This window comes from Cajanus cajan, chromosome 4 (assembly GCF_000230855.2).
Source record: "Cajanus cajan strain Asha chromosome 4, NIPB_CcT2T_4, whole genome shotgun sequence".
Classification (NCBI taxonomy): domain Eukaryota; kingdom Viridiplantae; phylum Streptophyta; class Magnoliopsida; order Fabales; family Fabaceae; genus Cajanus; species Cajanus cajan.
In genome coordinates, this window is record NC_138520.1 from 69,136 (window position 1) to 130,083 (window position 60,948).

The window sequence follows — 60,948 nt, forward strand, 5'->3', positions numbered from 1 at the left end:
CTTAGCGAATACAACAGATAAAACAAAGAAAAACAGAACAACTTGTCGAAAACAAGTTAAACTCTGTCATACTGTCACAAGAAGCAATCAAACACAAGCAACAATAAACAACCATGAGCAACAACAATATAATTCCCAAAAACTAATCCAATTAACTAAAGCCAAGTAAGTCATTACCAATCATTTATAGATCAAAGCCAGATTGTTTCGTAAACTACTAGCATAATAAACAAGTGATTTTTTTACATGTATAGAATTGAAAAAACAAGTGTGGAAAATGAAAAGCATACATGATTGGAAAACACATCTCATATATTCAATAAACTCGCCTGATAGAAAAAAACGGTTATTCTTAATTTTGATTTTCACCAATAAACAACCAACATTGTCAATTATCTCAAACTTCAGGACACAAGACATTTATACACCAACATCATGAATATTAGAATATATCAACAATCGAATCCCAGCCATGGACAAAAACATAACACCAAATTAACCAAACCTTGATTCATTAAACAACTTTAGGGTTAACACAGATTGTTACGCAATCCGTTAACCAAAAACCACAACTTAGACTATCACAAACAAATCAACAAAGTCCATCCCATGATCCACCAATTAGTTTATTCCAAAACAAGTACTCTACAATCCACCACAAAATCACCAATATATATACTTATGGTAATATATATAGCTTCTGCCCCAATGGTCCTGTCCCTGTCACAATAACTCTCCTCGCTCCAAGATCATATAGCTTCTGCATTCCATCATTACAATTCAAAGTGAAGGTAATTAAGAAAAATATTCTTTTGTTTTCGATATGCTTTTTGTATCATGTAACCATGATATTAGTACGTGAGAAACTAATCTTCATCTATAAAGTGAGTATTCATGGAACTTTGGACAAATTGGTGTGATATATATAAATTTGATACATTAATTGGTGTCACAATATTATTTACAATAATATACAGATTAATTATATTTAAATTTAGAAGAGAAAGTTAATTTAAAATACCTGCAAGTGTTTTCGGTAGTGAGAGATGAGAAAGTTGACGTAGTCTGGGAGTGGATATTGACGAGACCTAGCAGTGGACTCCACTAGGAAGTAGTTGTTTACAAAGTCGTTGCCACCTACAGTCAAAGCGAAGGCAGAGACAATTCAATTTAAACTGAACTAACAATATATTAAACCGAATCAAAAATAATCCAACACAAAACAGTATTCATGCGGGTTTAATTAAAACCAAAACAGTGAAATACTAAAGTACGAGCAAAACATAAACCAAAATTTAAATACTAATAAATGAAAAGGCAGAAATTAAGGTACAAATGAAGAACAACATGGAAAACAAAATCACAGGGCTCGGAATGATGATAGGAACGAAATGAGAGAATGAAACACAAAGTGGGTGAAATCATGCAAATGCAAAAATTGAATTTATCCCAAACCGCATGTTACCAGATTGTTCACAAAACGGCTGCACAGAACCTGCTTACAGGAAAGGCACAACCAGTTTTCGGTCGGAATGTGACTCAGATCGTCGGATAATGCGCCCAGGTGGTCTGATGCGGTGGCTCGAAGGCTGATGCGGTGGCTCGGAGGGAGAAAGAAGAGTGCTGGAGTGTGAATGAGAGAAATTGAAACCCTAAGTTTTTGCTTGCTCAGCGTGGCCTACAATAAATATTTGAAATGTTATTTTTTTTAAAATGATTATACGGGGACGGGTATTTAACCGGGGACGGGGATAGGGACGGGGACGGGGCGGGTAAGTATATACATGTCCCCGTACCCGTACCCGATTTCTTTTATCGGGTTTTACCCGTACCCGTACCCGTACCCGGTCAAAGCGGGTATTCCCCGTCAAAGTCAGGACGAGTTCGGGTATTACCCACGGGTACGGGTTTATTTGCCATCCCTAGTTATAGCTGCTTTAGTGATTAGAGGTCTAGTTTTAAGTGTTGAATATATATGTTGTGGCTTTTGAATTTTTTAGCTAAGAAGATGATCTTTTTTTCATAAGAGTTGTAGCTTATTCTCTTAGCTTTATTTTGAGATAGGTTTGAGATCATTTGGATGAGTATAACTCTCTAAGTATCATTTTCTTTGACAGTTGTCGAAGGGATATGTACGGTGTCATGATGTTTTGAGTTGTTAGGCAATGTAAGGATAAAAACTAATTTGGTTATGATGTTCTAAGGCGTTGTCGTATGGATTGAAAGGTTGTTTGTGGTTGTTTGATGCTATGTGGTAAAATTGGTTCATGTACATGCTATATGGAGTAAATGGTGATTGATTTGTACATGCTTAGAGATGGTATATATCGAATGTTTAAAGTAGGTATTCTAATATGATTTGATATGTGTATATATTGATACGAGGATAGATGACCTTAGGGATCAATTAGTGAATGTTTGTGTGTTTAGTGAGATTGACCTTAGGATGTGATATCATCATATTGGAGTTGAGGGTGAAAATATATCTAAGATAGTTTTACGCTAAGTTATTTAAGTGTGATTTTTGATTGTATGAGATGAGCTTTCTAGGCCTTGTAATTTTTAGCGGAGGTATAACGTAGATCTACCTGTGGTAGAAGTTGTGCTTAAGTAGGAGATACTTAAGTCAATTAGTGAGGTTAAGAGTTTTCTTAGATTAGCTTATTATTATGGGAGGTTATTGAGAAAATTTCTAAGATAACATTACCTTTGACTAGATTGACTAGGAAGAGTGTTGTCTTTGTGTGGGATAGTACGTGTGAGAGTAGTTTCCAAACTTTTATAGAAAGATTGACTAGTGTGTCAATGTTAATGTTACTGGATTTTGGTAAGTCTTTTGTGATGCTTCTAAGTTGGACTTGAGAGGAAATACCTTTCCCATGATTTTAAGTTAGCGGTTGTAATATTTATACTAAGATTTAGAGACGCTACCTATATGATTCTAAGCTTGAGGTATTTAGTGATCATAAGAGCCTTAAATATCTTTTGACTAAAGGAGTTGAATATGAGACAAAGGAGATAGTTGGAATTTCGACAAAGCCAAGGTGGTGACCGATGTTTTGAGTAGGAAACCTTTATATTTATCTTCCTTTATGATTAGAGGGATGGATCTTTTGGCTCAAATTAGGGGTTTAAGTTCGACTGGTCAGATTACTCCTAGTAATTTGAAACTAGGTATGACTCAAGTAACAAGTGGATCGTTGAAAGAAATTGGAAAAGCATAATTAGTTGATTCATTTTAGTGACAAGATATGAGGCTATAAAACATGGCAATGGATAAGAGGTTGCCTTAAGTATAGATGGAGTGGTAAGACTTTATGACCGAGTATGTGTAACTAGTGAACTTATTCTTAAGCACTTGATCTTTGGAGAGAGTCATAGAAATAAAACTAATATTGTGATAGATGCCTTGATTAGGATGACTATTCACCTATCATCTTTGATGAATTAACAATTGGATTTAATTGAGGAGGTTAGAGACTTAAGCGTGATGTGTGAGCTCACCCTTAAAAGCATTGGATTGAGTATGTTGGAAAGGACTAATAGATTAATGGATGAGATTAAAGAAGCCCAAGAGTTAGATCCTTTCTTAGTGAACCAAGTGGAGAGGATTGGTAGAGGAATAAATAGCCTTACGAGTGGAAGTTGATGGTGTTTTGGGGTTCAAGGATAGAATATATGTGCCTAGTAATCCCCAATTAAGGAAAATGATCTTAGAGGAAGAATGTAAGAATACTCTTAGCATTCATTTAGGAGCTACTAAGTGTATCAGAGTGGCACAGCAGAAGCGTAGTGACCTAAGGTGAAGAGAGAAGTAGAGTAATTTGTGTACTCGTGTTTAGTATGCTAGAAGTCTTTAGGAATTTTGCAGCCTTTAGACGTCCCATTTTAGAAGTGAGACTCTGTATCTATGAACTTAGTTGTAGTTTTGCCTTAAGATGCTTAAGAAATTTGATTCTTTTTGGGTTATAGTGGATAAACTCACCAAGGTGGCTCACCTTACCCTTATTGATATTAGATATTTTTTAGAGAGATTGATAGATATGTACATCAGTGGGGTAGTGAGGTTATATGAATTTTCCTACTAGTAGAGTTTCCGAAAGGGGAATAGAGAGACTATGACTTACGAATAGCAAGCAAGATGCGAAGAGCCTACCTATTTCTGTTTTCAAGTGAATTTCGGGGACGAAATTTCTAAAAGGAGAGGAAAATGGTAATAGCCCAATTTTCACAGATTGTACGAAGGCCCAAAGCCTAATAAGGGTGACTTAGAAGCCCAGAACAGGCCATTCCCAAACTGGAATGGGTCGTTCCAAACTGCTAAAATTGCCTACAAATCTTAGTTGAGAACGCGGTGTTCCAAACAAAAGGCTTGTAACCCTAGTTGGGAATGGGTCGTTCCGGTTTAAGAACGGGTCGTTCCAAACATGGCTGTTATGGGTTAAAATGTAACCCCATAACAGGCTGTTCTATTTTTAGAACGGGTCGTTCTAGGTGTTAAATTTTACACATGACGAAGAGTCCAGAACGGGTCGTTCCGGCCACTCTTGATGCCTATAAATAGCACGCTCTAGCACTACCAAAAACACACTTCTCAGTTCTGACTTCTTTCAGTTCTGACTTCTTTTCCTTCTACATTCTCTGAAGACCGAGGGAAACCTAGAGGAGGAGACCAACCAGATCCTGCTTTTAGTTTTAGCTACTATTTGTATGCAAAGTTACATAAGGGAATTGGGTAGAGGAGGAAGCTCGTAGGATTATAAGTAATTTTATAATTATTTATGTTTGGAGAATTATTGATATTACGAGATTATGTTTGTGTTTAGGATTATGAATATATGATTAATTTGTAAAAATGATGCTCTGGGAGAGAGAACGAAATCGTAGAAAAGTGTCTGTGAGTTAGGTTTTGGAAAAATTGGGGATTTTACTATTTGAGTTAAGATTCTATTAAATTGGTGATTCAATTGATTATTAGATTAATTTATAAATGTTATTCTTATATTATATGGTAAAAATTGATGATCTAGATGAGGATTCATGGTGAATTGCTTGAGGAGTATGTGAACCACTATTTTGTGTGAATTTTGTGTATGTGTTGTGGAATTGAGTTATGGAATGTGAATGTGAATGTGATTGTGGTTCCTCACACTTATGACAAGGGGTGGCACGACCTTGGGTAAGTGATGCTACAGGGATGGCGTGACCTTGACATAGTGTGGGATGTGTGAGGCAATTAATACGTATCACTTATGTCAAGGGTGGCACGCCCTTGGGCAAGATGTGCTACAGGGGTGGCGTGACCTTGGTATAATATGTCAGGGGTGGCACGACCTTGGGCAAGAGATGCTACAGGGGTGGCGTGACCTTGGCATAGTATTAATTGCAAGATTTATGATGGATTGGTGTGATTGTGAAATTGTGATGTGAAGTTGATGCATGATTGATAAAATTAGGACATATAGAGATGGTTGCAAATATTTCATTAAGTGATGAGATAATGTTGTGTTTTCCTTGTGTACTTTACATATAGATGTTTTCTTTTTTCACCGTACAATTTGTGGATGTTTTAGGTGAGGAAGATCCGACTATGAGTGGCATCTAGAATGCCAACAATTGAATTGTGGGTATACTCTGATATTGTGACATCGGGGCAAAGGATTTCTAGGACATGAATTTTTATTTGTAACTGAAGTTATATTTATTCTTTTGAAAACAATTATAAACTCTTATGTCTTATTTTATAACTTTTATTTCTCAATTATTTTGGATATTCAAGAATTGTTCTGAAGGTTTTTATGTAAACCTTTTATTTCCTTAGTTTAATTACATTATTACGATATATGTGTTAGGGTAGTAAGGGTGTCACACCTCAAGAATCCACTTGAGAAAAACCTATCCCAAGATTTCTTTTAACTCTTTATTGAGACACCCTATCTCAAAGAGTAACAACCGAAAGTTCAAACAGAGATTAAAGATTGAAAAGAATACACTTGAAATTTGTAGAATGATCTTGTTTAGAGATTAGCTCATAAACTTCTTGAAATCTTTCAAGAACTCATCTTCTTTAATCAATCTTTAGCACTTGTATTCTTTTTGAAAAGTATGTGATATTTTCTTGTTCTAAAAATGTTTTCCTGAATACATTTGATCTGTCTTTTAAGTTTTTAAAAAGAGTTACATTTATAGTGCAAACAAGATTTCAATATTTTAAAATTTTGTAACAGTTATAATCTATTACATGTGAAGGTAGTCTATTATACTAGACTTTTAAAAAGTAAAACCATATTAATTATAAAATAAAGGTAATCCATTATCAAGAATGGTAAACGATTATCCCAAGTGTTAGCAAGCATAAAACTCAATTTTATGTAGAGGTAATTGATTACTAAGGAGGGTAATTGATTATCACAAAGAGGACTTCGAATTCCATTTCAAAACTAAGTTTTAGTCCTGAAATGGTAATCTATTACCTGACTTAATATTGAATTCTTTTGAATGAATCAATTTTCATTTAATGTCAAAACACTTTGTAATCCTATTACTAACTCTTGATAATCTATTACATTATGTTTTCACATAAAATGAGAAACATTGAGTTTTGTTTACTAAAACAAGATAAGTTTTTGAAATCATAACAATCATAACAAGCAAACACATAGAAGCCTAAGTCTTATGAAACAATCAATATAATATATTTTTAACATGGGCCAAAAATATAAAATGAAGCAAATTTAAACAAAGCTACACCAAAACTAAAACTACTTCTTCAAGAAGGCTTCAAACTCAACAATATGTTTATGTATAATTGTATTTCAAAAACGTTAAAAATGTTGTCATTAAATTTACCTCTTCTGTTTTGATGCCTCCTTGAGTTGTAGTTTGTAGCTAAGTTGGCATAGTGCAATGATAATTCTTGTTAAATTAATGTTGACGAAAGTCATACATTTTAAACTTGAAAATTAAGACAGAAGCCTAGTTAGGTTCATGGTGGTCAAGGTAAAGGATGTCAATCTGTCATAACATATTGGCTTGCCTTTTGGCATGATTTCAATAATTTAATACAATCGTCCTGGTCCTTGTTTTAACTTTGAATCTATTTATACCTTTTACTTATGTGCAAGTCAATCTAACAAAAATAATGAAACAATGTTTTGTATAATGTAATGGTTATTACCTTAGCTCATTAGATTAGTTTTTAACCAAGTTTTTGGCAAAAAAAACTAGAAGAAAGATTCTACCATTCAAAACAAGAAATTTAATTATTTTTTAAAGAAAAGACAGTTATAAGAATAAAGGTTCTTGAATAGGCCTAGCTTGTTCACTAGTTCCTAGAATTGCTTGTTGATGTTAATCCTGGTCTGATCCCTGGTTATAGTTCAGTTGTTAGTTCAATGATGTTCCTGATTCTGTTATTGTCATATTGACTTTGCTGCAATATAAGCCCAAGGTTCTTGTAATCAAGTATCAATTCAGACTTCAGGATCATTTTCATGTTTCTCAGCCATCATTTGCACTTCATTTGTAACAACTTCCCTGCTATAGTTCCCCTTGAGTTTTGTTTTGGTTGTCATGGTTCTGAAGGCTTTTCCTGGCTGTTAGTTGGAGAAGTGTGCTCTCACACTTCTTCATGCTCCATCGTTTTATAATTTATGTTAACTATTTTGGCAAAATTAAATAGTAAACCACATATATCAACATACACAATTTCCCAAATTCAAACAATATCTTTTTACTTTTCCTTGATATTTTTGTGTTAAATTTTCCTGTAACACAAAGATCAACTACTAATTTGGTTCCAAACTTTAGCTTCCATAAACCACGTTTTCAATAATGCTTGACTTACAATAACATGCAGGGTCCAATATGACAGGCTCACCATTTTTGTTATACCTGATATTTCCATTCTAAAGATCTCCATGTAGTAACAAATTATTTAGACAAACAAGCAAACACTACTAGAATTTCTCTTATTACATGTGACTTTTTCTGTGAATTTTTATGAAAAATTCGTAGAAAACGTTGTTCGTACAAATTTTTCTACGAAATTTTATCAACAGGTAATACCTTCATGAATAATATATTTTTGCGAATTTTAAAATTCACAGCAAATTTTCCTGAGAAAAAAATTCGCAGGAAAGTTTCCTGCAAAAAAAAAAATTGCAGGAAAGTTTCCTGCAAAACAAATTGCAGTAAAATTCACAGGAAAGTTTCCTGCGATTATTTTCGAAAGAAATTCTGCAGGAATATTTTTTACGAAAAAATTAAAGAAATTACTATAAATTCTACCAATAATTCTTCAACTTTCAATTGTTCACAATGAATTCATCCGAAACATTTGTTTCCATGCCTTCAACATGTGATACATAATCTTTTAAATTCTAAGATTGTAGATTATAAGCCTAACACTCAACCATACAAATCAACTTGTAAGGTAAATATTGTCCCAACTTATATAATCTTTAATTGTTTTATTTTCAATCGATGTGGGACTTGAAATTTTTTTAAAATATTAAACTTAAAAATTTAAATATTTTTTTTTATTTTTCCTGCAGATTAAAATTTGCAAGAAAATCCACAGGAAAAGTTACTTGCAAAATTTTTCTACCATTTAGTAAACATTACTTGCGAATTTATTTTTGCAAGAAATAAAATAAAATTCTTACAATATTTTCTGCAAATTTTTACCATGGAAAAAAATTGTATGATCATTAAAATTGTAGCAAAATTTGCAAAAATTTCTTGCAAAATATTTCTCATAAAAAAATTTGTAAGAAATATCTGTAAATTATTTTTCACAAATAAATTCATAAAAGAACTTTGCAAAATTATTATTGCAAGAAAATTTGCAAAAAATTTCTGCGAATATTTTTTTATAGGAAAATGACATTTTTCTAGCAGTGAAAAACATCACTCTATAGACTATTTATGCAAAGTAAGTGTACCAGCCACTATTTCTATCACATGACTTACAGGTTTAAATATTAATCCTTTTCTGTTTAGGAAGGTGAGAATTCAAATATGACAACAAAAATACTAGAGAAAAGTAAGTTAACATATTCAATATTGAACTCTTTAACGAATACTGGAACACATTAAAACACAACAAAAATATCAAAGACGTAATTTCCAGTAGAACCATTAAAATATGTTTGGATTGGACTTTGTTCTTTCATCTTTCTCCTGGTACATATCAACAAAACATTAGGTCATCCAATTTATAAATGATAATTCTCTTATTTGCCAATAAATATTAAATACAATAATAATCTCCATGTAGAATAGACATGAGTATAATGAAGTGACTAAAAAATACATTTATGTCGTATGAACATTATACAATTCTATCATAAGCACATTATAAATATAGCCTCTTCATACGGATAAAATTTTGATATACTTTTAAAAGTTTGGTATGATCCCAAGCTCTAGTTAAAAGAAAAAAAAAACTTGTAAGGCGTGCATTTTCGAGATTATCTATCGTGGAGATTAAATGATTTTTTGAATGGTCAGCTATAAAAAATATTATTTTTTAAATAAAAAAGTGTTAAGTGATTGAGTTATCGGTGTAACAAACACCAAAGAGCTACTACTCTCTAAATTATCAACTTAAGCCGTCAAAAGCCCCCCTTATCCCTATTAGACATAGATTTACTATCCTAGAAAGGAACTTCTCTCTAGAGCACTACCCCTAATAGATTTTGTCAAAGATATTGCATAGTAATGTTAAACAAAAATTAAAATTTTTCAAACACATGATTACAAATAACAACAAATAGGTCAATAACAATCACTTTTGACTATTCTATAAAGCATGGCACCACCAGACATTTGAACTTTCAGATAAGTGAAACATTATCTTTCCTATGACACCTAATGTTTGGGTAACTGCTCTAGAAATAGGAACTTCATTAGTTAAGGGAAGTTGTGCTGATAAGGGTCTCATCCACGTCCTCTATTCACCACCTACAAGCATGAAACTAGGAAACTAGGAATTGTAAGTGTAACATCCTAAATTTTGTAACTATTTATCTATATAATTTTTGTAAATTATTCTATGTTTTATTCCAATAAATATTTATTAAATATTATGTAAGTTACTACAAATAAAATTTATGTAGTATTATCTAGCAAGATTTTCTAAATTTAGTGACATATATTTTATTGTCTAAATTGATTATTTCTCAAACAGCGTTGTGACCATGCAGTAAAATATGGGAAAGTAGGTTGAAGAAAATTTAAGTAATTTGTAACCTAAATGATAATTTATTGAGTGTAGATTAAGAATAAATAGAGTTAAAAGAGAAAATCTCTAAATTAAAATTTATAAAAACTCTCTAAGGATTTAACTTGAGAAAATTATTCTACTAAAACCTTAAGCTAGAAAATTATGGAAAAATGTTCAAAAGGATATAAATAATTTTATCATCAATATAGTATGCTTAGAATAATTAATAAAAAAAAATTTATCTAACTAAGAAAAGGTAAAATATAAATTTCAACCAATCAAATTATGACACATAAGCAAATTCTAATTTATTTAATTAATATTAATTAGCATAATTAAGAGATGATCAAGAGACAAAATTTTATATTCTTAATGGTTAAGATTCTAATGATATTAGTTTCTCAAAATTATAATTAATTTGTAAGGCAGATTTGTTTTCTCAGCTTTATGTCTATCTGTGATTGTATATTACAAGTATATATTTATTAAATGTCATGGGATCAAGTGAAATAATGTGTCCTGGTTTTGGGATTTTTTATGCCTTGTGTATGTGTACCTTATCGTGTGTGTGGCATGTTTGAGAATGGACCCACCTTTCTATATACTAAATTGTCATGTCAATTAGTTTTTTTTTTCACATCTGTGTAGCACCTCTTCCTCTGTTTTTTGCTCGACCCAACACTTAGTATCCCAAAGCTATCTTCACCTACAAATAAAGTTTTTTAACCCTTTAAAATAATTTACTTGTTGCCTTCAACTTTCGAATGCATCGAGCACTTACTTTCCTCGGCTTAGATATCTGAAAGTCCAGGTACACCTTCATTCCTTCTTTTATGAGTTCCAATAATAGTATAAAGTCTCAAATATTTGGGGGATGGAGGTTAATGTTATTTATAGTTCTTCCTCATTTTCAACCTCTTTCTTTGAGAACTCTCACTCTTTTTCTACTTCCTCTACCCATACACCCAATGTCTTAATTACTTCCATTAGACCTGGGCTTGTAACATCCTATTTTTATATAATATAATACAAGTTTTTAATTAATAATTTTGGTTTTTTTATTTTAATTAGCAAGAATTATTTAATATTTATTTTAATTATTTGATATTTTTAGAATATAATATAAGGTTTTCTATTAAATTTTTTAATTAAAGGTTTTATTTTAATTAATCAATAGGGAAATGGTGCATTGTCATATGACAACACATAGAGTAGATTCAATACATTATCATGTTATCACAATACATATTCACAACTACACATTCATTCATGATCATCACATGTTCACATCACAACTAAGTCTTGACTTACATTTCTTATCATATAACCCTCACGATCAAAAATACTAATTTGCCAATACTAGCTCACATTGTTTACATTACTCATATCTCATAATATCATAATTACATACTTAACATATAATACTTAGTCATCAATATTAACTAGTACAAGAGTCACATGTTTGTAGCTCAAACATATCATCATCTGATACATCTTAACATAAAATCATTATTAAATCATCTAATTATATGTTAAAACTTCAACCATAGCCATAAGGAAATCAACATCAAACTAAACAATTAAATTAATAACTTAAATAATTTAGCCAAGGTCAGCCCAACATATTATTAGGCCAAATTTTAAAGGATGGCCTTTTTAAAACTAATCATAATATCTTTTGATAATAAAAAAATTAAAATATGGACTTGAAAAAACAATTATATTTGTATATATTTTAATGCAAATTTATAAGAATACAAAAAGTGACTTTTAAGTTATGGAACCCATAAAAAGTTATATAAATATTACAATCAAATATTTTTTAGAAAAGGGCCTAAAGTGATGGCTTTGCTGGCCTCGTTCTTGGGTCAACCCAAAACGTTATTGATTTCACACATTAATTCCTTAGACATCACTATCATCAAAATATTTCAAGTCGTTAACAATCAACTTACATCATAACTTATTCACAATCATTCTTTCTCTTTCTGAAATAATGATATAGGCACATCAAACCATTCATAAGATCAAACACTTAAAAGGTAAAGCTTTCTAACATCACCATCCACAAACTACATTTTCATAACTAAATCTTTTATAACCTTCTGTGGTCTATACACGATATATAGAACTATATACATGTTATCTAATTGATCTTATTTTAGAAAGTTAAGATAATTATCTAAAATTTCTATGTTGATCTCAATAGTTAATTCAACCATTTACTATTTTTAAAAATTACAAAACCATAAAATTTCAAAACAAATCAAACAACCTGATATTTTCTCACTAATTTGATCATAACTTGAGTTATAGACATTTTTTTTACAATTATCATGGCATTTTAGATCTAACATTTATGGCTACAAATTTTATAAAGATCACAAAAGCAAATTTAGCCATTTTCTCGCTCAAGTGAACCAACCATTCGCTTAATCGAGGTCAACTCGCTCGGAGTGAGCTAAAATTCGCTTGAGCAAGCTATATATCCTTATAGCAAGTCTAAGGTCGCTTAAAGCAAGATACAACAAGTACTCATAAGTTTCAAACCCTCCCCACACCATTCCTTAATGTCATCAATCCAAATCCAATCGATAAGATGTTAAATCGCTACCTATTACTATACAATTAAGTCATTTATTACTCAAATCCACATGTTCATTTTAATTATTCCATAATAACTGAATGTGTACATTACTTAAGAACCTATGAACAATCCCAAATCCACATATATAAAAGCATAGTTATAGCACAAACCCTAAGCCCCCAACCTCCAACCACCAAATCCCAGACCCGAAACCTCGAACCCAAAACCCCAACACATAATTAATTAAACCCGAAACCCCCAACACCCTAAACCATTCACCCCAAAACCCCAAACTCATTTTTATGGACCTTCAATATGATTGACTGTAAATATATAGCAAATGATTTGTGAAATTCATATCTTCATATTGAAGACATGTATCAAATATGAATCACAAGCAATTTTGTGAAGACTTTTTGGTGCTTGAGTCGCACTGTGAATCGCACGAATCAGATCTGAATCGCAATAATCGTGACATAGAGAATAATCCTATTATTCTTGCACAAGCAATTTTGTGAAGACGTTTTAGTGCTTGAATCGCACTGTAAATCACATAGAAATAATCACAAAATGATCCGTAGAGTCTAAAACCTTAATATGCGAAACAAAAGCGAATGCAACAAGTGAAAGGACAGCTTAGTGAACGATCGAAAGTATTGAAGATACTGATGCATGTAGGCGTTTTCCTTGACGAACAACTGGAAAGGTTTGTTGCCCTGGTGAGGTTGCACTGTGCGACAAAGAATGCTTCGCAGAGGCGGTCGACGTTCATTTGTCTGACCTATCTGAACTTGTCCATTGATTGAGCCACTTGCTTCGACAGTGCCTTGGACTCGAACCCAACGGAGGAAGGAGAAGGAGTGCAAGTTGATAACAGTGTCGCTTGCCTTCTACTATGTTTATTGCAATTGCCCACGAGTAAAGAAATTTAGTCTCATTTAGTACTTTCGTACAATTCAAATTGGGCCATCCTCACCAGTTATGGCCCATAAAATAGTATCACCTTCCAACATCAATTCTTCTTATTAGTCTTGTTTCAATAATATGGCAATTTTTACATGATTCAGCTTAACAACTTATTTATTGGTGGATCAGAAATTTGTTACCATTGGATACAATTGAACAGTTCAAATCACAGTAGATACTTAAATAATTTATGAATAAAAACTTCATATTAAATTATGTTAAAATTATCCTTTTCATACTTGAAAAGTGAAAATTGTATTTTCATAACTCATCTATCTAGATGTGACATAAAATAAAATATTGAAATAAGTAAATATCTTTTTAACAAATCACTTTTAATTTTATTTCAAAACTTAAAAATAATAAATAAACCTTTTTAAAAGTATATACATAATTGAACAACTTTCATAATATGAAAACATGAATATAAATTTTAGTCAACAATTTAGCTGTCAATGCTATTTAGTTCACTTTCTTGAAAGGATGGGAAGTAGCAAATTTAGAGATTTTTCTAGACTCACTAAATCTAAGAGAAATATAAGTCACACAGAGATTAATCAATATTTCTTTTAACCCCTAAATCAGTGTCAACGACAAAGAACAATTCTTAATTTTTTACGGAGCTTCTAATAGTGGATATTTATAGTATACATAGATTGACGATTTTAGATAGACAAAGGTGGACACGGGCCTCGAAAGCACTCTTTCCCATCAACTTTATTTCGTGGACACTCCAATTCTAATGTGATGATTTTTAGGATTTAGGGTTTAAGGTTTAGGGTCTAGTCATCAATTGTGAAATTATGAAAAATGAAGATTACACATAATTATTAAATTTTTAAAGAAAAACAAACAAAATTTATCTACAAATATATAGTATCTACAATACAACTACTTCTATTTTATTCCTCCTCCACTTCACACATTCCCTTCTAGCACACAATACAGTTTGAGCTAAATTCAATTGCAACTTCTATACATAACTCTAATCACCAAAGACAATATTTGCCTACAATAAATAAATCACAAAAATGTATTACTAAATTGTTAAAAAATATAAACAAACAAACCACATATTGCAATTTAAATGTTTCGTTCATAAACCATATGTGAAGTTTAGCACAATAACAATCTTTATCAATGACTCTTACCCAAAAAACAAAACACTTCAATCAAAATGTGATTGACTAAATTACAAAGGTATGGGACAATTTAGTATAGTGTTCTGGGAATGGTTGACTTGTTCATATTCATATTCATATTCATATCACATACAATTATGGCATTAAACAAAAAAAAATACACAAAATCATATACATAAGTGACATCATGTACCTCAAAGTTGAAGTACACAATAACTTAGTATCATTGAATATTCAAATCCAATACCAAATAGTCATATTTAAGTTCCCACAGATGCACCATAAAATTCAAAACAAATCACACATCATTTATGACTTGCTCATTACCAGAATGCACCTGGGTCTTGAAACGAACAGATTGTAGCTTTCTTTCATCCACTCTAAGTTGAAACTGCAACACAAGTTCCTAATCTCAAAATCTTGATCCAAACCCAGAAAAGGGAAATCAAAAAATAATTGAAAAAAGCCCACCTCTTTACCACCAAACAACATTCCTTAAACTAAAATAATTGGTGCACAAATGAACACACAAAACATTAGTGATCGAGTTTATATTAACCTATGTCATAAATGACCACATCATTCTTTTTTCTTTTATCCAATCATTATCCGTATTAAAATCAATAAATAAAAAAATAAAAATAAAAAAAAATATTAAAAAAAATTCGATCTTGAAAACAAGAAAATGCAAGTTCAAGAAAGAACCAAGACATAGACATTGAAATAAAAACAACAATAAATACAATGAAGGAGTCCAGTCTCATTGCACTCTAAATAGAAGAAAACAAAAATCAAAGAAATTGAAAGAAGAATCAAGCTCAATTCAAAATCAAAGAAGCAAAAGCAATCCACAATCGTCTTGGAATTGCAAAGACAAAAGAAAAGAAAAGAAACGCAAGATACATAGGAGGCATTGGGTGTGGACAAATAAAGAAATTTCATATTACAAAGAGAGGGAGGCAAAAAAAAAAAAAAAAAAACAAATTTGAACAGAGGGGAGACAATCACTCAGAGGGAGGGACACAAATAAATATATGTCTACTCTAATCTATTTTAATATTAATAATATACACATAAGAAGAAAAAAAAACAACATTAATTTTATTATATGTTATATTATAAGATTTTTATTATAAATTGGTTAAAAATTTATATTCAAATACAATTTTTTTTATTGACAAATGTTAGTAATCACTGAATATAATTTTTTAAAAAGTGTATAAGAAGGCAACATCAAAATTAGATATTAGTTTGTATAAAAGATAAGTTTTCATAATAAATGGTTCAAAGTAGAAACAAGTTATTTAACAAATTGATAAACTAATCAAGGGATTTAGATTCAAACTTGTAAAGAATTTAGGGTTGGTTATACTTGAGAGTGATTGATAAATTCTGAATCATAATTAAATAGTTTGAGTTTGTTTGTAATCATGAGAGAAAATTTTGGTGAAGTTGAACCCCATCTTTCATTATTGTGTTATAACTAGTTTTTGCATTCTAAGTATTCGTAAAAAGTCTAATAAAAAGACTTCTCATAACATTTATCTTGTTCAAGTACCTTGAGAGACGATAATCATACTTATTATTGAACTACATGTATGATTTGGTACACTTGCCAAAGAAATAAAAAATGACAAGGTTATCTAATAAGATCCCCCTTTGTGCTTGTGAATTGATGTCAAATGAGATGGTCTTTGTTCTTCATTCCAAATGACAAAGGTACTTATAAAAAGGACTCCATGTTAGACTAATCTACCAAATATTCCCTCTCTTTATGTTATATGTAACTTCCTTATTGTTAACTGTTATTGTTCATTTTCTATGATCTAGTAACTTTCCATACCGATGTATTGATAAACTACTTTTCTTTGAATCATAAATATGAATATCGAGTTGATATGCCAACTTTATTGTATATGTTCTCTAGTTATTAATAAAGGTCAACATATTAACTTGGTGAAACCCTTACCCAAGTTTGTATTCTTGACCAAGTTGGTACAAAAATTAATTTGAATTTGACATCTATCTCCAAGTTAATATATGAATAATGTGATCAAGTTCTCATACCGACTCAATTAACTCATAATTTATTAAAAATGATAAAGTTGGAAATTTATATATCAATTCAATATGCGTGTTAGAAATTAATAATTTTTGTCAATATGTGCATATTTTGCAAAATGCCTAGCACTACATATTCAATACTAGGAGACAATTCATGCTTTGTACAAAGATTTGTTAAATTAAGGAAGAGGTTGCCTAATTCTAACTAGTTCTACATGGACAAAGTAACAATACAAGATGGTTCAATTAGAGAAATGGTTAAGTTATGTTAACCAAAAAACAGATGGACACAAAAACTAATTAATTAATTAATTAAAAAAGTTATGATTAATTAATAGCATATGTTCATCTTCATGGGGAAAGCCACCTTCGACACGTACAAATTGGTAGGTTCCAAATAAAGTCGGAGTGAAGAAGCAGAAAAGAGAAGAAATCAATCAAAGAGTAAATGTAAATTAAAAATCATTACAATAAATATAAATACAGTATATGTAGTAGGAATGGCAAATAAACATGTCTGAATTCATCTCAATTTTGACGAATAATACCCGATTTCAACTTCATCTAAATGAATTGGAACCCATGAACCAACTAGGCCCACATAAATTTCAAGTTGCTTGAGTCAAAAAGATTTGGTACATTTTAGTTGTAAGAAAAACTTGACATGACCTACATACAACTTGCCCCACCATAGGCCAACTCATAGTGAATTGAGTTCGCTCACGGGTTGGCCAATCTAGTAAAAAAATATATTTTTTAAGTTTTCAAATGTTAATTTATGTGATTATACATTAATATTATTTGTTGATATTTTATGTAAATCTTTAATATTATAAGTTGATTAAGTTGGTTGTGATTCATGTTTTTTTTTTGTCATATTGTTAACATAGTTGTAATTATAAAATATAAGACTATAATATATTTTTTTTTATAAAGTTCAGTTTTTTTTAATTTAAGTTTGTTAACTTGTTTAATTCATCAACTCGTGGTGGGTAGGATCAACCTCTTTTTTTTAAGCTCACCAAAGGTGATTCAAATTAGGTTGACCCATCTATTGTCTAACACATGATGACCCAAGTCAAGTTATCCACTTTAACTGTTCTAGCACGATCTATTAAATTGAGGAGAGGGTGATGAAAACTAATACCAGCCCAACTGTTTTTACGTGTTGCATATGATTTAACAATACAAGAGAGGAGTGAAACTCAAAGTAAAGAAAATTATCTTTAGCAAATTAACAATCATAAGTTTTTTATAGTCGAAACAAGCAACAAGAATTCAGTAACACTTGATGTAATGTGTTAGAGTCTGGATACCACACACCATTACCAAATGAACCAATAGTTGTGACCTTCCATGCAATGTTGGTGAAGGACTAGCCGACTAGGCACTGTTGGTCTATTGAAATTTACTTGAAAATGCTATCAATGAGATACTCCAAAATAGTGTGATTCCCCCGTATAACACTTTGAAGCTTCATTTGAAGTTGTCGTGCCTTCACATTTGTATGCGAGTGAAAAACATGGATTTTATCTCACAGTTGCCAAGTAAATTTACAAGCAATTGCACGGCAGCATTTCACGCGACATCGACAATAACTAAGATAAAAGGAATTGATCATGTTGCTCCCAAGCAAGATACTCCTTGAAGATGTGATCATCATTGCAATCTTCAAGAGATACCATGTTTGGAGGGATTATAAGATTTATAAAAAACTATTTGCAATTTACAGGTTTAACTTCTTGACACTAGCAAATAATTCTTTGAATCAAGTTTCTCTAAAACAGTGTCACAGAATGTAATGGCATTAGAAGACATATGAAGAAATGTGGTGGGGAAGGAGGAGGGAAAAAAGGAAGTTATGGATGAAAAGTTGACCTAGCTCTTGATACCATATTAAGAGAATCGAATCTATATATTACATGATGAAAAATGATTTTCAATTAATGATATAAGAGAGAAGCTATCAAATTGGCATGTGTTTACTAGGAAAGCTAACTAACTAACAAACAAGTACAATACAACAACCCATACTTAGATAAACACATAAAATACAAAACAGTAAAATATTACTCTAACAATGTCGAATCAATTAAGCTAATGACTTTTTGGTAAATGGTTTTTTATCTAATCAAAACTTTCATAACAAACACTTTTTATTTATTAGATCAATACTACAATTTAGAACACCAACATAATTACATAAAATACTTACCTCTTGTAGACATCTAAATCTTAAATCAAACTCACATAAAGATAGTACTCTCATACGTTGTAAAATATTGTAGATGAGTCATACATAAAAGATATTTAGAGAAAAACAAATATATACTTAATTCAACAGAAACTATCAATAATCTATATTAAAATTTTAATAATCCAATCATTAAATTAGGTCATACAAATTTTACAAATTGAAAATTATAAAAAAAATTATTATATAGATTCAAATTAACATATAATATAATTTTATGAATATACATAAATTTCTATTAATTTAAGAAAATATTAATAATTTTCAAATTTTTTTATCTAAATCTATTTGATAAGAACTTTCAATTTCATAGTTAAGATTTAGTATAGATCGATGGTCAATAATTGAAATAACTACTAAGAGCTATACTTTAAGTAAATTGATCACACACAACATAGTGACAACAATATATATAGTAATATAAAGGGTTGTTCTCAAAAAGGATTATCACTTGAGTTACCAATATGTGTGTGCCAATAAACCAAACAATCATACAAGAGAAAGCAACACCAAAACCATCATCCTCATGGAGTGAATAGAAAAGGGGAATCCCGGAAATGACATAAAGGGACCTTGGTGACCTGGATTCAAAATTGATCCGCACAGTTTAAGACCAGTGAAACAATAACATCCTGTCTAGTGAGATGCTTGCAAATAATCATGAACAGACAATACTTTGAAAAATAATTTCCTTCAACTTTATATTTATGTTACTAAAATTATAATCCTAATTGTACATTTGCCATTTGAACACTTAGCGGTAAACTCAAATTTGCCCCAAATATACTGGCACCAAGACATCCCACTTGACATTGTAATTTTACGTGACCAAGAAAGTATGTTAACGGGATGGTGTCCTGTAAAATAGTATTGTTTTGGGTGGACCTTCTAATAAGATGTTGTCTATTGAGGAAATATCCCAACTATTAAATAATGCCATCCTCCATAGGCATACATCTAGTTATAAAACCAAAGTGTAAAATAGTATTGTTTTGGGTGGACCTTCTAATAAGATATTGTCTATTGAGGAAATATACCAATTATTAAATAATGCCATCCTCCATAGGCATACATCTAGTTATAAAACCAAAGTGTTCATGATAATGTAAAAACAGTTCAAAAAGATAATGGTACAACGAAAAAACACATTAAAAAATCTTCAAATCCACATTAGTAATCGTCACCCTTTGATATAACTTCTTTGCATGTTGGTCGGAGTAAGATTGTATGCTCGAATTGTGATATATAGCTCCCTTTCACGTCACATAGAGGAGGATAAGGCTGCATAAAAAAAATTAAAATTAAAAATTAAAAAATATTAGTCCTTCACAAGAATTTCAGTTAAAATTAAGAAATCAGCGACATACAAAATTAAAAAGATATACCCCCCCCCCCAACTGGAAGTTGAATATGACAAATAAACCTTTAAAGCATGAACATTTGAACACCATTTGGGTGCCGAGTATATTATCAGACATGCCCAACTCAAACACTTGCAATCGAAAACACGATTTAGATACATGTCAATCTGTGTCCAATTTAAAATTTTCAGAACACAGCTCCGATCCAGCCATTTAAAATCTGACTTTTTTTCCGACAGTACTTATACACGAGGCTAAGTACGTTTAAGATTCTTTTTTATTGAAAAATGTCAATAGAAATAATACATCTTTTTCAAAGGGGGTGACACGTTACTGGTACTGGTACACGAGACATGTCAAGTATTAGACAAGCACAGTCGTTTGTCCCTATCTGTGTCCATGCTTCGTACTAAAACAGAAATAAACTATATAGTCCTACAAACACATGCACATAGGTTACAGGACACTGGATGATAATGTTTTTAAAAAGTTTAAATAGTTTAATTTACATTCAAAAGAACATATAATTATGTTAACCAGAACTTCGTGTCAGCATTGAAATGTAACCTGCTAACGGATTGGAGTTAAAATATTGGAATAGAACAGAGTCAAATCAATCATAATACCAAAAAAACAAATCAAAGATATTAAAATATCAATAATGATCACAGCTAACAAACACTCCCTCAGACACCATTCACTCTTTATTGAAACCGTTGCATGCATTCGATCTTTTTAAGTTTAAAAATTCTTCATATCCACAAAATTCTTTGGTGTCTATAACTCCTGAAGCGTACCTGAACAATGCCAGAGTCGCACAAATTCTTTAATGCCATCAAGTATTTAGTCTCTCCTAGGCGATCTAAATACCGCCTACAAAAGGCCAAAGTAGAGAAGTTCTTGTTAATAGTTGCTAACAGTTGCTTGGCTCTGGGCAATCTCAGTGGAATATGACCAACATCAAAATTTTTCATGTAGTGGCTGCACTCAAGGTCTTCTCGTACATAGCCTTTCCCTAAATATAACACACATAACATTTAAATACCAATTACAACCTGCATTATTCAGAGGCAATATAACAATCTAACACCCAAAGAAACATCGTAATACCTGTTGATGCAAAGGTTTCAATAGCAAAAAATTCACCCTCCTCCATCTTTGTCTGCTCCCCACCTTTCACAATGGGAACAGATTTTCCAGCATGGATTTGGTAGCGACCAATGCTGTGTCCATTCAAATTCCTTATACTCTTAACTGCAACATATATCACATTCTATATGATACATAATACCGGTAAATATTATGCTATAGGAATATGCAGACAAATATAATAATTATTTGGCAGTGGGAAAAATAATCTTTCAGCCATTTTCACAACTTTTAGACTTAAATATCAACAAATTACGGCATCAACAGTTATGACCAAAAGTAAACAACATTGTTGCCTATACTGAAATCAATCGGGGATGGATTTCACAATGATAGAAGATTAACCTTGGTTGTTCTGTTCTCTTTGGAAGAAAACTTATTTCATGGAAAACAAACATAATGTTATTGCAAGGTATAGTGCTAAAGCATAATTCTGAATTATGGCTCTCACTACTTGAGAACTCATGGTTAAAACAAACTTACAAGCAAGTGATAGTTTTGTATGTAATCTTTTAATCTAAGTTGTCAATTTTAACCCAAGGGTTGATATTAATTGTTCTCACTTGAGTTGCTCTCTCTCTCTCTCTCTCTCTCTCTCTCTCTCTCTATATATATATATATATATATATAAAGAGATCCATTTACTCCCGAAGTAAGTCTACCTAGACTTACTCCATTCAATAACTAATGTTCTACATCAAATTGCAACGATCCAACCGTTGAATTTAAAGTTCTTAATTATAGATCAAATCTACAAATTTTTAAAAAAAAAATTTAAACCATTTGATACTTCATTTCATTAATTCAAATCAATGTATAAAATGATTTTATAATTATCCATCAATTTAAATTAATGAAATGAAGTATCAAATAATTTTTCAAAATTTTTCAAAATTTGCAGACTTGATCTATTCATTAAAATCTCTCTCTCTCTCTCTCTCTCTCTCTCTCTCTCTCTCTCTCTCTCTCTCTCTCTCTATATATATATATATATATATATATATATATATATATATTTGAAGCTAAGTGTATAACATACAGTTAAGCTTTCTCTCTAAATTTGAAACATTCGTCAACAAGGCATTAGAGCGAGTTGAGCGCACTCTGCCCCATCAACATCCACCATTGTTTGTCGTCATCATGTGGGCTCTGTTTTTCCTATTAATTCAACATTATCAGGTCCAGCTCTGCCCCATTTTTTCCATCTCTAAAGCTACCACAATAACTTCACCTTAAACTACTGAAATATTGCTGAACAACAACATACTATTACATTTTGTAACATTTTATTGACTATCATTTTTCTTAAGTTTTTTTGCTCGACTTTAGCAACAGGTTGAGGCATTTTCTTAGGTTAGATTCAAACAACATATACAAGACCACTTTGGTTAGCCAAACACAACCCATGAGCACCCCTAAAAGAAAGTATGATCTACATATTCCGGAAGTGACAAACATGACTAAGGGTCTATTTGATTAAGCTTCTTTGAAAGCACTTTTAGGAGGAAAAATAGGAAGAATAATTGAAATAAACTTCTCCATAAGCTAAAATTAGTTTATGCATAAGCTAAAAATAAGATTTTGAAGAAGCTAATAGAATAAAACTTCAAATTAAATTGTACATAAGCTACTTTTAGCTTATGGAGAAACTTATTTTTTTCTCTCCAAGAAAAGCCTTAAGAGAAATTTACCCAAACAGATTCTAACTGCATGCCAATTGATAGACCTATGAACGCAAAAGTCAATGGCAAACCAGGGTGAACTATCCTCAAATCCAGAGATATAGGAGGTGTGATAGAAAACTTATTTTGCACACAATTACTAGACCTAATATCCCTTATTCAGTTGGGGTTGTTCGTCAGTTCATGTAGGCTCCAAATATTCATCACTAGAATATTATGATTCGCATTCTCAGATACATAAAAAAGGCCACATGATAGGGACCATTGTATGATGATAACCAAAACACCCAAATTTCAAGGTCTTGTGATGTTAATTGGGCAAGATATCCTATAACAAGCACTCTCTACTTTGTTTTTATTGGAGTTAATGTCATTATAGGAAAAGCAAGAAACAAAATGTTGTTGCTCAATCTAGTGCAGAAGTAGAACATAGACAAAGAAATATATGATCCAAAGAGAATGACCACAAAAAATAAGCACAACCATCCCCATAAACATTATACCTTGATACACCTTCCCGTTAATTTCAACTTCATATGACTCCATGACTTCTTGAATTGCGGCACCAATATCACAAAGGCGCACATCGATTCCAGCTTCCTAGATGGCAGGCCACAAAATGTTAGGAACCAACTTACTACATGATATAATTGGTGCATACCCAATACATCACACACCACACATCAGACAAGAGAACTTTGGTGGAGGAGTAGAATCCGAAGTCATTTATTAGGCTTCTGAAGCTTTGATACCATAAAAGAGTTGTAAAGACAGAACATCTTTTATAAAATAAAATTAGATATTCATATTCTGACATTCTGAATTCTTCAGTACTTATTTTTACAAGAATAGTGCTTGTCCAACAAGCTTCTGACTAACTTGACAGTTACAGCAAACTAACAATTTAACAGTATTAATTGATTGACTAAAGAACATTATAGATTATAATGAACAACAACTAGAAAATGTGGCTTGACATTGCAGCAAATGGCAGAGAGAAATTATGTTTAACAGAATTACAAGAATAGCAAAATGAAAAAGCATAATTAACTAAGTAAGAAAACTAAAAAACAGAATTAAGAAATGTAATTTAAAATATAACAAAAAAGAATAGAATTAAAAAATATAATTTAAAAGGAAACAATAAAAAATAGTAATATAAAATATAATTAAAAATACAACAGAATTTATAAAAGAAACAGAATTAAGAGTTATAGAATTAAAAATAACAATTTTAAAACAGATTTAGAAAATAAAAAATAATTTTAAAACAGAATTAGAAAATAAAAAAGAATTTTAAAACACCCTATGAAACCTCTCTTCTTCGACAAAACAAAAATCATTTCAAACCCAATCTGATGCAACCTTCTTTACAGCAAAATATGGGGTTTGGATGTCCTAATGGGCCAGGTCCAGCAAAATAAAGCAGAGGACCTTGGTAATCATCAGCTACAACTGTGTGTATTAGTGCAGTTGGCTAGAGAGCCATGGGATCTTTCCAATAAAACTATAGAGGTTTGGATGCTCTGTTCATGGCCAAAAATACTGCAGAAAATCAAGCAAAAGAGAAGAATGGAGGCAGCACCACTCACATAATTGTGTTTGACACTGTAGGATTGAAAGTTAATTGGGCTGTAGGGGTCCTGTTTGTTGCGTTGAACATGATGTTTCGAAGTTCAAACAACCAGAACATTGACGTGGAACATTTGGTGAAAATAAAATTGGATCACTCAAATATCCAGGGTTTCTTTGTATAGATACACTCAATCAATAAATAAATTCTGTTTGTCTTCCATTTTCTATGCAATTTCTATCGCGTTCTTTAAACAGGTTGTCTTTGGGCCGAGGAATTTTACCAAGTAATGACAGCAGTCAGCTACATGGCATGATACCCCTAATTTGACATAGGGTTAGGCATTTTTTCCAGAATGTACCTTAATACCCATGTTGGTTGCTTCACGAGAGGCTTCGAGCAATGGATCAAATATGGGGTTGAATGCCACAGTAAAAGCACAGTCAACTATATATCCTACAAACAAAATTCATGACAAGAGGTTCACCGGTGTAATATAAGAACATACACTATCACAGAAATACATGATCAAATATATTTTTTTCTTGTGTATTACCATCTACATGGGTGCCAAAATCCAATTTCATCACATCATCATACTGAAGTATAGTCTTATCCCCTGAATTTGGAGTCCAGTGAGCAGCAACCCTGGAGGAGCAAGACTTCAGAAAATAATTCTATGAAGAAACCACAAACTACAGCAATCAAAGTCTTATCCCACTAGGAAGAAATCATGAACAACTAAAGCATTTTCCAACTAGATGAGGTCAGCTACAAAAGGCAGGCAACACCATTATATGACATCAAAATCAAACTCTTAACAGAGGCCATTTAAATCCATTTTAATGGTTTCACTCAGGGATTTTCCCCCTCATCCTCTACCTCTAATTATTGGGCTATCCTTTATTTGATCAACTTTTCTAATTGGAGCTTCAATCAATCTTTTTCACATTCCAAATCATTTGAGGCAAAATTTTGCCTTTTTTTTTTTCTTAATAGGTGTCATTACTACAAATTCTCAAATACATTCATTTTGATTGTTAATTGTTCTTTTACAATCTCGCATCCAACATAACATTCTCATCATCACAACATTTATGCTCTTGATGGCCCTTCATCACTCTATTGAGTACCACAAAGCAAGAAACCACAAAACATAGGATCTGTTTTGTAGGAAAGAAAGGAGGGATATAGGAAATAGGGTAGAGAAGAAATAGGTGGGGAGAGAAATAAAAAGGTGGGACTGCACCTTTTTATTTCTCTACAAAAATGAGCATACATGAGTAGAGCTCCCTTTTCTCTCTTTTTTATTTCTTCCCTATTTCTCTTTAACCAAACACTCCTATTTCCACTTCATTTCTCACATATTTCAATTCACTCTATTTCTCTCTTTCCTTCCTACCAGAAATACAACAAGGGAAAAGTAGAAAACCATAGTATAAAGTGTTACCAATTTAAAGAGCATCCTGTGGGGAATGCAATGCCAGCTTGCAGGCCATCCTCTGATATTAGCTTACGAACAGTGTTCTCCAATGTTTCACATAAGTCAGTCATCAGCATTCCAGGCTTTAAAATGCTTTTTATATATTTGCGGACCTACTTAGACATAAAAAAGTAAGGAACGTATTATAAACTGAGCTATATAACACCAGCCTTTATCAAAGAATAAGTATTGCTTTTCACTTGAGTGTAAAAGAAAATCAGGTGAAACAATATGGAAAATAAGACTATTTTTTCACATTAAAATCTAAAGGAAGTACAATGAATGAGGAGCACAGATAAAAACATTTTTCTTGTTTGGTCATATTATAAAGAAAGCACATCATAACAATGGAATACTATTACTAATATATTCTTGCCATATTTTCAAATCATTTCATAAATTAAAATTACATTATTTGATTTACATTACACCCAACCTTTTCATCATAAGTTTTAGTATCTACTTTCTTGGAATGTTTTCCACAAATTCTTGGAGAACAAAAATAGCAGTTTAGACCTACATCAATTTTCCCACCCCTCATTTCCTTACCCCTATCCAAACAAAAAAACAGTGACAATCTTGTCCATTTTTTTTCCAAAACTAGCCAGATATTAACATAAGGGGTTTAGGGTTTACAACCTGACGATGAACTTCTGCTGCTCGACGAACAGAATTATACAATGGTTTCTGCAGGCGCTCCAGTTCTCTCTTCTCCTCTGATGTTGTCCTCCATAGATTACTGGCATTAAGATTCCAACATGATCACAAAGATATTTGAAAATTTAAACAGAATATTTCAAATAGCATTAGAATTAAACAATTTCTAATCATGTTCAACAAGGAAGTGTTTCATCTTATGTACTCTTTTGTTGGTAAGTAAGTTGACTCACGTAGCTTGTGCAAAACAAAGTTGACTAAACTTCAACAAGTAAGCTTTTTTCATTCATTTAGTTTGATTCAGCTTTGAGGTGGGTATCAATAGCGTTGATATTTTAGATGAGCAAATAAGGATTATGTTTCCTAATACTCCAATATTAAAAAAAAAAACTTAAGGAATTACTATCTTTTTCAAAATCCCAACAAAACATGAGCTTTAGAATCATAATGTCCAGATGTGCAACATGAATTTGGCTCCTCTAAAGTGAAGAGATTTTACTTAAATAAAATATAGTGCAATAATAATCATTAATTAAAAAATTAACAATAGATATTATAATTGATTTTAGATTTTACTATATATATGTATTTGATTTTATCATGATTATCAATTGTTAATTTTTTAATCAACAATTGTGATTACACTTTATCCTCTAAAGTACACTTCTTTACTTTAGAGGAGCTAAATCTGTGCAACATGTTTATAGTCAACACAATTAATGGTAAAATGTGGCGTGGAAGTGTCACATCCAAAATCTTAATAGTAGCATAGCAGATCACAGTGAATGCTGTAATGAAAGCAACAGCTACATATTAAAAAAAATGAAAAAATTGTAAAGCATTCAAATTTGACTTAAATATATTTTGGCCATACAAAACAACCAAGTTTTGGTATGTCCTAAAAAATTGGGGTATTGGTTTGGCATGTCAAATGAGCTGCCACCTTCAATTTGCCATGCATTTCATATCATCCATATAAGCATTCCAAATTTTGGTTTTAGTCTCTCATAAATTAGGGCATAGATTTGTGGTGGTCATTTTCTAAAGCGAGTACTTTTGTTTGTCGAAACATCTCTCGCTGATATTTGTACAACTGTTATATGTATCATTGACTTCTAGCTGCTGACTATGCACCTTGTCAGTTGACGAGCCAGCAACTTGTCATTCAGTTATGATAGCTTGAGTCTGTTGTAAATCAGTTAGGTTTCAATCTTTAGCTGGTAGCAGAAGCCACCTTTGGAGTCTATATATAAGAGCTTTGTCTCTCAGTCTCTCTATAACAACAATTCATCTTTACAGTTTAATAAAAATACAGAAGATAAATTTATCTCAATTCCTTACTCGCCTATTCATATCTTCCCCCCTCTCTTGATAGATTCCAACTGATATGAGAGAAAGATTTAAGATTGAACAGATTGAAAAAAATTTAGGCACAGGCCGTTCTGCATTATTGAGTAATCCTCCTAATCAAAACAACCAGAGAAATACAATGAGGTATTCGAGAGACCTCTCCTCTCCTACCAACTTCTGAATAATTGCCTACCTCCCATTAACACCCTTTCCTTCCTATTTAAAGACTATTCAGACTATTCAGTTACAATTGAGTTTCCCCTCTATGCCTTACATACACCCTCTTAATCATTGATCTCCTATCAGAAATCTCCAACATTGTGGGGTCCATTTCCATGATATACCCATCATTCTGTAGGAATATGGCTCTGAATACTTGCTGATTAGATATTGTGCAGTAGTAAAATCTCTCAAAAGACCATCTGCAAAGATACCAACCAACGCTTGTTGGCCAAAATCAACAATTTTGACAGTTTGTTAAACAAACATGTTTGTGTTGGGGTTTTGGAAATAGGTCTGAGCGTGAATTAACATTTTGGGTATTTACAATGCTTAAGCACTCTGCCAACAGCATTTGGGAGTGCATAATCTCTATCCAGACTAGATCTAGAAAAATAGATCTGCTCAAGTTGTCATTGAGTACTGTTACCAGTCAATCATATTCTACATAAAGGGACAGGCTTCTATTTCCTAATCCAGTTATGGAGTCCAACCTTACCTCCAAAGATGAATTCCTTCATGCCTCTTTTGTTGTTTCAAGACATTGGGAGGAGTATAGGTATGTAACTATTATGCATCTATCTCCCTAATTAAAAAGTAGTTTTATAGTGTTTTCTACAGTGCAAAGCCTAGCTAATTGCAATCTCAGGGGTTTATTTAACAAAAAGGCTTTGCTATGCTTTCTCTTATGCAATTTCTTTGTTAATATTCTATACGAATATCCAAAATCAAGTACACTTTACTCAAATTCAAATCAACAGTCCAAGGAAAATGTCAAATATAGCTGAAGTTTATTCATCAACAACTTACTCATCTTTGTACTGCTGAATTTCACCTTCAGGGAAATCTCCAGATGGGAAAAGGTCAAGAACAGAAATTGATGGTGGATCAGTCTGTTCTCTGAGTTCTTTCTTTTTCCTGATCAGACAAAGATAAAATCAGAACCTCAGAAAAATTTCACAATCAAGAGAATAATCATTAATGGCAGGAAAAAAATCATAAAGTTCTCACTTGCTTTTAGCTTTTTTCTTTTTCTTCTTTGAAACTTCTGTCAGAAGAGAAAAATACATTCAAAAATTACATCAACATCATAATATGTAACATGTACAATAATCACTAGAGTAGTTTTATGTTTATTACTAGTGAAATGCTTAATTGGGAAGATATGGAATTACTAGGGATCTTATTTTTCCATGTGTTGATCATGAAATTGTGATCTTTTTAGAAATTAGCATATGGTGTTAGTTGTAACAATGGTTAAATGAGGAATCAAGTGAGTGTTTGGAACAGATTTTTGAATGTACACCAGTGTTCTTTCTCCACATTCAAGAGGCAAATTATGTGGAAGCTGATACTTATTGCTTTTCGGTGGACATGGTTTTTCACATTCCCACTGCATTTCCAAACAAACGGCAAATCTGATCAAGTTCCTATATTTTCCATTTTTATATATGGTTCTTCAAAGTGTATTACACCTACTGTTATTTAATAGTATATCTTAACTATAAACAGTTATGTTTCAGACAGAAAAAGAAAGGACAAGAAAAGCTCCCGGTGGAGATAAAATATCAGAAAAGGAATAAGGACTCAAACAAATCTTCTGAACAACAATGCTATGCTCACCAATGATAAGCATGTCAAATGGCAATTAAATAATATTCATATTAGGTGAATTCATTTGCACATAATTACTACCTTTACCGTCATCTCCTTTTTGTGATGGTGGAGAAAGCTCACCAGCCTCTTCTACGTGACTTGGAAGCTCTGAGGTCCCATTTTCTTCTAGCACGTTGTTTAAATGAGGATTTCCCTCCGCCATGAAAGAAGACCTGCATGCTCAGTCAAATTACAATGTGCCTTTACAAACAACCCAATATAAGATAACAGAAAGAGTAGTCCATCCATTCCAGGGGCAAGACGTGGGATATTTTTGAGGGGGGGGCATAATATATATTCCCAGCTGCCTAGCAGTACCTCACCGCATCAGTTCTTCAATTTCCTTCTTCCCGAACTATGATGCCTTTGAACAAAGTAACTTGTCTTTTCCAAATAGAATACCCAAACCCCAAGTTCAAAGCAAACCCAGTTTCAATTTCACTAAAATTCTGGAAAAAGTTCTATAACAATCTAACACAATCAGTTCTATACCAATGCACTGAAACAGTAATTAAAGTTCAGAAAAGGAAAAAAAAATCACAGACTTCACCACATCAGAATAAAATTACATCCAACCCAAATTTTACCCCAAAATTTCAGCATCACAGCACCATAATTAACCGCATAGCAAGAAACTAATTCAAAATATTAAGCATATTCGTTTCACATTCATACAGGCAAGAGCTTCATAGCGCAACATCTCGGGAAAAAAAAAAAAAAAAAAAAAAAAAGCCACCTAGGGTTTTCCGAAAACGAAAACGAAAACTCGAACTCTCTTACGCCCTCCGTTCACGTCGCCGCACAACTCCCTGCACAAGTCACCGAGAACGCAGCAACTACTGAGGGTGATTGAAGTGGCTTGGGTTCAGTTGAAAGTGGCAGAGATATGGAAAAATTTTCTCTGCAAGTTTATCTTTACTGATGTAGGAGTGGAATTGTCTTCCCTTTCACTTTGTTTATACAAGCCTAGTGAAGTAGATCGAAGGGTGTACATTCACTCATTATTCCTAACCGTTGGATATTACCCAACTACGGGATTAGTGTTACAAAAATTGGGCTGGGTATAATTGGGCCGGATGTGAGGAAATTAGACGCTTTTTTAATATACACCTCCTTTTAAAAAAAATCTAAAATTCTTTAAATTTTTTTATTTTTACACTCCCAAAAATTAATTTAGCATTTTTTTTTCCACACATCTTTTCTCTTTTTTTTTTAGTTTTCACATGTATCTCTCTTACATTTCCTTTACTCTCCATGTAGTTTAGAAAGTAATTTTAATTTTTCCAATTTCACGTTACTTTCTTCTCCTTTCCTCCTTCAATTTTTATATTATTATCATCTTTCTCTTCTTTTAGTTTTGTCACGCACCTAGGATGTAAAACTAGTTTTCGACAATACTGTAAGTATAAGTGATTTCCTCGACAATGTTGGCAATATCTATTCAAATGTGTTTTTTTTAACATTTCCCTTTATTTATATATTTAGAAAGCAACACATCAAATAATTTTAGTAGTGTTCCGAAAAGTAAGTTCTAAAACAGTAAAATTAATGTTAGTAAAAGCATATTTTGAATTTGTGTCTGTAACATACTTCTAGCAAGTTTTTCCCAAACAATAAATTTAGAATTCCAAAAAGTACTTTTTAAAATACTAATTGAAATTTCACAACCACTTCCTTCATTGTCGTGAAGCTTCAACTCTTAGGATTTGATTCACGAAACAACCACAAAATTGCTTCGAGTATTTCTTCACATAAAATAATTATGAGTTTTTTTTTTGCTTTTCTTAAGGTTTCTGGTTTGTATTATTTAAATGAGTAGAGTTGAGACATTTTGTGTCTTTATATTTTATTTAATAAAAATGTTTAAAATTTATCAATGTTTGGTAGATTAATTGATGTTGTATTTCATTTTTAAAACTTAAAGGTCTTAAGTTTAAGTTTTATCTTTATAAAAATGATTAATTTTTAATATTATTTAAAAATTTAAGGATAAAATCATTTAAAAAATATGTACAATAAATATTTTAAGAGAGTGTAAAGTGCATTGATATGTGTTTATGTTTTTGTTAAGCATGTTTATTTTGTGCATTATGGGTAACCGGGTTAAATATTTATTGCTAGATCATGCTAGATAATAAAAATATTTTTAAATTGGTTTTAAACTTGAAAATTCTAGAATTTAAGTCTGTCATGTAACACCTCAATTTTCATAAAATTATATTAATAATATGTAGTATTTATTTTAATGTATTAATGTGTTTATTAAAAAGATTTTTAATAATATTTAGCTATTTGATACAAGCTTTATTTTTATATAAAATATATGTTATTTTTACTTAAAATGAGAATAATATTTTATATTACTTTATTTGTTTTATATGAGCTTTATTTTAATATAAATCATGATTTTTAATTAATAATTGATACGAGATAGGTTTTTATGAAATGTATTTTATTAAACTTAAATATATGTTATTTTAATTAAAAAAAGTGTATTTTGATTATTTTATAAAGGTAAAAGGGATGACATAGTGATAATTTTGTTATTACTATTTTTAAGTAAAAAGGAATTGTTAAGAGTTACTTTTCACACTTCTCACACTACAAGAAAAATGTAAATTTCCGACGGAAAATTTCTGACGGATATGGATCCGTCGGAAATTTCCGACGGATTTATATTTCCATCGGAAATTTCTGACAGAATTTTCGGTCGGAAATTTTCCGTCGGAAATTTCCGACGGAAATATAAATCCGTCGGAAATTTCCGATAGAAACTTTTCGACGGAAAATTCCGTCGGAAATTTCTGACGGAAAAATAAATCCGTCGGAAATTTCTGCCGGAAAATTTCTGACGGAATTATTCCGTCGAAAATTTCCGACGGAATTTTCTGTCGGAAATTTCCGATGGAATTTTCGTCGGAAATCTTATTTTTAATTTATTTTAAATTTCTTTTTTTAATTTCTTATTTTTAATTTATTATTTTTAATTTCTTATATATATTTGTAGTATTAAAAATTTTATATATCTTTTAAAGGTATAAATATATATTATAATTATTTATTACAAGTTTTTTATATCTACGATTAGTATTAAAGATGAAAATAAATTAGGTTATACTATATTTTATTATAATTTACTTGGTTTGAACCTAACTTTCTTTAAAAATATATATTTTAAGTGTGACTTATTTATCTATCATAGATAATTTTTAAATATTTGGGTAGAACTACAATCATATAGACTTATTTTATAATAATTTAACACTATTAAAAATATAAAAATCTATATGTTAAATTTATAAAAATAAAGTTTAATTTATTTATGATATAAATCTGTTTTTAATATCTAATATATATTTTTAGATGATAATTTATTTTAAAATATATCTTATAATAACAATTCTAAATAGAATATAAATCTTATGATTTTTCTTATTTTGATTTTTTTAATCAATGTACACAATTTTACTATTTTGATTTTTTCAATCAACGTATACAATAAATAAAAAATACAAAAGAAAAACATGCATGCTACAAATTTTATTTTATCAAAAAATTATTTGTTTTAATATATTACATTATATATGTGAATATTAAGACATATATATATATATACATATATATATTATAATTAAACTTTTTTTAAAAATTAATTCATTATTAAGAAGTTTTTTTTATCACATGAGAATTAATTTCCTTCAAAAATTTGACAGATATCAAATAAATAAACATTTTTTCTGAATCTATATATTTATTTTATTAGAATATAATTTTTATTTTTTAAAATATATTATTTTTTTAGATAAAAAATTATGTATATGTCAAATAGTAGTGAGGGCAAGTGCCTCACTATTCCAAACGTGCAGCTGTCGCTGTATATATATGTATGTGTGTATATATATATATATATATATATATATATATATATAATATAAGGGGTTATAATTATATCGGTGTAACTTTTACTAAGTATTATGTCGCTCTATAACTTTATATTAAATGTGAATTTTGTAAATCCAACCGTTAAATTGAAAGTTCATATCACTTTATACGTGTATATCAAGTTTTGTTAAAATTGAACAACAACTGGAAGATAATCCAAGTGTTCATATTTTAGTGTATTTTGAAATGAATATATTACATCAATTTTGTTTTATAAAAATGAAGTATCAAATCATCTTGGATTAATATAAAGTTTTGTATATATAATCTATAAGAAATATGAACTTTCAATCTAACAGTTGGATTTACCAAATTCACATTTAATATAAAGTTATTGAGCGGTGTAATACATTGTAAAAGTCGCATTTAATATATAAGTATGTAATAAATAAATATTTATAATTTTATAAATTATATTATCATTATAAATTATAAAATTAAATAATTTAAATTATAATTTTAAATAAAAATAAGTAGATGTTAATTATAAAAGTAAGTACATATAAATAAAGAATAATTAAATGTATTATTATTATTATTATTATTATTATTATTATTCGTAATATAAAATTATTATATATTATTATTATAGTACAAATATGAGATTGTATATTTGAGGATGACTTAAATGAATTAATTTGTACAAGTTATACTGACAACATACATAGACATTTCGGTAGCTTACTCATCAGAACTTCACAGTTAAGCGTGCTTGACCTGGAGTAGTACTGGGATGGGTGACCTTCTGGGAAGTCTCCCATAAATTGCACAAGTAAGAATAAAACACGCTAAACAGTGAAATATTGTGAAATAGAACCCTTGAGAAGCCAAATATGAGAGTTGTTACAATAATAAATTTATTAAAATTAAAAAAAAATTATAATTTCCGACGGATTTTTTCGTCGGAAAATTTGACAGCAATTTCCGACGGATTTTTCCATCAGAAATTTCCGACAGAATTTTCCGACGGAATTTTCTGTCGGAAAATTCCGTCGGAAAAATTATTTCTGACGGATTTTTTTTTTCCGACGCCACTTTTTCCGACGGATTGAAATCCGTCGGAAATCCATCGGAAAAAGCAAAATCCGTCGAAAATTTACCTATTTCCGTCGGAAATTTCCGTCGGAAATCAGCATTTTTCTTGTAGTGTCATTTCTCCTGTAGTCTCTCGTTTCTTTTTTACGTGCTTTGAAGACTTAAGAGAACCAGGAGGAAGAGGTTTCATCTTTTGCTCATCCAGGTAAGGCGGAAGTGAGAAACCTCGCTTGAGAAATATCTGTTGGGTAGCAGAATTGACCTCAATCTGCTGCCTAATGTATGCTTTTATGAATAGGCTAATTGTGAGTTTTTTTGTTTTGATGTTTGATGTTTTTGTTATGTTCCCTGATGATCACTAAGCATGAGGGTATATATAATTTTGAGTTTGGGTATGTTTTGATATAGATTAGAGTGCTCTATAAGTGCCCCTATGAGAAACAATTAGGGACATGATCATCTGACTAAAATTAAAGTGTTTAATGTGAAATTGAGTATGGATTTGTATTCTAGGTGTCCATTGAAGTATTTGTATGTAATAAATTGTATAAATATGTGCTTATATGTGATAAATCGCGTGATTGTGAAGTATGGTTTTGCAAGTTCGCACTGGGGTTTTGGGCATGCTTCTTTGCGTCGAGTGTAGGAAAGTTGAGTCGAGCTTAGGAAAGTTGAGTTGGGCTCATGTAAAGCTATGCCGACGGGTTTATCCGCTTTAGGCATAACATTAAATTCGTTGGGAGCACTAGGCATGCTGCTCCGCGTTTGGTGGGGCATTTAATTCACCGGGCATAAGTTGAGGCACGTTGGGCTCGGCCCGATTGATGTTTTACACGTTTTATATGCTTATAAATGATTAATTGAATGTGTGATATACAACTATTGATCTTATGTGAATTACGTGTTGTTGTGAATACTATGAATGTGAGAACTAATGTGTGGGTGTCCATATGACTATGACTATGAGAATGTAAAATGTGATGAAATGAGACAAGACGTGAAATTCTATGACAAGTAAAGTGATGAGTCCATGAAGTTGTGAATGTATGACATGCATCATGTGCATTTATGTGATGGGTATGTGGAGTACACCGTTAGGTAACACCCTCCTTATGTAACAACTTGGGGGAGCCTTAAGGGATAATGCGGTTTGAATGTCCCAGTTTCGCCTGTTTATGTGCATAAGACGTAACTTGCGCAACTTCGTTATCTTGACGAGACCCTAGCAGTAAACCCTTCTAGTTGAAAGTGTATGGGTAGCTCCCTGCATGTACTCTTATACTACTCTAAATGTGATGTTTCGGCAGCACACCAATGATATATGATGAGATATGTGATTGGCGCTATATGCATGCATTTGTGAGTTGAGTCCATGACATCATTGCATGATAAAGTGATTGAGCATGTCTTACTATTTTATGTGTAACTTGTGTTGTGCTTGGCTAAGGTGTAACTTGTGTTGTACTTGTTAGGATTGTGTGTGTGTGGCCTATTAGTTATTTATGCACCTGAGTGAGATGTTTCTCACTCCCCTATTTGTTTGTGCATGTTGTAAATTGTGTTGCAAGTGATTATCAACACGAGGATGTTAGTGATGAAGCATAAGCTTCAGTTAGGCATGTTCTGAAGGACATATGACATCAGGGCATTGATAGGACTAGATTATGATTTCATTTCATTGTGTCATTTTGGAAAATCTTTAGTTTATTTCCCTTGTAATTTTCGCATTTGAACCACGATTTTTATTTATGAATATGAATCATTTACTTTTATGTTAATTAAAAGATTGTTTTATTTAAGAAAGTTTTATTTACTCAAAATTTACATGTTATAGTTATTGTATACTTATGTTGGGGTAGAGGGTATCACATGTCACTTAAAATGATTATCCACTTAAAATAATTGATTATTTGCATTGTGTTTTTTCATTTTGAGAAGCCTACTATAATAATTGATTATAATTGTGTAATAATAAATTATTTTAGAGTCGGTTCTTTATAATAATCAATTATTGTAGTACATAATTGATTATAGGGTTTTTGATTGATTTCCAAATTTACCAAAAATAAAATAATCAATTATTTGTGAAAATATTGCATTATTTCAGTCAAAGAGATCTATAAATACCAATTTTCAAATTCAAAACATATCAATATAAAATACTTGTAATTTTATGAAATCTATTGTGAAAAAAGGCCCTTTGAAATTCTTTGTTTTCTCTATGAAATAATCCTTTGATCCTTTGTGGGTAATCTTGATAAAGGGTTCAAGAATCATCATCATCCAACTAGAGAAAAGGGTTAAGCTACTTTGAATCTGATTCATCTTTCCAGTTGATTATGTATCCAAGTGAAATCATTTTAAAACTCCTTTTATCATTATTCTTGAGTAGGTTTCTCAAGATTAAAGGTTTTGTAGTGGATGACTTGAAGGATCATTTATTGGGTTTAAGAATGGGTTTATCTTTAGGATTCTGGAAGTTTATTGCATGTGTGATTGATTGTAATAATAGTGAAAAAACTCAATCAAGTTGATTAGAGACTAGATGTAGGTCATAATGGTGGTAACTAAACCAATATAAACTCTTGTGTCATTTCTCTCTATTCATATTCTCCTTGTTTGAGTTATTGTTAATATTAACTGCATATGTTAAATCTATTATATTTGAATCTTGCATATCATATAGGATTTCACATATAATTTGTTCTTAATTTATAAATCAATATCAACATTTCATCCTATATTATCTAAATCATTAGACTTCTTTAGAAAGATTTTAGAAAAGTTTTTAAAAATTAAAGATTTTGAAAATATTTTTTTAAAATATCAAATTGTACCCCTCCTTTTAGATAAAACCATCTTTTCTAATATTGTTGTCCGACCTAATTTAAATGATAGAAATACAAGATAAAGAATTAACATGCAACAAAGACAAGTTGAATAATCTACGAGATGAACAAATTATAGAGAAAGTATATGAAAAAGAAAACAAGTGCAAACATCATGTAACACCCAAAAAAAATTAAATTACTAAAAAGATATTTTGATTAATTATAGGGTTTTATAAGATATTTTAGATACTTTTAATAATTATGAGTATTTTAATTAAACAATAAATATTTGTGAAAAATATTTTGTATAATATTTATTAAAGAAATGTGTATTTTTATGATATTTTGTGACAATAAGTATTTTGAAAAAATCATGTGTTTTTTATTATAACTATTTCTGTTTTATTTTAATATAATTGTATTAAGAGAAATAGACTTATTTTTATATATTATATATTTGTTATAATTATTTGGATTGAGAGTAATATGTTTATTTGATATATTATTTATTTATTTATAATTTTTAATATTTTAGGGAAAGGAAAAGATAACTGATTAAAATATTTTTACTGAAGGATTAAGTGTAAGTTAAGTTTTTAAAAAGGGGTTATGACAATTCTTTTATTTTTACACTTTTCGTTTTCCATATTACGCATACGTTCTAAAGAACAAGATGAAGAACTAGAGCTCATTAGAGAACACCATGAAGATTCACGTCCTTCATCAAACGTTCATCATTAAGATAAGGGAAGAGTGAGTAGTCTCTTATTGATGTATTTTGGGTAGTGGAATTGACCATTAGTCCCTTTCTTTGTTGCTTGTATTGTGTGGAGGGGAATTTCCCAATTTATTGCATTATATGCCTTTTTTTATCTTCCACGTGATTTCTTATTATCCCATTTGATGTTGTGCAGTTGTAAAAGTCTTTAATTTATTGATTAAACATGTAATTATGAAGTTTAAATTACTTGTGGGTTCCCGTGAAAATCTTTAATGGTTATTGTGTGAGTGGTTAGTAGAGGTATGTAATTAGAATGTGAAATTGATGTTGTACTTGACTAGTTGATGGAATAATAGAGTAGTATTAGACTTTAATATATGATTTTACGAATTAGATTAAGAGAAAAAAGTTTGGATGTGAGTTGTGTTTGATTTTGAAAATTTTGTTTTAAATATAACTTATATTTATGTGATTTTTCTATGTGTGATTAATGAAATTGAGTTTTGATTCTTGGGTAAGAAAGTACACATTTGAGACTACAATTCAGACATCACATAAAAATGTTAAGGAATGACCAAGTTATGTGAGTTAAAAGATGAATATCATATTCCATGCGCAAAATATAATGTGAGTACGTTGTAAGCCTTTTGAGTAGGCTTAAATGGCAAAATTAGGTTTTGCAATCTCCATAAAAGTTCTAGCCCTATATTTTAGCTTTTAAATAACATTGGAATCACCTAGAAATGATGTACCGAACTAAAGTTATGATTAAACTAGTAAGCAAATGTCAAACTATCAAATTAAAGTTGAAACATTGTAGTTTTGTATTTAAAAAAAATAATAGATGGCATAATTAGATATTAAGATCAACATAAAAGTTGAATATAATTATCTTAACTTTCTGAGAAAATTAAGATCAACTTGATAACATATATATAGCTCTATATAAGGTATTTGGATCACTCAATGTATTAGAAGATTAAGTTATGAAAATGTAGTTTGTTAATCGTAATGGTGAATAATTTTACCCTTTAAGTATTTGATTTTACAAATGGTTTGAGGTACCTATATCAATGTCTAGAAAAGATAAATCATGATAAAAAATAATTGTTAGTAAATTATGATGTAAGTTGATTGTTAATTATTTGAGGTGTTTTAATGATAGTGATGTTCAGGAACTTGATGTGTGGTAGTGATAAAGTTGCTAGACTAGTTAAGTGATTAATTTAAATTCTTAGTAAAATTGATCTTAATGAAGATGGTTGAGTTGTGTCGGGCGCGGATTGATTTTCATTGAGTGCTAACTGTATATGAGATTTGTTTAGATACATGAGTTGAGGAGGGTGTTGAATAATTTGAATGTTAATGAGTGTGGCATGACTATATATGTTTGTTAGATTGTTTGAATGAGTTGCCTGATTACTATTGGTAAATTGTATATATGATAAAGTGTATGTGTCATTAATAACAATTGAGAGCACGACAAATCATATGTATGACAAATCGTTTGAGTAGTAAATCATTGACATATGTGTATGTATGGTGGTTTTCATGTTATGAAAAAGTTTGTGTGACATGTATCATAAAATCGTTTCATATGCATTACGCATTGTGTGAAATTGGTACCACGTGCATGCAAATTGAGAGTTCGTGTCTATTGCATTCCATATTCGCATGTGACTAAATAACTTATGATTGTTGTGTTGATAAATGATTGTGTTGGTAGGGATGATTAAATGATTATGATAGTTAAATGTTATCATCATGTTATTGTATAAATAATGTATGAAGTGTGTTTGACTATCTGTTTCTTATTCAATGCCATGAGTTAGGGTGAGAAGTTTTCTCACTCGCCTTTATTTCCATGTCTTGACTATATGTTGTTGCAGGTTATGCTCATCAAGATCTTAGGAGTGTTCTGATAGGATATTTGACATAAGGACTTAGAGTGGAAATATGTTTATTAATTTCTAACTATAAGAGTTATGTTTAGTGTTATATTTCCGTATTTGTTTGGACTTTGTTTAGATACTTGTTATGTGAATCTCTTTACCCTAGATTGGATGTTTCACTTGACTATTTCCGCATAATTTTGGAGTATCTTTAGAGAGTTTTAAATGTTTTAAATTATATATGGGATAGAAGATGTCACATTAATAAATTTGTATCATGCATTTAAAACTTGTGTTTCAAACAATACTTTATTTTGAATTGATTTTTTAAATCCTAATTTTATTTAAGGATTTAAATGTAAATTATAATTACGATCTACCAATAATTTAATTTTTTAACCTATGAGATATATGTATTGTCAAACTATTATAATATTATAATTAAATATTTTTTTTATTATAAAATGATATAAAGTAATATTTTTATTTTATAATTTTAAATTTATTTTTAAATAAATAAATATTATCACTTAAAAAAAGTTTGAACTCATTTATATGATAATTAAATTATTTTCTATAAATTAAAATATGAATTATAATTTTATTATTTTTTTATAGTTATATTTTTATAATTTGCATGTCATGTCAATTTATAAAATTAATTATTTTAATAAATTTTGTTTATTTATAATTTACCTTTACATTACATGTAACATGCAGGTTGTTTAAAAATAATAATAATTTAAATAATTAATGACATTAAAGCAAGAACATGCAGGTCTTTTAAAAATAATAATATTTCAAATAATCAATAACATTGAAGCAAGAACAAATAATATTGACATTTCACATGATTAGTATAATACATCTTATCATAATCCACCTATCTATCATATAACATCACATTTACTTTCATTTAATTATTCATTATTCATTATTCATTTAAAAATAATAATATTTCAAATAATCAATAACATTGAAGCAAGAACAAGTAATATTGACATTTCACATGATTAGTATAATACATCTTATCATAATCCACCTATCTATCATATAACATCACATTTACTTTCATTTAATTATTCATTATTCATTATTCATATAAAGTGCATATCATTTAAATTTGTTTACAATAATTAATTACTACTTTATATATACAATTTATAATTTATTCATTTGATAAATATTATTTTTGTTTATTCAATATTTAAAGAGGAGGGTTCAAATGATATCGGTATAACTTTTACTAAGTGTTACACTGCTCAATAACTTTAAATTAAATGTGAATTTTATAAATATAACCGTTAGATTGAATGTTCTTTACTCTTAGATCATATATACAAAATTTTATACTAATCTAAGATGATTTGATACTCCATTCTTATAAAATAAAATTGACGTAATATATTTATTTCAAAATATACTAAAATATGAACACTTTATTACCTTTAAGTTGTTCAATTTTAACAAAATTTTATATACACATATAAAGTGATATTAATTTTTAACCTAACAATTAAGTTTACAAAATTCACATTTAATTTAAAATTATTGAGCAGTGTAATACTTAATAAAAATTATACCAGTATCGTTTGAACCATGTTCATATTTAAATATATGTAGATTGTAATTTTGCATCAGAGACATTGAGGAACTAATGACAATAAAATAGGACCAAAATAATAAGCATGTCGATCACATTTAAGTGATTCGTACAATACTACTATCATATTTATTATATAATTTTATAAATTTACATTCACTTACGCATATTAAGTATGTGACATTTTTCAACCAAAAAATAATACAAATACCAAATGGTCATAGTATGGACACGACTAATGTTATATCAAACAATGGTCAAGGTTTAATGGTTTACTTTCAATTTTCTCCTATGTTAAATAAATTATTACATTACCATCTCAATGATTATATATATTAAGCATGAACGGGCGAGTCAGTTCAGAGGACATTTTATTGCTTTGTCTTCTAATATTTTTTATATTGATTGATAGAAAATCTTTAAAATTTTATTTATAAATACTATAAATGTAATAAATTTTTAATTTTAAAATATTGTAAAAGCAGATCAATTTTATATATTCTATAAATAAATAATATATAATTTTGATATGATCTAAAATTTTCACATGTTAATACTTTACGCGTTTGAAAAATATTAAAATTTGTAAAAAAAAAACTTTTTTCTTCTTCTGAAAAAAAAAGTTGTTATTGAAAGCTAAAATAATTAAAATTTATAATTATTTTTCAATATTTTTTCTTTTTAAGTTGGATATATTAAAAAATCTCATTTATTCATGTAATAATTTTAAAATTTTATTTTTATAATGCTTGAATTTTTTACTCCATGTATTGTTTAAATTAATTATTACCATAAAATAAAGTTTATTTACTTAATTTTTAATAAATATTTTTTTATATATAATTTTTTAATTATTAACAATATGAATTATATTTTTTAACTCCTTTTATTAAGTAGGACTGGACGAAACATATTAAGATAAGATGAGATACGAAATATTTTGTAATTTCAACTTCTATTAATTTTTTATCAATCCATAAGAAATATTCAATATATTATTTATAAATGTTATAAATGTAATAAATTTCTATTTACATAATTATAAATTAATCAAATATATTTATCATTTCACATTTTAAAATTATAAATATTAATTAATTATATGAAAAATAATTAAATAAAAAGAGATAAGGTTAATTTTAAAAAAGTAATTTAAATTATTGATAAATTTAATAATTTTAATTAAGTTAATTAATTTGTTTAATGGATATAATTTAGTTCAAAGAGTTTAATAATTAAAGAAAAAAATAATATATATAAAATTATATTCAATTTAATACTTATGTTCTTTTAATATTTTTTTTTTTAAATTTAAATATTTAATTATGTTATCTCAATATAAACATAATAAATTTATAAATAAATGTATTTTTAATATTAGTAAATATAATAATAATCCGTGCAAATAGACGGATAACGTTCTAATTTATTTGCTAAAATAGGCCTAATGAAATCTCAATCCTGCGCTCCCTTAATTTGGATCTCGTTCCGTATTTGTAATATTTTTTGCGAGATAAATAAAATTTAAAATTACAATTTCTTCTTTTGCAGTCCTTCTGCTCTCCTCTGCAAAATAATATCCTCGCCGAGTTATTTCCTACCCACAACACCCTCGTGTTCTTCTCTCTTATCTCTCTGTTTCTCATCGTGCTCTATCTTTCTCTTCTCTCTGGAGGACGAACTCCAACTCCTCACGTGCCAACTTCTCTCCCACCACCTTCATTGCTCTCCTCAAGAACCAGTTTCTCGAGCTCGGAGAGCGTGGTGTTGTTGTTCTTTCTCCTTTTCCCAATCTAGTTTCTCTCTCTGCATTGTTGGGCATAATATGAATGTGTTTAACACATCAGTTTTAGGTATTTAGCCATAAGGACGCATCACTCACTCAGATACTAACCCTTCCCCACCTCAATGCTTTTTCATCGCTGATCAAACATTGAACCCTAGCATTTGAAGGTATGTACCCTCGATTTTTATCTCTGTTCAGCACTTTCTTTGTGTGTTTGCTTTCCTTTGTCTTATTATCACGGAGGTGGGATTTGATTTCGGGGATTTTAGGGTTTGATTTCGCTTTTTTTCTTGTTCTTTTCTTGATTTTGTTTCTGTCTTGCTTTTTGACTACCGAGCTGTTTGTATTTGTTTATTGTTTTGTTTTTCCTTTACTCGTTGGGTGTTTAGAGATTGTCATATTTGGTGCTGGGCACTCAACTAAGCGTTTGTTAACTATCTATATGGCTTAAATCCTGGTAAAAATCTATAGTTTGGTTGTCATAGAACTTTTAATTTTTTTTTTATTAGTCATAGATAGTACAAAAAAGAAGCTCGGTTGAAAATTGACTTCATACTGTTTTGCTGCAAATATATATATATATATATATATATATATATATATATATATATATATATATATATACTCACCTTGAATTGGCTTTTCTGCTATCATGGCGATCCTTTTTTTTTTCATCTTTTTTTTTATGTGATAGTGCCTCTATTTCCTTTTTGTGAATTGAATAATAAGCTGGTTTATTGGCGAGGTCTACAAATCTTGGAAGAGAAAAAGGCTAGCGACACACTTTCTTGCACACTCTTTTAGAAACACTGATTATTGTCTGAAATTTATTTGAAACTACAAATTTATGTGGGTTGTACATCTTATTTAGTAATTTCTCACTCATGATTTTATAATTTCTATTAAAATTTTACCAGAGTAGAGAGTGTTACTAGTACTTTTCATCCTGGACATAGCTTCTCTGATTAGCGAGATTCCACAGACCTTATTGTTGCCTCATGGTATTTTCATTAAGATGAATAGGTGTTTATAAATGGTATTTTATAAAAAGAATTGCAAAAAATTTTGATGAAGTGTGAAGAGCAAAAAGGTGGTGCTTATGGCAACACCTTGACTGTTCTAAAACAGTAAAAGGGATTATAAGGTATCTAAAGGGTACCAGGGGGTGACTGGTGGATGCTATGGTCACCCCCAAAATTTTTAACCTATTTGAATTTCTGATATAAAAATATTTTTTGGCACCACTGAGAGAAAGAAAAAGTGAGGATTTTTTTTTTCTTTGTCCTCCCTTAATCATAAACCTTGCCTCTGCCGCCAAGTACACAAATTTTGTTTAACTTGAGATCCTACCTAGGATTGAGAAGTGGAACACCTCGAGTTTAGGGGGGCATATAATAGCTTCTAACTGCTCTCCGCTACAGTGCTCATTCTTAGCCTAGTTTCATGTATACTGGTGTAATCCTGTTACTGTATGGCTGTAACCATGGTTGTCAATATCTAGTGACAACTCGTAAACTCGTACGAGTTTACGAGTTTACAAGAGCTTACCTGTACAACTCGGAGGTAAACTCGTTTTTTAGTGAACTCGGAGCAATCTCGGTGAACTCGGGTAAACTCGTGTAAACTCGCGAGATTACCTCCGATATTAAGAGATCACCGTTTTTTTTTTCCACTTACACAAAACGCACGTTTTGTGTTGTGTGTTAGGGCACTTTCGTCTCTTACTCTCCTCTCCACTCCAGACCTCCGCAGCGCCTCTTCCACGGCTCTCCTCCTTCGCGCCTCACCTCCTCCGCGCGTCTCCTCTCCTCTCCGCGCGACACCTCTGCGAGTCTCCTCTCCTCTCCGGCGAATCTCCGCCGATCTATCCTCTCTGACAGTGGCTCTGTCTTCCCCGACATCTGCAGATCTGTCTTCTTCTAAGAGGGAAGGCAGCGGCGACGACTTGAGGAAGGATTGCATTGCAGGAAAAATAATTAGGGTTGGAATATGGGCCAAATGGGCCAAGTTTTATTTTTTGTTTTGATTTGGTTAAGAGGGTTTTTACTTCATTATTTTTTTTAGAAAGTAACCTCTCTTTATTAATTATTAATTATTATTATTATAATTTAGATAATATTTTAAGTAATACAAAATTTAATATAAGACCTTAAATATTTTGTTTTCTTAATTTTTTTATTTTGTTTAACTACTATAAATTTTTATTATTAAAAATATTTAATGTATAAATAGTTATATTTTTATTTTTATATGTATATTATTAATTATTTGTATTATAAATTATCTAATATTTATATATATATATAAATAAATTAGAATAGTGTAATCCTGCTATATTTAATAAATTATTTTATTATTAATATAATTTGTTATTTTACTCTTTAATATAAAGTTAAAATGTTTAATTATTATATAATTTTTAATTATTTTTATAATTTTGTTTATTGAGTAATTTCTTACGAGTTTACGAGACGAGTTTACGAGACGAGTTTACGAGACGAGTTTACGAGACGAGTTTACGATACGAGTTTACGGAGCCTTCACGAGATTACGTAAATTCTCGAGATTGACAACCTTGGCTATAACTATCTCAGATTCAGGAAAGGTTCAGGATAGCCTATTTATAGCTGTCTTTGCAACAGTTTTCATTTTGTAAATGTATAAAAAATTTCAGAATTAAATATTTACTTTTTTTTTTCTTTCTCATTTTGTCTAGCTCTTCTGATAGTTAGAATATATGAAAAATATCCAGTAATTTTAGAGATGTACCCCTTATACTTTCTTATGCATTTCTTTTGCATTGTAATTTCATTTAACTTTTTGCTGTAACAAATCTCTCTCTCTCTCTCTCTGTGTATATATATATATATATATATATATATATATATATATATATATATATATATATATATATATATATCTCCCTCTGTTATCTTGTATTCTAACTACTAAGGCGTTCATAATTCAGATAGTACTTAGAATATTTATGAAAGTGTTAGTAGCTTTAATTTTCGGATGGGCAGAAGAGAGGCAGCTAGATTTGTTAATTTGTAAAAGGACGAGTGGGTTGGTTGCAGACAGGGAAACTTGGGAGGAGGATTCTTCTTTATTCTTTATGATTTGTTAAATCGATACAAAAAGTGCTTTTCTTTTTCCTTCTCTCCTTTGTTTGTCTGCTTTTTCTCTCAGTTGGAGAATATGCTTTGTATATCTCTGCTTGCTGGAATTCCTCCAATTGAAGCTTCACAATGATCATTGGCCTTCCCTCCCATGTGGGCATTGTTTTCCTTCGCAATCAAAGCTTTTCGTGCATTTGTTTGTTTGTTTTTTTTTTTTTGGTGGGTCTTCCTAGCCCAGCATTGACATCTTTCTCTCTTACTCTCGGCATCTTTATTTACGAGGAACTGCTAAGTAGGCATACTGGTGTCCCTTCTGCTTTCTTTCCCTTGGCTTCGGTGTCAGCTAGGGCTGGTAGCATGGTCTTCTCTTAGGGTTTCCTTTGGGGGAGGAATGGGAGCTGGGCATTAGCACTTGACTTTCTGACTTTTCCAATCATTGTGCCATCACCAACTAGCCAAGCAAGATGTTGTTTTGGGCTATGTTTCTCGTTTTCATTTACTTAAATATCGAGAGAGATGTTTTTGGTAAAAAACGGTGTTCAGCGCTGATCTGTTTATTTCTATATATATATATATATATTTAGGGTGAGGTGTTTACAGAAAATACACAAAACCAAAAAGAATAAAAGCCTAATCTATCACATCAAAATCAAAATACAATCAGAAAAGTACAACAAAAGACCTAAATATTGAGAAGCTTTCTTAACAAGCTATTCTAACACATTTCTTAGAGAATTGGTAGCATCACCTTTGGTGGCTTGCCCTTTGCAGTTTTATTAAGGATTGAATATTCTTTCTGTGGCTGTTAAATTGTTTTTGCTTTGTAAGAACACACTTTGTGTAATTTGATCAAGGGTTAGTACTTGAAGTCACCATTCTTGCAGTCAATACTATCTATTCCTTTTGGACTGAGTAGAAGAGATGGTGAGGCTCACTGCTGACTTAATATGGAAAAGTCCTCATTTCTACAATGCAATTAAAGAGCGTGAGTTAGATCTTCGAGGTATTTGTATCTCCTGCATACTTTCCATCTCTCTCTTCTCTTCTCTAATTGTCTTTGATAACATGTTTATCATATTATTGGCAGGTAACAAGATAGCTGTAATTGAAAACTTAGGTGCTACTGAGGTGGAAAATTTAATCTTCTTGCCTTCCTTTTAGTTTCCTCTTATATTGTTGAGGCTTCTTTTCATGTGAAAGATATATTATTATGATTCCATGTTTATATGCTTCAATTACAAACATAATAATTGTTCATCTTGGTGTTCGTAAATTTGAGTTTCTTTCTAATGGATTTCTTGCAGGACCAATTTGACACCATAGATTTATCTGACAATGAGATTGTCAAACTGGAAAATGTGCCACATCTTAACCGCTTGGGTACAATGCTTATTAATAACAATAGGGTTACTAGAATTAATCCCAACATTGGAGGTACAGTTTAAACTTTGAACTGCACATCCTCTTTCCATTAGTGACCTCTTTCCTTCTAGTTGTAAGCTATACAATGTGATTTTCTGGCTTACTGTGCCATTTGTATTGCAGAGTTTTTGCCTAAATTACACACACTAATTCTCACAAACAACAGAATTGTGAACTTGGTAGAAATTGATCCTTTAGCATCCCTTCCAAAGCTGCAGTTCCTTAGTCTGCTAGACAACAATATTACAAAGAAAGCAAATTACAGACTTTATGTTATTAACAAGCTGAAATCCCTCCGGGTTTTAGATTTCAAGAAAGTGAAAAATAAGGTAATTTTTTTTTTCCTTTTCACTACGTAGATTTTATTGGCTTGTTTGAAGTATGAAAGATAGGATGTTCTGATAATGTTTGGATTCAATCACAAAATCTGCATCTTAAACTTGAGAAACAGAACTACCACTGGGTTGTACCGAACACCATGGTAGTTGAATTGGGATACAAATCGTGTATTGGAAATCTTATTTTTTGAATTCCGAATCGATTTGTATCGTGAATTGTAAGATTCATGATCTTTATAAAAAATAATTTATACAATTTAAAAAAGACATTAAAACACATTCGTTATTTATAACTAAAAACCATAAGTCTAGGAGCATAAAATGCATGGTTAATGTTAAAACTTGTCATAATAGAATAATATTAAAATTTATTATAAATATTTTGCAATTAGAATTGTTTTATAATTTATATATTTTAATTTATAATAAATATTCTCCTATTAGAATTTAGAATCATTTTATATTAAATTTATAATAAATATTCTAATATGAAATTTAGTATATATTAAAATTAATTATGAAACAATCTTTTACCAGGCTGCTTTAGCCCTTGTTTTGCTTAAGCTTTCATAGACTGAATGACTTCAAATTCTACCCAGAATTTGGGTGCATGGTTTTTGAGAAAAGGAAAATGCGGGTATATTATTATATCTATTTCTTGTTTCCAATTACACATGCCCTTCAATTTTATTTCTTTCTTTTGATAGTTTCTTCAATTAATAGGAGCGATTGGAAGCCAAAAACTTGTTTGACTCAAAAGAAGTTATTGAAGAAATTCAAAGGACCCCAGCAAAATCACTTTCACTTGGTGAAACTCCAAATGTTTCAGAAGCAACTGAGGAACAACAAACACCTAAAGGGGTTGCTCCCACACCTGAGCAAATTATTGCTATTAAGGTATAATGATAGTTTAACTCATCAAATTATTCAAGGCTTATCACTGTAGGGTTGAACATGTGACACACCCATCATGCATTCCTGCTCAATTCATATCTATTAATGCATTCTCCCTTTTATGCATTTGATATACTTTGCTAAAAATTCTAGATGAGAAGATTTTCTTCTTGCTTCTACCATAACTTTACAACAAAGCATTGGAGAGTATTCCGAAGTCCTTATACTTTAAAAACAAGTGGTCTAAAGTATAACTAGTCACGTTATCTACGACATGCAATAGTTGCATTAAACTATCAATTTTATTAAATGCCATGGTCTGGACAAAGGATTTGACCCACAGTACTTGTTGCTCTGTATTTTGTTGAATGAATAAAACTTGGTAATTCATTGAACAGGAAAAAAATACATTGATTTAGTTAATTCCACTTAGTTTCTTGCATGTAAATACTGTGAATATCTGAGTAATATTTCTTTATTTAAATTAACCAGTACCCAACTCGAAGAGCTTTAAAATTAACCATTTGACAGTGCTTTATTTCGACAAGTTAGAAATATGCTGTTAGATATCAATACCTACTTTTTCATAGATCACCTTTCATGATCTTGTGATATTATCTTCAGCTAAGAAATCATCATTAGGAAACTACGGAGTTTCTTTCTCTTGGAAGCTGGTAGATCATGCAGCTAATTTTGGTTGCTTATTGTTTGGAATGTTTCTACTTTATGCAGGCTGCCATTGTCAATTCTCAGACACTTGAAGAGGTTGCTAGACTTGAAAAGGTGCTTAATTTTCTAAATTAGATAATCACTTCTTGGATTTTAAATTTTGTTTGCATCATACTCATGTTTAACCAGTGTTAGATGGGTGATCTGATGGGAGACTCCTACGAAATGTCTCATGTGCCATTGGAGCTCAAAAGCACTGACATGTTCTCAATTTTTGTCATCATTTGCTAATTATTGGCATGGAATATGTAGGCTGGATTATTTTCCATGCGTGTTAGATTGGTTTTGGTTTGTCATAAATTGAGGAGTTCTTCTTTGTAGTGGTTCGGGAAAAGAGGGGAGATTGTCATGACTTATTAGATTTGTTATCATCTGTACTTCAGATTCTTACGTCTTCAAAATTAAAAATTCTCATGTCTTTCGACTTTCTAATTTAAATTGAGGGATCAGTTTACATTGGTGATAGACATAGCATTGTTGAACCATTCAATAACTTCAATATGGTTTTTATTGGTCAAATAGTTGAATTATAAATCTTCGTTACTTTGATTGTTTGTGTATAAGTATGAGATAGAGAGAGTTTAGAGAATTTAGAAAATTGTATTATTGATGAATCTTAAGGTGCATATTCAAGAGATACAAACTACATATATAGACAAAACTGAAACGGCTAACTAACGTAATGATTTACACTGAAACTGACTATGGAAAACTAACTCAATACAGTTAATAAAAGTATTTATTATTCTATTCTCTAATAATAAGAATATCATTTTGCAGTTCTTATTTTAATATATTTCAATATACATACCATGTTAATATTGATGTATATCAATGAAATACTTGATAATCTTGGATTAATGCAAGATTTTATAGGTTTGATCTATATTATAGACATGTTCAATTCTGATAGAACCCAATTCAAAGTAGCAAGTATAGTTTATGATTATGTCATTTGAATTATGTTATTATAGTTTATCTTTAGGATTTATCATTTGAATTCTTTTATCACAGCTTATCTTTAGGATTTAGTTTAGGATTATGTTATTAGAATTTTGTTATCATAGCTTATCTTTTGGATTTATCTTCTTTTATCAGTTTTAGGAAGTTAGTTGAGGGAGAGGAGAATAAATATAGAGTAGCTTGAGAGAGAGAGAGAGAGAGAGGATTGGAGAAATTTTATTGGGTTGTAATCTGAGCAGGTGCTCCAGGAGAGGGAGACAATAGATTAATCTGTCAATCTCTATTAGTAGCCGCCTATTTTTGGATTTTCATCATTGGTCCGACTTGTTGGATAGCTCACCATGGTTTCTAAGGTCGATGCATTGAGCTCGAAAGTCACAATTCTAGAAGCCCAATTTCAGGAGATGCAGTCCTTGGTTGCTGATCTCCAGCAATCTTTTATCAAGGAAACATAAGTAAATGAGGTTGAACGTTATAGTTAAATTTGAAATCTTGGCAAAAAGATGCTGAGCCCACTCTCAGCTAGGGTTTATATATATATATATATAAACAAAATACATTAATCAGAAACACTCAACCTATGAGCCTACTTCCCTTTTTGACAAATAGGGCCAAAAATCAACTTTTGAAAAGCTGAACAACCTATACAAAATAATTGTTTTTAACACTCCTCCTCAAGTTGGAGCACCAAGCTTGGAACATATAAATTGAATCCTGGGTCCTCTTAAAGACTTAGTTAGAATGTCTGCAAGCTGGTCATTAGAGCTGATAAACTTGGTGGTAAGTTCCTTGGACAGTAGTTTCTCCCGAATGAAATGACAATCAATTTCTATGTGTTTGGTCCTCTCATGAAACACCGGATTGGAAGCAATGTGAAGGGCTGCTTAATTATCACAATATAATTTCATAAGCTTAATTTCGCAAAATTTTAACTTGAAGGAGTTGTTTGATCCACACAAGTTCACAAGTAGCCAAAGCCATAGATCTATATATTCAACCTCCGCACTAGACCAGGCAACAACACTTTGTTTCTTGCTCTTCCAAGAGATAATATTTTCTCCAATGAACACAATATCCTGTGGTGGGTCTCCTATTTATAGGATAGCCAGCCCAATCTGCCTCACAATACCCTAAAACTTGAGTGTTTCCCTTGTCCTCATACAACAATCCTTGTCCTGGAGCACTTTTAATATATCTCAAAATGCGAATCACAGCATTCCAATGATCAATGTGAGGGTTTTGCATGATTTGACTAACAACTCCAATTGCAAATGAAATATCAGGTCTTGTAATAGTGAGATAAATGAGTTTTCCCACTAGCCTCCTGTATCTCTTTGGATCTAGAAAAATTTCACCTTGGTACATCATTAGCTTTTGATTCGGATCCATTGGACTATCAATTGGTCTGCAATTTTCCAAACCTGTTTCCTTTAAAATATCAAGAGCATATTTCCTTTGTGAAATTACAACACCTTCCTTCAATTGAGCCACTTCAATGCCAAGAAAGTATTTCAAACTACCAAGGTCTTTAGTCTGAAAATAGATGAATAAGTGCTCTTTTAGTTGAGAAATTCTAGTAGCATCATTCCCTGTAATAACGATATCATCAACATAGACCATTAAATAAACACACTTTCCAGCAAAATGACAATAAAACACGGAATGATATGCTTCACTCTGTTCTAATCCAAAATTTTTCACAATATGACTGAATTTACCAAACCAAGCTCGGGGTGATTATTTTAAGCCATACAAAGACCGATGCAATTTACAAACTAAATCACACTCCCCCTGAGCAACAAATCCAGGAGGTTGCTCCATATAAATCTCCCCCTCAAGATCACCATGGAGGAAGACATTTTTAATGTCAAGCTGGTGGAGTGGCCAATGACGAATAGCTGCCATAGCAAGGAAGAGTCTAACTGTGGTGATCTTAGCCACGGGAGAAAAGGTATCACCATAATCAAGGCCATAAATTTGGGTGTAGCCCTTGGCTACCAACCGAGCTTTAAGGCGATCAAATTCACCATTAGGGCCAACTTTAACAGCATAGACCCATCTACAACTGACAGGCTTCTTCCCAGGAGGTAGAGGGACAAGCTCCCATGTGTCATTGTGTGCAAGAGCTTGCATTTCATCAATCATGGCTTGTCGCCATCATGGATGATCAAGTGCCTCATTGATAGTTTTAGGAACAGTAGTGGATGACAAGGAAAAAACAAAAGAAGAGTATGAAGGAGACAAGCGATGACAACTCAAAAAATTATAAATAGGATGAGGATTACGAGTAGACCAACTACTTTTTCAAATAGCAATGGGCCAATCTGAATTGGAGTCATGGGATGGCATGGAAGATGAAGGACTCGTAGTATGGGAAGTTGTTGGAGAAGGATCAGAGTCACGAGAGTCTTCAGTTAGATCATGAGTATGAGATTGAGATTGATTCTCCACTTGGTTGGTGTTAGAAGGAATCATAATCGGATCAGGGAATGGGACATGAAGAATCTTGAACGGAAACAGGGCTGTCTATGGAGGGTGAGAAAAATGGTGTCCTTAAAGAAGGTGACATCAGTAGACATATAATATTTATTGGTAGTGGGAGAATAACATTTGTATCCTTTCTGAAGACGGGAATATCCCAGAAAAACACATTTGATAGCCTTTGCAGGAAGTTTGTCCAAACCTGGAGAGACATTATGAACAAAGCAAGTACAACCAAAACACCCGAGGAAAGACATGAAATAGAGGATTGTTTTGAAAAATGATAGAATGAGGGATTTGATTTTCAAGAGAGGAAGATGACATCCTATTTATTAAAAAACAAGTAGTGAGAACTGCATCTCCCCAATGATGTATAGGAACATTTATATTCAACATTAGGGAGTGTGCAGTTTCAATAAGATGTCTATTCTTCCTCTTTGCTATGCCATTTTGTTGTGGTGTGTGGGGACATGTAGATTGATGCAAAACACGTTGTGAGGATAAAAAGAGAGAAAGTTCAACAGAAAAATATTCTTTAGTATTGTCACTTCTGAAGATTTTAATTACCTTGCCAAATTGGTTCTTAATCTCATTAAAGAAAGATATGAATATAGACAAAAGTTCAGAACGATCTTTCATTAGATAAACCTAAGTACAAAATATTTGAAACCAAAAGATGTGACACGACTTGGTCCCCAAATGTCTGAATGAATGGTAGAAAAAACCGAGTTACATCTTTGTTCAGTCCTTTTAGGAAATGATGACCTAACATGTTTTCCTAATTGACACGATTCACATTTCAAGGTTGGAACTTGGAAGTGATTTGAGACTAGGAACCATTATCTTCAATTTTGCTAAACTTGGGTGACCCAAACGATCATGCAAAAGCTTTGGTGTTGAGACTGCAAAACAGGATATAGGTGGGTTGGTTTTAGGTAATAGAGACCTCATGATTCATGTCCTTCACCAATCAGACGACCTGTACCACGTTCCTATATGACAAAGGAATTAGCATCAAATGTTACTGAACAATTTAATGAACGAGTCAATTGGCTTAGAGAAATTAAGTTATAAGGACAACGAGGGATGAACAAAACAGAATTCAATTTCAAAGGAGACAAAGGAACTTGACCAATTCCTTGTGATGCAATTTTGGACCCATTGGCTACAGTAACAAGATGAGGAAGTTTTGGAGAAGAAAGGAGTGAAAATAAGGAACTGTTACCAGAAATATGGTTAGAAGCACCTGAGTCAAGTATCCATGGACCATGACCTTCCACAGATTGAGAAATACATGCTGTTGAAACACTTGGCACAAAAGAAGATTGGGCCTAACTGTTAGATCTTTCTGACCTGAGCCTTAGATAATCTTGGTACTCCTCGTCAGAAAACTTGGAGCATGATGTCTCAGATTTTGACACATGGGCTGTCTTGTCAGGAAAACCATGCAAAGAATAACAGTTTTCTTGTGTATGACCCATTCTCTTGCAGTATGTACACCGAGGACGTCCACTTCTGCCACTACGTCCTCCTCGACTACTACGTCCTCCTCTTCCATGAGATGTTACCATTGCTGAAGTCTCAATAGTTTCAGCTATGTTCTCATCCTTCACCAAGTTAGGAACACGAAGAAGGCTAATAACTAAGCTGTCCATGGAAGGGATATGATCTCTAGCCAAAATTTGATCACGTACATGATCAAAATTTGAATGTAAGCTTCTCAAAATCATAACCATATATAACTTATCAAGCTTTTTGTTGACACCCTCCAATGAGTCAGCCACAAGAAATTTTTTCAGTTCTTCTATTGCAGCCCGAGCCTTTGCTACATGTGAAATCATATCATGGTTGGTCTGTTTGAGAGAAGCTACTCTCTAGGTTGCATCAAAAAGACGTTGAATGTCATTAGCAAAAATATCTTGGACTTCCTTCCAAAATGAACATGTCTTAAATGACCCGAGTATCTCTAGCACCTCAGATTCAACATATTGCCATAGGACAACACATAATTGGAAGTCAAGTTTCTGTCACTGAGATTTATGTTCAGTGGGAATGTCACTAACTTCCTTCTCCAAGTGGTCATGATATCCTTGATCAAGAAACCATAACTCCACTGAGGCAGACCAAGACAAATAATTTTTCCAGTTCAGCTTTGCAGTAGTGATGGTGGGAGTACCAGCAAAGGGAAAAACAGGGCCTGCGGAGGACATTACACTTGACAAAGAAGGAGGAGAAGAAGATGAACAATATTTGCGTTTCAAATAGCCACCCAAAACCTTGAATTGAGGGCTGGAACAGACTCAGAAGGAGTGGACGACCACAACAGTGACAGCAGCGGAGCTCCGACGAACAGAAAGCGGCACATGAATCACACGCGCGTGACTAGGCAGAAGACTGGAGCGGCGCGTGCGGGTGCGTGAGATCTCCTCTGTCCCCAAAACCAATAGGATTGGGTTGCGCTCAACGAGGCGCACCAAATCTTAAGGTCGCCAACAGCGACGAACGTCGGATAGGGAGGGACAACAGAGCGGGATTGGACCCGCTCTAATACCAAGTTAAATTTAAAATCTTGGCTAAAAGATGTTGAGGCAAAAAGATGCTGAGCCCACTCTCAACTGGGGTTTTTTTATATATATATATATATATATATATATATATATAAACAAAATACATTAATTAGAAACACTCAGCTTATGAGCCTACTTCCCTTTTTGACAGATAGGGCCAAAAATCAACTTTTGAAAAGCTGAACAACCTATACAAAATAAATTGTTTTTAACAGTTATTTAAACATCAAGTTCTGCTCCATGATCACTAGGTGGTTAAAACAAAACAATAATCAGTCCCACTGGGTTGCCGTGCCCTTTCCCCCTTTAGGTGTTCCCGATGACTATCAACTTACAAGAAGGAAAGTTGAATTGGCTTCCTTTGATGGTATGGATCCACGTAGTTGGCTTTTTCTAGTAAAGATGTATTTTCAGGTGCAGGGTACCCCACCAAAGATGAAAATTCCTCTCGCTCAATTGTTGATGGAGGGACACGTTGCTCATTGGTTTTCCTTGTAATGTGATGGGTCATCTAAGGTGTCCTAGGAGAAGTTAATGAACGAGTTGCACTTACACAGGAGTGTCCCATTGCATAATTTATTGAAGAGTTTGAATTTGTCTTTCCAAGTCGTTTGCCTAGCTGTACCACATGTCATTAGATATTTTATGCATGGGTTAAAGCTTGGAATTAGACAATGGGTGCATCTTCACCATCTTGAGACGATTAATAAGGCTATCTCTCTAGCTCGAGATGTGGAATGTACACTATATATGGGGAGGTACATAGCAATGTGAAAGGTTTTGGTTTAAAATCGATGCTCAATGCTGAATTGAATTGCCATCAAGTCTGAGACTTCGTTTTCTTCCTCTTCTCATCCCACCTTTCAACATAGGTATAACTCCCAAAATTCAAAACCTGAACCCAAGTCACACAAGTTAGGTTTCAGAGGTTGACAATAACCAACGTCCTATAGACGTGAGTAGGGGAACCCGCAACCTAACTTCTCAAGAATTGTTAGACAGGAGGAAGAACGGGTTATGTTATTGTTGTGGTCAACGATGTCATCCTATGCATCAATGCCCAAATAGACAAGTCGGACTCACCTTGCTTGCTGAAGATGAAGTTATCAATGGAGAGGGTGAGATCGAGTTGGTAAAGTGCAACATGGAGGAGGAACAAGAGAATGTGAATAGCTAGATGAGGCCCATTGAGGAAGCTATCCATGGCCAACTCCCTTATTTCAACCTTGAGGACAAGGCTGATATCATAGGAGAGGGCAATGATAGAACCCAATTCAAAGTAGCAAATCTAGTGTATGATTATGTCATTTGAATTTTTGTATCGTAGTTTATCTTTAGGATTATGATATTTGAATTTATTATCATAGCTAGTCTTCCGGATTTATCATTTGAGTTATGTTACCACAACTTATCTCTAGGATTTAGTTATCTGAATTTTGTTATCATAGCTTATTTTTATGATTTATCTTCCTTTAACAATTTTAGGGAGTTAGTCGAGGGAGAGGGGAATAAATATAGAGTAGCTCGAGAGAGAGAGAGGATTGGAGAAATTTTATTGGATTGTAACCAGAGCCAATGCTCTGGTAGAGGGAGGCAGTAGATTAATCTGCCAATCTCTATTTTCTTCTATTTTGAAATAACCTACCCATTTTTGGGTTTCCATCATTTCACACTAGGTTCTATAATTAAATTATTAACAATAAGTTATATAATGGTGTAAGAATGATTTTAACTTACAATGGTGTAAACTGATATCATTTAATTGTGAAAGGGTTTGTTATAAAGCAGTACATCTAATCGTTGTACATGATAACAGGCATTGAAGTCTGGCCAGCTTCCTGAAGATTTAAAGAGCTTGAATGATAATATAATGTTGGATAATGTTGATGATAAACATGGGGATGTGGTTCATGATGATAAAGGTCAAGATGATGGTGAATCTAATAATACACGAGAAGAGGTATGTGTCCACTTTGTTATATGTTTGTCAACTTTATTCTATATCTTGGTGACAAATCATTCCTCCGCAATGCATATGTATTCTGTTTGTTTGCTGTAGTTATCTATTGTGCTATAACTATGCTTTTATCAGAGCCATTTTGAACATATAAGCAGATGCTGCCCAATGTACTGAATCATTGTTTTGTTTTAACTTCAACCAATATTCTAGTGAGTCTGTGGACTCTTCCCCGTTTCAGATTCTTGTTACCTGCCTTTTCTTTGTTTGGCCATCACCTGTGCAACCATATTTCAGCACATGGCGGTGCATACATGATACATGTGGTCCCTTTACAGGCTTGAGTCTGTTTCAGCCTTTCAAGCCATGCCTGCTACCTTTTACCTCAATCTCATCACCCCAAGGATCTGTTTCAGGCCATACCCTGTTTGAGTCCCTGTTTCTTGTTATTTCTGTTTTGACTTTGAATTTGGGGCTATGGACCAAGCAGAGCATCTTTTTTATATAAAGATTAGCACATTTTTTTGTTCAGGGTTTGTGGATTGAAGAATTTGTACACTAGTAAAGGCCATGTTTGACATAGTAATTGATAACACATGATAGCACTGTAAAAAAGCCACTACAGAAGTTCTGTCGCATAGCATTTTGGCTTTGCAGATGTCATGCCAGTAATCATGTGACATTTTCTGGCCGTCATAACCAAATGTGATAACTGTGAACAGTATTAACTTGTGCGTTAGTGTGTTAATTAAGATAGTTAAATTATTTAATTAATTAACTTATGCGTTAATTCAGATAGATAGTTAAAATTATTTAGTTACTAACTTATGTGATAATTAAACTAGATAGTTAATTATTTAATTTTGTTTATCATAATTAAAAATAAACTTATTTCCTTATTGCTCTTCATTGAAAGTTGATATCAAGAATAAGGGTCGTTGGAAATAGTCTTAAATGAAGGGAATTTTGAAGATGATAACATTATTAAGGTAAAATTAGTTAAAATTTGCTTATTATAGGATTTGCTCCCCTTATTTGAGTGCACAGGGAGTACTAAATATCCATTAAAATATAGAAATATTTGAACCACGTAAAAGTACTACTCCTGTAGAGAAAACTAGCACCTCCCGTTGATCTGTTTATATTTCACACCATTATCTTTATATGTTTTCACGAGTAGTAAGTAATATTGTAAGCGATGCTTCAATTTTCATTATATTTTTTTGCAGGATTAGGGTGAGGATTGAGTCCTCGCACTGTGCATTCCTTTAACGTCGGGTTCTTGAATCAGACTCTTGGTAATTTCCATGAAAGTTTACATGATGAATCTTCTGTAGTGAACAACAGGCAGTACTGAGTCTTCTGTGCTTGATGAATCCAGTACTTGAGAACAGGATGTTTCAATTTCACTCATGGTGAATCATTGCTTCAGCCTTTATATATATTAAATTGGATTATTCTTGAACGGTTTCGGAATTTTTGCTCGTAGCCTTCAACTTGTTGATTCAAGCTAATTATTTACCTATGTCTAGCATATAGTAACTGATTAGTGTTCGGGGTCCGAGTTTAGGATTTAAACTTTCGGTATCTGAGTCTGATTTCCTAGATTAAAAAAAAATTACACAAAATGTTGACGATTTGATATTGGTTTAACGTATTAACAACTTGTGTCTAACTCTTTGGGTACATTGACAAAGATGACTTTCAAGTTTGAAAGTTTTTGTTTCCTTCGGATAATTAACTTCACCTAATTTACAATCATAACAAATGTGTTTTCAAATATATATATTAGAATTAGAGTAAGTCAATCTCATTGATTAAATGTTTTAGATTTTTTTTAACATATACCTCAATCATTTCTAAAAGAGCGACTATCTTGGGAATGATAATATAAAAAGAGTTAATCACTTATACATTGTCAATGTAAAGTTTTTTTTACACTAGCAATTAATCATATCTTTTAATAGTGTCATGTCAGTTGTTTATTTAATGAAATAATAATAAAATAAGAAACTTTAAAAGATATGATTTGTTGTCAGTGTAAAATTTTTTATACTAGTAGTGTATAAATAATTAATTCATATAAAAATCAATAAAGTACAAATAATATAATTTTTTTCCTAGACAAAAAAAGTATAAGTCATGTTTAACATCAAACATATTGATATGCAATAATTATATATAATATAGAGAAAGTATATATAAAATTCACATATTATAAAATATATTCATAATAAAAAATTAGTCAAATAGTAAAATAATTGAATCAAATCATGATATCTTTATATATAATGATA

At 31.3% G+C, this 60,948-nt stretch overlaps 2 protein-coding genes across 8 annotated transcripts; one reads left to right on the top strand and one right to left on the bottom strand.

The window, feature by feature from the left end:
* Positions 1-20,264: 20,264 nt before the first annotated feature.
* Positions 20,265-31,307, bottom strand: LOC109816922 (methionine aminopeptidase 2B). 4 transcript variants are annotated; one of them, XM_020382080.3, is made up of 12 exons: positions 31,108-31,307; positions 30,453-30,544; positions 29,727-29,763; positions 29,526-29,633; positions 27,129-27,228; positions 26,457-26,602; positions 25,563-25,654; positions 25,368-25,462; positions 23,937-24,033; positions 21,713-21,856; positions 21,400-21,617; positions 20,265-20,522 (listed from the first exon to the last, which is right to left on the bottom strand). In XM_020382080.3, exons 2-12 carry the CDS (start codon positions 30,532-30,534, stop codon positions 20,412-20,414), a joined length of 1,230 nt encoding a protein of 409 aa, XP_020237669.1. In that variant the 5' UTR covers positions 30,535-30,544; positions 31,108-31,307; the 3' UTR covers positions 20,265-20,411. The 4 variants fall into 4 exon arrangements, with proteins under 4 accessions (XP_020237669.1, XP_020237667.1, XP_082929956.1 ...); XM_020382078.3 differs by having other exon boundaries at positions 30,411-30,544; XM_083073830.1 differs by having other exon boundaries at positions 31,152-31,305.
* A 12,628-nt stretch (positions 31,308-43,935) lies between these two features.
* On the top strand, positions 43,936-60,116 carry LOC109816927 (U2 small nuclear ribonucleoprotein A'). Of its 4 annotated transcripts, none has more exons than XM_083073832.1 (9): positions 43,936-44,348; positions 48,155-48,303; positions 48,388-48,428; positions 48,605-48,734; positions 48,846-49,051; positions 49,784-49,957; positions 50,687-50,737; positions 58,511-58,654; positions 59,881-60,116. In XM_083073832.1, the coding sequence occupies exons 2-9, from the start codon at positions 48,222-48,224 to the stop codon at positions 59,884-59,886; spliced, it is 834 nt and encodes a 277-aa protein (XP_082929958.1). In that variant the 5' UTR covers positions 43,936-44,348; positions 48,155-48,221; the 3' UTR covers positions 59,887-60,116. The 4 variants fall into 4 exon arrangements, with proteins under 4 accessions (XP_082929958.1, XP_082929960.1, XP_082929959.1 ...); XM_083073834.1 differs by having other exon boundaries at positions 48,161-48,303; XM_083073833.1 differs by having other exon boundaries at positions 48,170-48,303.
* The last annotated feature ends 832 nt before the right edge of the window (positions 60,117-60,948 follow it).

Coding starts and splice junctions, on each gene's coding strand:
- LOC109816922 (XM_020382078.3), bottom strand. CDS start 30,534: ATGGCGGAGGGAAATCCTCATTTAAACAACGTGCTAGAAGAAAATGGG. Junction 26,603..27,128: donor CAGCAGAAGTTCATCGTCAG/GTTGTAAACCCT, acceptor ATGTCTAAGTAG/GTCCGCAAATATATAAAAAG. Junction 21,857..23,936: donor TAACGGGAAGGTGTATCAAG/GTATAATGTTTA, acceptor TATATGTTGCAG/TTAAGAGTATAAGGAATTTG.
- LOC109816927 (XM_083073832.1), top strand. CDS start 48,222: ATGGTGAGGCTCACTGCTGACTTAATATGGAAAAGTCCTCATTTCTAC. Junction 48,304..48,387: donor GCGTGAGTTAGATCTTCGAG/GTATTTGTATCT, acceptor TATTATTGGCAG/GTAACAAGATAGCTGTAATT. Junction 50,738..58,510: donor AGGTTGCTAGACTTGAAAAG/GTGCTTAATTTT, acceptor ACATGATAACAG/GCATTGAAGTCTGGCCAGCT.